The sequence below is a fragment of the Gossypium arboreum genome, chromosome 13 (genome assembly GCF_025698485.1).
Source record: "Gossypium arboreum isolate Shixiya-1 chromosome 13, ASM2569848v2, whole genome shotgun sequence".
Lineage (NCBI taxonomy): Eukaryota > Viridiplantae > Streptophyta > Magnoliopsida > Malvales > Malvaceae > Gossypium > Gossypium arboreum.
The window spans coordinates 108786491-108856997 of record NC_069082.1 but is presented as its reverse complement, the minus strand read 5'-3'; the positions used below and the strand labels follow the sequence as shown (position 1 = coordinate 108856997).

Here is a 70507-nt window from a genome sequence, read left to right as displayed (position 1 = left end):
TGACACGGGGTAAAGAGCGTTCCTATCAGTGCACTTTTTTAAAATTTCTCCTTAAAACGCTTTCACGTAGGTGTGCTTTGGATTTTTTGGCTCATTTCGGTAAATAAATTGTAAGTAGCCCATTTTTGTAAATAAAGTAGAAAATGTTTTTTTTTTAATATAATGCTGTTTACTTTTAGTAAAATAGTGATGCCTTATGAGAAAACTTGTTTTTGAGGTAATGTGAATTGCACGAAAATATCAATATATATTAATTTCATTTTTAAAATTTTAATATTAAAAAATTTAAACATCTTCTATTTTAAATGTATTTTTTTATAAAAAGTGCAATTAAATAGTTTTCTAAAGGAATTAAATAGTTCAAATGGTAATAAAATGTAATTGAAGATAAGAACATAGTATAATTTAGTTTTTATTAAACTTCAAGTCATTTAAATTTTTTACTTAATTATTTTAATACGACAATAAAATATACGAAATGCATTTTTCTAGTTTGAATAAAGTTAGAAAAACAACTCATATAAATATTTTAAAAATAATTTGAGCTTTAAATAAGAGTTTATTTAATTTGCAACTGTGCATCAATAATAGATAATTTTGATTATAATTTTGATATATTAAATATTATTATTTAAATTTAAAGTCAAAGCATTAATTTTTATTTCTAGTTTTTATATTAAACTATTTTTAAAATATATTTTCTAATTAAATTAAAAATATATTAATTAAAAATAATATAAAACAAAAACTAATAAAAACATACCATTGTAATTTGAAGCTCCTACATTAAACAATGTAATGATAAGTTTTGGTGAGAACCATTTTCAAAAAATTAACCTGATCTCCACAAATACTTCTAACATAGTAATCTTAGGAATATTCAATCTTTTCCTTCCTTTTTTTCTTTGATTAAAAATGCTTTAAGTGTTGACTGTTGTTTATAGTATTAAATATACATATAATTATATTTAGTGATAATTAAAATCTAATATTATATTTTTATATTTGTCATATTAGTTTTTATATTTTTGATATCATTATAATTAATTTATATATATTATTAATTGGTACATGATTTTTTAATGGTTGTAGTTTCAATTACAGTTGTTCATAGGTTAAGTCAAATTTAGGTATGTTATTGGCACATTTTATATTTACTCAAGTTTGAACTAATCTAACTCAAAATATGAGTCTAAATTTTTACTCAAGCTCGCTCATATTTATAAATGACTAACCTAAGCCCATTTTAGGCCTACCTATTTTTTAAAAGACTTTATATAAATTTTAATTTAATGTTTAATAATTTTCGGGCCTAATATTTTTACTCAAACTCTCCCAAATTTTGAGCAAGCTTTTAGGGCTTAAGTGGGTAACACGACCTTATCCGGTCTAAGTCTCACAACTTAAACAGTCTAGTATTAGCGAAGTTCTATAAAGCACTTTGCCACAAAGATACCAACCTTATCCGGTCTAAGTCTCGCAACTTAGGCAGTCTTTGCCAGCGTAGTCTCCCAAACTAGACCTATAACACCCCTAACCCGAATCTGTCGCCGGAATATGGTTACAGAGCATTATCAGAGTTTAAAAAAAATGAATAGAAATACGAGCCCTCGAGGCCCAAAATACGTGCTAGAAACAAGTCGGGACTAAATCGAAAACTCAGAGAATTTTTCAAAAAATAACAAAAATTTTCAAAACTGCAAGGGTCACACGGTCGTGTGGCTAGGCCGTGTGGACGTTGGAAATGGGGACATACGACCGTGTCCCAGCTCATGTCTGCAACCACGTAACTCGCTAAGGCCACACAGCCAAGCCACACACCTGTGTGCCAGGCCGTGCACCCTTCGATGTAACCCCACACGCCCATGTGTCAGGCTGTGTACCCTTAATGTAACCCCACACGCCTGTGTGCCAGGCCGTGTGCTAGGCCGTGTAACAGTCTGACTTGCAACCATTTGAAAGCTACATGGGACACACGGCCATGTCACCTAGCCGTGTGTGACACACGGCTGAGACACACGCCCGTGTCCCTGCCCGTGTAGAAGAAAAGAAGCCATTTTACAAGCCATTTTTCTCACCCAATTTGTCATATACCTACACATAATATTGCACATACTCACAAGCCATAAAGGCATCCAAATCAAGCATAAACAAGACATGTACATATGGTATAATTTCATACAACCAATATGCGCTTAGGCACCTCAAATAACAATATGCAAACATGTATAACCATGTATTCAATTTGACCAAATAATCAACTAACTTGCATGCACATTTACATCAATTCATACCATATAGTTTACTTACCAGAACACAACCACTTGGTACTAAAATGCCATACTATAATTAGCATCAAAAGTCATTTAAGCTATTCAAACAAGATACCAATTCCCAACAAGTCACAAGTCATATATATTATGCATAATCATTTATCATCATTCAACCAAATTAAAACATTCATCAACCATTTTAAGGCTACTTATATACATACAAAAATATGCCAAAACACAAGCCAAATTAAATGGCCATATTCACAACAAAACATATAGGCCAACATTAGTTAAAATAACCTATACATGCCATTATAACTGAAATTAAACATCCGAAAGTACCAAAAGAGTAGATGGATAGTGTGATATAGCTTCGACAAGCTTCCAACCCGAACGAGTTTCCGACTCACTATAAAATACAGAAAATAACACAAAGTAAGCATTTAAGCTTAGTAAGTTCATATAACTTAGAATTTAGCTTACCATTTGATCAAGCAATAGGTAAGTAACAAAACATATCCCAACACATTTTGGCCAAATGCCTAAGCACATATACACCAACCAATATTAGCCACGGAAATACATATATAAACCAATACTCATGAATGAGCTCAACAATTAATCAAGTTCCATATACATGTATCATCCAATTCATATATCTATTTATCATGTAACATCATTTCCAAATATTTAATGTATATACCCGTAATAGTTCATATCGAACTCATATCGTTTCGCAACAGAACATTGCCCGTTGAACCGTTTAGAATACCGTTGGATACTCGAAATAACTCACACATAAAGTGCTAGCTCATATAACTGTAATCTGTCAACTCATGTACATGTATGCTCATATGAGTTATGAATCGGTATGCTCTCACGAGCTATGAATCGCTAACACTAATGACATGCCGTTTGTATCCTATGGATTCTTAAGGTTCAAACAGGGCTCGGTAATCGTCATATGTCGTCGGATATGCACTCGGTAATTATATATAACAAATCATAACATTTATAAAATTCAATTAAAAAAATATAAATACAATTCAATTACACGAACTTACCTTGACGAGAATTCGTAGATACGGAGGCGATTAATCCAAGACTCTCTTTGTCCCGATCTAACTCCGTACGAGGTCTAACTGGATCTATACGGATAAATTTAACTCAATTTAACATATAATTCATTCAATTTAATCCAAAACATTTTTTTTCAAAATTATCATTCTACCCTTATACTTTTAATTCTTTACAATTTAGTCCCTAGGCTCGGAAAATAAAATTCATGCAATTTTATCCTTACCCAAGCCTAGCCAATTATTCTACAAACTTATAACAGCCCATATATTTTATAAATTCACAAATTATACCATGTAAAATTTCTATTTTTCAATTTAATCATTATTTGACATTTTTACCAAAAATCACTTAACAAAAGTTGTTTATCTATCAACAACTATCCGTTTTCTACCATCAAACAACAAAAGCAACCAATATTCATTCATGGAAAAACTCAAATCCTTAAACAGTTTTACAAATTAGTCCCCGGGCTAGTTAGATTAAGCTACAACAATCCCGAAAATATGGAAATCATTAAAAACGGGACAAAAATCAATTACATGCTTGCACTTGTACTAGACGAATATAAAAATCTCTAAGAATGGTGTTTTTTCCTTGAAGAATCGGTGGAGAAGATAAATGAATGAAGAAAATGCTTTGTTTTCTTTAATTTTAACCTTTATTTACCTAATTACCAAAATAACCTTAATAATTATTTAAAATTTCAATAATTCCAAGCCATGTACATCCACTATCAACATGAATGGTCTAATTACAACATAAGGACTCATACTTTAAGGTTCTATAGCTATTTAATACATTTAGCTACTAGAACACAACTTTTGCACTTTATACAATTTAGTCCTTTTTATCAAATTGAGCATGTAAACGGTAAAATATCTTAACAAAATTTTTATACGATATTTCTATCATATTTTAGGAAATAAAATAATAATAATAAAATAAATTTTCTGACTTTGAATTTATAGTATCAAAATCACTATTCCAATTTCATTGAAAACAAGCTGTTACAAGACCAACTCGCCAACGAGGATGTGACATATCATAACCAATGTTGGCTTGTTCGTTACCTCTTATGGACTCTTAATGGTGGATACATATTTGCAAATACTCTGAAAGAATACCTCTTTTTTTCAGGTATATCCACATACAAGACGCTTTCATATATTCCTCTTATATTTGCATCTTAGCGGGGCCTTTTATCCGTAGTTTGCCAATGCTCCCATATGAGTCATAACCAGTATGACGGACTTTTCATCGCGTGAGCCATATAGTGTTTTCACATATGCCCTGACAAGCTTTCATTTTTACTATCCTGTCGAACTTCCTTTTGCCATAAGGGCAAACCTATCTTTCACTAGATCATGCCATGGCTAGCCGTGGACTTTCGACTCCGAAGAGTCAATAGACCATTTTCATGGTGTCGTTCTGTAGAGCCAGTAGATCATTTCCATGATGTCATTCTTTAGAACCAGTAGATTATTTATCCATCCAAACCTCCTCAAATCCCCCTTGTTAATTTGAACACCTAAGTATTCACTCGCAAGGCAAGGTCATTTCATATTTTAGTGACTCCAATTCTCATTCAATCTGTCCATTCCTCCATTACGCCAATTTTCTATTCAATCTGTCCATTCCTCCATTACGCCAATTTTTCTATCTTCAACTAACCCTAAAATAATTCCCTTCGTACTCTACTTTTTATAAATATACATTTCACGCACAACATTATGTTCAGTATTACAACATGGAATACACCACATATCAGTTCATCGATACACATCCATATCATACATTCTAAAACAAACTAAATCTAAATTCTAGACAAGAGTTTTTCTATTAGTGAAATGAATTGAAGTTCTAATCCAAGGAAAATAGTAAAAATTAAAAACAAGAAGTAAAAAATAGAGAAACAACAAATAATAAAAGAAATATCAAACAAGAATTAAGCAAAATTAATTATCTCAATTATTCAACTAAAATATGAATGAAAAATTTTTGCAAGTAGAAATAAAAAAATTGAATGATCCAAATAAAGAAAAATAAAATGTAATTTAATTACTAAAATTTATTCCTTTTAAAAAAGTCTAAAATATTTATTTCAAATTAAATATGAAGTAAATTAGAATTCAACCAAGTTAAAAGAAAAAAAAAACAGGTTGTATTTTAAAAATAAAATAATGTGAAAGCAAGGAGCTTGATAGATAATTTCCTTGCCAAAATTTCAAATTTTGAATTAAATTAAAATGCACATTCAGCAATGTTGCAATTACAAAAAGAGGAGGTCCTTATAACATAAAGGAAGAAACAAAAGGACCTAGACTCAATTTGAGTTTCAAACAAACTTAGCCTTAACTGAACTTAAAAATAAAATGGATTAGACTCAATTTAGGATTTGAATTGATTTTAAAATTGACTTGGGCTTGATTTGGACAAACAAAACAAATAGGTCTCAACATTAGGCTTGCTGAAAATAAAAAAAAATCCAAAATTTTAATAATTTAATTTTATTTAAAACAAAATAAAGGTTTTGTTTAATTGGATTCTATAGCACAATAGTTTGGGTTTCTGGTTAGTTTTTTCAGTTTTTCAAGCCTTTGGGAGAAAGAAGGTAAAGTCTCGATTCAACGATTTATTTAGTGGTTATGGTGGCAGTTTTGGCGACATTGTCCAAAAGAGGATGGGGAAGTTAACGAGTGGTATATCAATTCCGGTGAGGGGGAGGAGAAAATTGGGTGAGGGGCCAACAGGTGACAAGAGGATGGGTTACAGGAAAAGCCTTGTCGTTAAGCGCCGCGATGGGTCGAGTGGACTTTAAATCGCTAAGGATGTTTCCATTGGATCAAGGAATGGACATGGACTGGATGCTATTGTCTTGGAGCGGAATAAAGGTAGATTGGGGGTGATCAGAGATGGGTGATCTTGTCGGAGTCGGGGTTTCTCATTATTCATTTGTCATGGGTGTAATACCCCGAAAATTTTTATAGTAAAATATTATCCGTGATATAGTAAAATAAAGAAATAAAGTGGCAAAAATGGAATTTTTGAGTTATGTCAATATTGGGAAGTATATTATAATATATTAATTCAAGAAAGGACTAAATTGCAAAGATGAGAAAAGTCTTGTTGCACAAGAGTAAATACTCAAAATTTAAGGGGTTGAAGTGTAAATATAAAAAAGTTGAAGGACTAATGGTGCAAATATTTTAAGGGTGGAATGATCTAGAAACCAAGAAAAATTGATGAATTAGGACCAAATTGAATAGGTGAAAAATCATGAGGGACTAAATCGTAATTTTACCAAATTTAAGTGATGACTCAAGGATGGAATTCTAAAAGATCATGAAGGGCAAAATGGCCAAATAGTAAGAGAGAGAATTCTAGAATGTAATGATTATGTTGATGATATTTTAAATTAATTAATTAGATAAATATTATTTTATTAATATTTTTATGAGATGTTTATTATTATTATATTATTATTTATTTAGTATAAAAGGAAGGAAAGATGAAGAATTAACATCACATTTCCTTTCCCATGCAACCAACGTTAGAAGAGAAGGAAAAGAAAGAAATTTTGTTTTCTTTACAATTTGGTCCTTCCACCAAAAATTCATCATTTTCACCTAGAAATCAAAAGAATTTCCATAGCTACTAAGAGAGAAAAATGTTAAGGAGACCATGGGGAGTTAGAATATCAAGCTGGATTCAAGAAATAGAAGCTGGAGGAGAGAAAAATCAAGTTAAAGATTAGTATCAATAGAACAATGTAAGTATATCAAGATTTCAATATGTTTTAAGTTTGTTATTATTGACAAAGCATGGAAATAATGTTATAGTAGAGTTTTCTTACATAAGGTCCTATGTTCTTGATATGTTAGTGAAGAGAAAATAAGAGAAAGTGATGAGAAATGGTGTAGAAAAAGAAAATAAGGGTGTTATAACATGGTAATTAATATCTTGTACTAAAACAGTTTTGGACAAAGACGAGTAGTCTAACTTTGAAAAATCATCAAAATTTTAGAAATATAATTATAGGATGAATAAAATATTAAATTAAATATTATTAAGTCTAGTTTCTTATAGAAGAAATGATGTAAGCAATGGAATTTTAAATCATGAGATATGATGAATTTTGTGGACAAGGTCAGAATGATTTTGGGTTCCCCTATTCTAACTTTATAAAATCATAAAAAATTGGATAGAAATAATTATGGGATTAAATTTATGTTTTTAGAATCTTGAATTAGTATATTTTCAATAGAAACAAACGGGAACATCATTCGAATTCTGTACGAGGAGATAATTAATTTTTAGTGAAGAAGGGCCAGAACTGTCAGACAGCAGAACAGGGGTAACTTTAAAGAATAAATTGTACTTATTGGCTAAACCAAAAATTTTGAAAATTTTTTTGTAAGAAGATATATGAGTATAGTTTCAGGTAAAATTAGCGGATCTTAATTTGGAGTTCTATAGCTCCAGATATAAATAATTTAGTGACTATGACGCAGATAGACAACTTGAATATTCATAAAAGTAAATAATAAAAATTATGGATAATGTTACTTACAAGTATGTTATCTACATTAAGGATGTGGAATGGAGAGGGGGAGGAGGAAAAATATGTATGAATACTCATCTAACATGGCTAATTTGTATATTTTAGGCTCAGGGACTAAATTGAATAAAAGTAAAACTTTATGGGTAATTTTGTAAAAATGTCAGAAATGACCAAATTGCATGAAATGGATTATTTTATTATTTAAATTAAAAAATTGAATGAAATTATTAATTTAGTTCAAGATCGGGGGAAAACATGTTTTAGGGATTAAATTGAAAAGTGTTAAAATTATAGAAAATTCTGATATTTTATAGAATTCATGAACTGTTATCAATACATATGAGAATAATAGCTGGAAATAAGGATTAAATTGCAAGAATTTTATTTTCCCTGACCCTAAGGATGAAATCGTCATTAATTAAAAGTTTAGGGGCAAAATGGTAAGTTTGCCTAGAGCATTAATTAAATGAATTAGAATATGAAATGAATGAAAATGATGATCAAATTTATTTATAAAGATCTGGGCAACTCAAATATGAGACTTGATCGTAGAAAAGAAAAGATATCAGATTAATGAAATTATAAACACAAACAAGCAATGAGGTAAGTTCGTGTAACTTGAATTATATTCTTAAATGCTTGAAATGTATGTTATTGATGTGAAAATAATTTGAATGTTCATTGTATGAAAATTGATGGAACATTGATATATTTGATAAAAAGGGGAAGAAATCCCGGTTGAATAAAAGGAAATTTCGATGGATCTCTGAAAAAGAATTGACGGTAAAAAGGATCTAGCCCGGACGGGCGATCCTATCCTGATATAGCCCTCCCAAAGAATACGTGTAAATGGATTTAGCCCGGACGGGTAATCCAAATTAGGTCTGAATTTAGCTTTGGTGGTAATTCGGATCCAAGCTCATTAAAGTAATTGTCGTTGCGAGATTTAGCTTTGGGTGGTAATCCCAACAATACTCTATGAGTTTATATTACAGGAGATTTAGCCTGGACTGGTAATCCCACTATAAGGATGAGGTTCGCGGGAGTGTGCTCTCTGATATGAAATGTGTAAGACCATGGTTGAAAGATACCATGGCAACCTGATATGAAATATGTAAGACCATGGTTGAAAGCCATGGTTGAAAGATACCATGGCAACCTAATATGAAATGTGTAAGACCATGGTTGAAAGATACCATGGCAACCTGATATGAAACATGACGGGAAATGAGTAAGACCATAGTTGAAAGACACTATGGCATCATGTCAAAGATAAATAAGACCGTGGATGGGAGACGCGATAACATCTATTGAACAATTGATATTCAGGAAATATGTATCAGATGACAAATGGTTATATGAAATAGTTGTGTGAAATGTTTACAAGAACTGGTCATATGGAAATATATGTACAAAATAGTTGTATGAAATAATTATGAAGATAAATACACAAAATAAGAATAAGTACATGGAATATAATTTATGTTAAGTTTGATATAAACTTTACCGAAATAAATATACATAAAATATATGGAAATGATGGTGCATGAAATATTGATATAATGAAATGATTGATATATACTTATGAAGAAACGGTAAGAGAATAATATGTTTCATGACATGTACATCTATAATTATCTTTGATATGTTAATACAAGGAAATTATGTAAGTAAAGACAATTATTAAACTCAAGTGTAACATGTCGAGAAAATAAGTATATAAATGTTGAATTTATATGAAATATATGCAAGTATCCTAACAATAATGTTGTTTGACGCTTAGACAAGTGTCAAGCTATTGATTGAATGGTAACATGTTTAATTATAAGAAGTATTGAAATAGTAAGTACTTAGATGAAAATAAAATTTAAGATTTTGCGAAATTTTTTTTATGATCCCGATTTAATTCTGGTTGGTTTTTAATGAATGTTTGGGGCTTCGAGGGCCAAATAGAGAGACGTTATGATTATTTTCAAAATATGAATAATAAATGACTCAGAATTATCTGAAAATATTCAGTAAACTTCGGTAATGCCTCATACCTATTCCGGCAATGGATACGGGTAGGGGGTGTTACAATGGGAGACACGTGGTATCAAGAGAGCTTTGTACATATCAATGTGAAAATGTCGGTGTTAAATATGACTCCTATTTTCAGTCAAATTTGAGAAATAATCTTTGAGTTAAACTCTGTTTATTTGTTTCAATCAAACATTGATTAGTTTAGATTATTTTATTATTATTTGACCTATGAATTTAGCCTATAAATAGGCTCTTTTACAACCTTAGAAAATACATCCATTAGATATTAGAACTCATAACACATTTAGAGAATTTTGTGTTTACGTTTTGAGGGTTCTTTGTTTTCGGGTTTTCGGGGTTTAGTTTTTCTCTCCATCTTTTGTACTCTTCGTTCTTTTGCCATTATAGTAAAATTATCTTTGCCCGTGGTTTTTTATCCTCTTTGGAGGGGTTTTCCACGTTAAATTTGTGTGTTTAATTTCTCAATTTATTCCGCTATTTTTTTTACTTGTTGCTTAATAGGGTCGATCCTAATAGTCAGTTTGCACGAGGGGCAACTCAAACAGTGGCGGGATGTGCACTGATCTTCCCTTTGACAAGATGCTCGTCAGCGAAGGGGACCCCGGTTGTTAAATTCTCATAGAAGACAAACAACAAAAAGTGTCCACGGAAGTGATGTGGTGGATGGGTCAGGGCTGAGGGCGATGGTGGCGAGAGATAGAGGATTAGAATAGATCTCACCAGTCAGGGTGCTTACCATCAACTTTTTTTTTGCCAATTGCTTCTACCACAATATGCAACTAGCAATGGATGTGGGCAGAGGTGAATTTGGGAACTTTTCAGTTTCTTGATATTCTAGTTTTCAAACACGGAAAACTCAGGTGCATTCGGAATCTATGTTTTTCTTTTGATGTTTTCTTTTTAAGTCTTAAAGATTGTATTTTATTTGGTTATTTTTTCTTTTTTATTCCCATTTATAAAATGTTGTTATCTTCCTTCAATAAAAAATATCCAGCGTTTGTTTCAAAAAAAACAAAAAAAACAATAGATTTTGATTTTCTTTTACCCAAAAGAAAGTAAGGATATCCAAATATCCATCACCTTATGCCAATTAAATTAAATTAAAATAGAATTGATTTATAATTAATCTCAAATAATTGAAACCAAAAATAAATAAAATTTTAATTCAATTTAAAACTTTTAAAATTTATAAGATCAGCTCTTATTTTAATTTCAAATTTAAATTAATATAATTTAACTTTGAAATCAAAATAATTATATTCAGAAAAATAAAAAATTTATAACCATTTAACGACATCGAAATTCAAATCCTGAACAAAATTAGGTGTCTACAATATTAACTCTCTCCAGAAAAATTATACAAACTAAAAATTTGATATCTATGCTTAATTTTTCATTTCTTCTTATTTTATATTTTTTATGAAAAAATGGATATTTGGTATGTTTGGAATTGTAGACTACAATTAAAATTAAATAAAAATAGGTGAAATAATGAGCATTGAAATTTTGAATTGACAAGGGCAGCGCCAACCATGGATTAGAAGGTGAACTCTGTTTAGTGTGGGGATTTACAGCACACTTCCGGTAGTTAGGATAGTAAATCATACCTTTAATTCTTTTTAAAAATAATAAAAAGTAAAAAATATACAATTCAATTTCGAGTAAAAGAATTTTAAAGTTGGCGACTGTTTATAGTTGCGATTGAATGGAATTATGTTAGTATAGTGATGAATGTCAGTCTTCCTGGAAAACTCATTATATTGGTAATGATTAGAAAGTGAGATGTTGATGTGACCTCTATATATAATGGAGAAACTAAATTCACTCCTCATTTGAGTAGGTCATCCTATCAACCCAACTCAATTGTTTTTCTTTTCAATGATAATATAATTATTAAATTTCAATTTTAATTTCTCACATTATATAATATTTAGTACTTAATTTTAAATTTACTTCAATATAATCTCTATACTTTAATTTTGAAATAATTTAGCACCTCAACTCTTATAATGTTATTAGTTAGTTTATATATTTTATTTCGATTAAAATATTTATATGAATTTTAAGAATTATTAACATTGTTATATTTTTCTATTAAATTTAAGTCTATTACAATGTCATTTTCTTACATGGATACCAAGTAAGCATTTTTATTTTTAATTTTGAAATATCACACTAACAAATTTAACAAAAGAATTTTAACAATATTAACAAACTGACCTACTCCTAAAATTTAAAATAAAGACTAAATTTCAAATTATGAATGGCATGAGAACTTAAAAGCATATTGTAACTTTAAAATTTTTACTCTATAATTTAATCAAAAATAAATATTTAACCCAACATAAAGCCTGGATGAAACCTATACTAGTGTATATATAAAATTAATCATTTTATTTGCTTCATTTTTCATTTAACCTTCTTGTTTATTATTGTCATACGTGCTAGATGAGAATATAGCAAACTAGACATTGAAACTTAAAAATGTAAAGTTGATACAAATTAATTCGAGTTAAGGCCAATTATTCACTAATCACATAAAGTTTTAAGATTAATCTAAGAAAATTCTTTAAATTAAAATTTGGTCTCGTGGCCGAAATATGAGTTTAAAAGTATAGCTATGTGTAGGGAAGATTAGAGCACTCCTACCACGCCTATATAAAAAAATCCTACAAAGTTTAATAACAAATTTAAAATTTGACTCCAAATTAATTTAATATTAAAAATATAATTAAACTTAATAATTTAAAAATCTAATCTTAACTTAAAAGAAATAATTAAAATTAAAATCTAAAATCCTTAAAAATTTTAAACATAAAAATCTAAACACTAATTTAAACTTAAATCTAATTAAAATTAAAAATCTGAAATCTAATTTAATTTTAAAGTTTAAACTTAAAATCTAATTAAATCTAAAATATGATTTTAAAATTAAAATCTAGTTTAACTTTGTTTTAAAAAATCTAAAAATCTTACTAAAACTTGAAATCTAATTGAATTTAAAAATAAAACTAAAACTTAAAATCTAATTGAAATTCAAAAATCTAAAAATCAAACTAAACATAAAAGATCTAAAATAAATGTCGAGAGGACCTAAAATTGAAATTAAATGTGAGGTACCTCATAAAATAATGAGATTTTGGGCAAAAGACTTTGAAAATAATTAAAATTATTTGAATTTAAAACAAATGGGCTTCGCTGAAAAATAAAAACCACTTTGGAAAACAATTAAAATTCGGCTTTCCACATTGAATCTTATTTTAAAAAAAAACAAAAAAAACAAAATTTGGATTTTTATTATCATTATCATTATCATTTTGCAAAACAATAATAAGTGGATATCCACCTCATTTTATATCGATATTACAAAATTAATTTAAACAAAACCTAACTTAATTCAATTTCAACTTTTAAATTTTATAATTATGTTTTTTAGAATTTTATCAAACATTTTAAAACTTTTATTTATTTTTATAGAGTAAAGGTTAAATTTTAAGGATAAAAATTATTTTACCTTTCCATATCAACTAACTGCAAAAATGGACAGAAGGTAATGCAACAATAATGATTTTAAATAAAAAATTTAATTAAATACGATACCCTTAAATTAATTTTTATTTTAATTAAGTATTTAAATTGACTTTCACCAAATTAAGTATTTAAACTTTATTTTGTTATTAAAATTTGCCGTTCATTAAAAAAAAACATGTAAATTAATAATTTTTACCACGCCTTGATTTCAATAAAATATAATTAAATAACAAATTTATTTTAATATTAAATAAATAAATAAAACCTCCTCTCCTTCCATCCCATCCCATCCACCGCCTCCCTCTCTCACCATCCCCCTCAACCCACTGTGAATACATACACGATATTTTCAAGCCATAGCTGTACACCGCTCGATAGCAAACTCGTTTATGCAAACACTTAGATTAATCTACTTAGAGTCAATTTAGTATTATTTCTAAGAAACAATTTTGAGATAAAATTATTATTAAACAATATATTTTTCAACTTTTCAAAAATACTTTTGAAATAATAAAAAAATTTTAAAAAAACTTTTTTAGCCAAAAAACAAAAATAACAAATTTTAAGTTTTGCTCCAAAGTGTTTTTTTGACTCAAAAATACTTAAAAGAAATAATGTTAAACTAAGCCTTATTTAGCTTCACCACAGGTTATAAACCCTTCAACATCAATACCACTGTTAACTCCAACCAAAACTTATTCTATAGGTGGATTGATGTGGCCGAACCAATGAGGGATTTCTTCAATTTGAAGATGGAGAGAGAGGGGAACGGTAGGGGAGGGGGTGAGAGACTTTTTTTTAACAACATTAGTAATAAGTATCAACTCTAATAATGGAATTGAAGTTTAAGTACCTATTGCCTAGAGATGTCCATGACTTGTTTTAAAATATTTTTGGTCAACTCACCCAAAAGGCTCATTTTACTATTATAAATTAAAAATATGTTTTTTAGTTTTTATTTATATTTTTTACATTAAAAATTTAATTAAAAATATTTTAATTATTTAAATTGAATTATTGATTCAAAATGTAAAAATCTTTATCCAAATTCATTTCAAATAGAATTGGGCCTATCAGGCCAGCCGGCCACTTGGTCCTTTGAAAAGTCTACTACTATCCAAAAACTTTTAAAAAAATAACTTGAGTACTTAAACAAAATCAATAATTTAAGAGCATGTTGTTTAATTAAGTCCAAAAAATTATAAAAATTTAATATCTCAAAATTAAATTAAAAAAAACTAAAATTTAAAATTAAATAGAAGGTTCAACTATTTAAACCAAAATTTGGCAGAAGAGAAATCAAGCCAAACAAGTATTAATAGATCTTGAATTACGTTATAAAATTCATGGGATCACATGTTTTTAACTAGATAAACTATTCAAGCAGTAGGTAGCTGAAGTTTTAAGAACATTTACTTTTCTTTTCTTGACTGAAGGCCAGTTAATTCTTTTTTTTTTTTAATCATGTTCTCAATGTTACTCTGCATCTCTTCCAACCTTTTTTTTTTCACTTACCCACTCACAATTATCCCAAAGAGAAATATATCCACTTTGTATTTGTATTTTGTGTTATATTTAATCATGAAATATGATGTAGTAATTATTTACATTATCTTTTAATCATTATGTTTTAGGGTTTGATCTCTGTTCATAGTATATTTCATAACCAATTATTTATGTTTTTGAAGAGTATTTGCATTAACAAATTTAGTCATGTTTACCTTGACCATAGACGCCCTAATTTCGACCATAAAAAGCTATTATAAAAATAAAATACATGGATTACGCATAAGTTGATTACAAATATTATATTTACTTATGTAAATTTATTCAATTTTAAAACCCAATATTTTAAATATATTTAGAAAGATATTGACAAATTATCTAATTTCTTTTTCCTTCTAAGTAGATATTCCTCTTCACCGAGACCTTACAAATCCTTTCCTTTCTCTTTTCCTATCTGGACTTTGCTTCTCCTATTCTGCAACTTCTCCACTTTACATCCAAAGACAACTTCAAAGCAAGATGCTTTTATTCAATCCCGTCACTTCACTATCAGTTCCTCTAACCTTATCTCCAAAAACCCATTACTCCCCTTCCCTTTCCTCTCTCAAAAACCACCCCTCTTTTCTCACCAACAAAAACCATAACCCAACAAGAAGAAAGCTTCTGATAGTGCAAGCTAAAGGTGAGGACTCAGCTGATGGCCCTGACAGGTTGATTTCAGCAATATGTTATTTTTATCCTTTCTTTGATGGTATACAGTATGGGAAGTATGTTATAACACAGTTCACTCCCATCCAAGTGCTGATACAACCTCTTTTCCCAGCCATTAAGGTTTTCAAAAGCTTCCCCTTGAATGGGTTTTTAGTGTTTTTGACTTTGTACTTTGTGGTTGTTAGGAACCCCAATTTTAGTAGGTATGTCAGGTTCAACACTATGCAGGCGATTGTGCTTGATGTTTTATTGATATTCCCGGATCTGTTGGAGAGGAGTTTCAATCCAAAAGAAGGTTTGGGTTTAGATTTGGTGATGAGCTTTGATAGCACTGTCTTCTTGTACCTCCTGGTTTCTCTCATTTACGCTTCCTCTTCTTGCTTGTTTGGCCAGTTGCCAAGGTTGCCTATTGTCGCTGAAGCTGCTGATAGACAGGTTCTTTGATGCCATTTAACCTATTTGCTGTTCAGATTGAGATTTTTGTCCCCTAGTGTTGGGAAATTTGGCATAATGATTTGGTGCTTGTCCGGAAGAAGCAGAAGAAGATATATACAATTATTCACTATCGTTTCATGTTTTGTTTGAATCAGAAGAGTAATTTGCTAAGGTTGTTTACTGGTTAGTTGAATTGTAGATTGTTAAATTGGGCATATTATTAAATTATGATCAAAATATTTCATTTTTATCCATTTTTTTGGTTTAAATATCTTTTACTTTAAATTTTCCGTCTGATTAAATAATAACCGAAATCAAAGTCTGTATTTAATTTTGATCTACAATTTTTTTTTTTTTTGTAAATAATATAAAATGTTGGCTCTGCTGTTGAAGTGTCTAGTTATTGTTGTAACTTTGGGACACAATTGTAAAAGGGAAAAGTATGTGACTAATTATGTAAGCTTTAGATTATGCATAATTTTTTCCCGACTCTTAAATAAGAAAATATACACGCTTCAATATACTTAATCTAACGTCTTTTTACATTGACAATAATATCGATGCAATTAGATTAGCGTATTTTTATTTTGATTACTCAAGTTCAAAACAATTTTTATTTTAGTCACTAATATTATTGCATTTGATATTTTGGTCATTCCAATAAATCATTAATAGAATGTTGAGGTAGCCTTTTTAATTGACATAGTAACATATTTAGCCCTCCAATATTTATAGAATATATTAATTTGATTCTAATTTTTAAAAAATTTAATAAATTTAACTCTCAATTTTAAACATTCTATCTATTTAGTCTTTATTATAAAAAACATAAGTAACAACCTCAGTCGAGGTTTTCTTTTGAAGAGATTTGGATTGTTAATCTTCTCATTATTGATAGAATTCAAACACATTTGCTACAAATTAATTTAATCTTACCAACAATGGTATGTTAATCGATTGTCCATTCACATTAATCATAAGTTTAATTGCAGTTAATGGGTCGGGTCAGAAAATAAGACTATTGGGCGGGTCCAACTTTTATTTTATTTCAACCTCCTTCAGAACAGTTGGCCCAATAGACAGATAGTCGTCAATAGTTGCTGAATTAGAGCTTATATTTTTATTTTGTACGACATTAATTTAATTGTGAATGATTAAAATCGCATTTCACATATAAAGCAAATTATATAATTATAAATTTTTATTTTTATTTTTATTTTTATTTTATTTTTATAAAAAAACATATGTAAACCCAAGACCCAATAAATTTTATATCTTTTAAGTTTATCATTCAAAAAAACTTAATTTAATTTTTAAATTAAAATATATTAAATCGAGTTTTTAATTGATATTATCTCAAGATTTAATTATTGAATAACATGTGTTTTACTTTTTTTTTTAAATGGCTTAACATAATATTTGGTACCTAAAATTAACACTTTTTTCTTAATTTGATATCTGAACTTGATATTTTTTCTTAATTTGGTACCTAAACCTGTTAAATATTATACAAATTACCTCGAAATACTAACTGTATTAAAAATTCATGTGATGCTACAAAAGATTGTTAGTATTAGAGGAAATTTGAGTTAAAAATTATGCATTAAGTTATGCTTAATGATTAATATTGAATAAGAAAACAAGAATTTTAAAACTCAAAATAAAATATATTTATTATTTTAAATTAATAAATAATATAAAATAAATTAAACTAAAAATAATTGGACACCTAAAATTCAAAAATAAAATATCATATCATCTGTCTCAAACATTAATTAAGTACCAAATTAAGAAAAATGTCAAGTTCAGATATCAAATAGAAAAATGTATCAAGTTCAAATATCAAATTTACCAAAAATATATATATATATATATATATATATAAATACCAAATGAAAGAAAATGTGAAGTTGAAGTAGGAAGGGTTATATTAAATAAATAAAAAATAGATATAAATATATAATGAAATTATAGATTGATTTTAGCAGCGTTACATGTGTTCTACTCCAAAAACTCATTAGCCATACAAAATTTTGTAGGCCATATCTTGACGAAGTGGTCTGCTTTACTAGATTTGTTTAATTTGAATACACCATATCCATATACGTATGCAGCTTGTAAATAGAAATAAATTTTATATTACCAAAAATTATGGTGTTGATTAGATAAAATCTGTATTTCTACCTATCATGTTGAAATTAGACATACGCCGATTTTGAATATAAATTAGTTTGACACTAAACATGGTTTTAAAACAAGATTACCCACCCTCAATCCATTTCTATCACTCACTTTATGGATTTCTCTTTCACCACCTATCATCTTTTATTCCATCCTATTCTAGCATTTAAATATCCTTCCCAACCAATTACTTTGCTCTCACAATCAAATAAAATCAGTTTTTTTTTTTTTAAATTAAAATTTTACCTAAACTAATTTATATTAATATGTTATACACCTCCATCCATCTATACTCTAAGAGCCAATCGAATGAATAAATTTGAATAAAAATATAAATCTAAGAAAATTGACCTAAATAAAAAAAATAAATCGAATTTCAAATAGGATTTTTAACCCCAAACTTGACTTGAATCATATATCTATACTTTCTTTCTTTTTTCCCTCTATTCAGCCGAATCTAAAGAAATTGAAAGCGTTTTGAAAGGTGAGAAAGTGAAGTTAGAAATTTTACTTGATGGTGGTGTTTAATTAATTAGCAAGTAGCATAATAGTAGTCTTATGTATGTTTAGCTGAAATCATACAGCTTTTGGTTGGGGTTTTTCTAATAAAAAAATATATTATATTTAATCAATATAAAATGAGATTACATTATATTAGAAAGATTATCGTGAAAAGATTGAAGGATTTTATCTGGAAGTTGCATGAATATTGTGACCAACCTGAAAACTTGTTTTAGTCTTAATCCTTATGAGACTTTATGAAATTTGCATTAGCAAATTGCCTGTTGTTGTAGTATGAGTGAGTTATTTGGCTTTTTAAGGTATAAATTTTTAATATATTTTTAATTTGTTGAAAAATATTTATTTGAAAGTTTTTTTTCATGTATTTGATGTATTTTTAAAAAATTATTTTTATATAAAAATAATTTAAAAAATTAATCTGATCGACCGGGTTAGATTGGAGTTTAGCATTTTTAATTTAGGTTAAATTTAGGCGGAAATTTAGGTCTATTTTTTAAACTAAGTCTAGCCGAGCTTAAAATTATGCATACACTTATATTAATTCAATATGAAAATAAATGTGTATACAATTAAATTAAATTAAAATTTTATATAAAAAGTTATAAAAGTCAAAATTTATATATAATATTAAAAAATTCAACATGCAATATCTAAAAAGTGTTGATAATCAGTGGGGTTTATTATAGATTTAATATATTATAGTTGAAAATAGTATTTTTTTAATCGTGTGATGTAAAATTAAACAAATCCTTTATTTTAGGAATTTGTTGTAAAGGAGAGCATGAAGACAAGGAGAATCATAACCGTCAAATGTTTATCGCGTTCTGGAACCTTTTTTGTCGGTGGGATTTCGCTAACGTCACAAGGCCGATCACTTTCCTCCCACGTGGCAGCCTCTCATTGATTCACTAACGTCCTGGCTATCTTTTGGGGCACGCAGCATAGGTCCCACCACATGTAATGAAACTTAACTCTCATTTGACCGAATTTGCCCTCCCATTTTTCATCAAACGACGACATTACCCCAAAAGTTGACTGGCTAATTTCCTCATGACCATTTTGATCCTTCGCCGACACTGTCAAGTTGGCACATGTTCCTTCAATCAGACGGTAGTCATTTACCCAACCCTAAACAATTACATTGATTGGTCGAAAAGAATTACATAAACTTTTGAGATATAATTCTTTAAATGAATATCATATTTGGCATGTGAATTAATAAGTCCCATAATCTGTGCCTAAACGAAGATAATAAAAAACAAAAAAGATGGTTGATAATATTCTATGCTTGCAAAATGGTGAATGGTGTGTGCATTTGAGTCAGCATAAATGAAAATAAAATGCCTTGATTTGTGAGGAAGAGATGCTAATAGCACATGACCTGTTTCCTTATGCTTCTTTACTCAATCCCAAAATTTCCATTTCATTTTTTCATTCCCCTAGTGTTTGCACGTTTTTGTTTGCTTTAACGTCAAGCACTTGTTTGCATCCTTTATAACTATTGCTTCCCATCATTTCCTTTAATGCTCTACTTTTGGACCAAAACTTGAGCATACTCTCAACATACCACCTTCTTCTTCTAACTTAATCATTCAAACTCACTTTCATTTTTAAAACTTTGATTTAAATAAAATAAGCTTATATGTTTTGTCAAAATAGCACTAATCGTATTTTTTAACTTTTTTAACGGTATTTTTATTAAATCTATTAAAAAACAGATTAAAAAAAAGAACAAAGGCTAATAACAAAAAAAAGCTCAAAAACACAATTAGGACTATTTTGACAAAATATACAAACGTTGGTGGCCAAATCAGTGTTAACCCAATAAAATATAAAGCTTATGTTGTGTAAACTAAATTGATTTTTTAATTTCAAAATATTAATTTGAGTTTTTGAATAATTTAAATCTATGACTGAAATTGAACTAATATTTAAAATTCAAATGAAGTATTAGGCTGATGATATCCCTAAAATTGTAAGCTTACCATCCGCCATTTCCATTGGAATCACCAACACACCTATTTTTATTACTTATAGTTAAGATTTAGATTTATAAGATTTTTAGAATTTAGGAGTGATTTGATCTTGGTATCAGCATATTTATTTCTATAATAAAATTATTATAACAATTCCCAAATCTACAGCTTGTGGTTCCTTTGTAATTTAATGAAAACCCTAAACCACAAAGCAATACTTTTTCTCTGGTTGAGCTTAACTTTTAAGTGACAACCACAAGACAACAATCTCTACACCAAAACCTTGCCCCTCCTTTGTCCCTTTTCCCTCGCTCCCAAAACCACAAGCAGAGTGGCTTACTAAGTAAATTAATCATATTCCAAGCCCTTTCCTCCCCGGTTCAAAGTTCTCACCTTTCTCCCCCTACAAAAACTCTTGTTCAGTTCATCAAAACCAAAAAAGGAACCAATCCCCCCCCCCAATTGATGTAAGCCAAGCCAACACACAGCACAGCAGCACAATGCCGCAAAAACACCCCCTTCTTCTTCTCATTTTCTCAGTTTTTCTCATCTTCCAAACATCAGATGGCCATAACATCACACGTTTACTAGCCAAGCACCCTTCTTTATCATCCTTCAACCATTACCTCACTCTCACCCATTTGGCTCAAGAGATCAACCGCCGCACTACCATCACTGTTCTCGCCTTAGACAACGCCGCCATGTCCTCTCTCTTGAATAATAACCCTTCCATTTACACCATGAAGAACATCCTTTCCCTCCATGTTCTTCTTGACTACTTCGGTGCCAAGAAGCTTCACCAGATAACCAATGGCACGGCACTCGCCGCTACTATGTTCCAAGCCACTGGGGTCGCCCCTGGGGTTTCCGGCTTTGTTAACATAACCGATTTTAAAGGTGGAAAAGTTGGTTTTGGAGCTGAAGCTAATGGTGGGGATTTAGATTCTTTCTTTGTTAAATCTGTTGAGGAGCTCCCATATAATATATCTGTGATCCAGATCAGCAAGGCTTTGCCTTCTGCTATAGCTGAGGCTCCCACTCCAGGGCCGAGTGAGCTGAACATTACTGGGATTATGTCAGCACATGGATGTAAAGTGTTTGCTGATACCCTTTTAGCCAATCCTGAAGCCATGGGAACATATGAGGTAAGATCAAAATCTGTGTTTTTTCATTTTGTAAATATTTGATCTTTGAGGCTGTTTAGTGATAATTAAGTGAAGAAAGTGAGGCAAAGGTGAAAGAAATAAATGGGGGTAGAGGAAAAGGGTGGAAACAGTTAATTTCTGGCCATTTGATTGTGTGATGATGGAGTTGTTGAAAGAAATAGTGTAAAGTATATTGAAGAAAGTTATAATAATGGCATAAGATACTGTTTACTCTTTTATTGGCCAAATCTTCGTTTTCATAAGTCAAGGATTTGTTTGGGAGTCAGTAGGTGATTTTCAATCTAAAAGTATGATAATGACACCTTGAGATTTTTCAAAATTTTTGTGTGTGTGTGTGTTTTTTTGCATGTGAATTTCTAGAAAAACTAACACAGATCTGGGTTTGTGTTGGGATGCCAAATGTTGATTTTGCATTGAAGTTTTGTTATTCGGATTTAAGAGAGTGTCTAATAAGAATACGTTGGTTCGCATTCGATACAAATGTATTCCATTATTTAAGAAAAGAAAAGTATCTAATTAATTTAAGTGTTTAGACTTAAACAAAGTAGATTATGTACTACCCCACATGAGAAAATTTACATAATATAGTTGGATTGATATTATGATAAATCCAAGTAAGAAAAACATGCAGTAAATGCATGTGGCAGGTGGTTGGACTTGGAAGGCATCGATACAAATAGTAATGGCATAACAAATAGCAAGCTACTGTTTTGCTTTTTACTCGGACTCGGGTGTGTTTGGGCTTTGGAGGGTGGTATTAGTAATTGATATTTCACCTCAAAGGGGAAAAATTTATCTGAATGAATTGGATAGAAGTAGAAGATTATTGACATTTTGCTTTGTTTCTTCATTTTCTTCTTTGAAAAATTTGTAAGGGTAAAGCAATGTTTAACAAAGAAAATGTGATGATGGTGACTTGTAGGATAATCTGAATGGAGGATTGACTGTGTTCTGCCCACTGGATGATGCATTTAAAGCCTTTTTACCAAAGTACAAGAACCTGACTGCTTCAGGGAAAGAATCATTCCTTGAGTTTTTTGGTGTGCCTGTTTACCAATCTTTATCCATGTTGAAATCTAACAATGGTCTCATGAACACATTAGCTACCGATGGTGCTAGCAAGTTCGACTTCACCGTCCAAAACGATGGCGAACAGGTGACACTAGAGACCAAGATCAACACCGTCAAAATAACCGGGACTTTACTTGACGAACAACCTGTGGCGATTTATACAATCGACAAGGTCTTGATGCCTAGAGAATTGTTCAAGGCAGCCCCTACTCCTGCCCCGGCACCAGCCCCAGAGGAGGCAGCGGATGCACCAAAAGCATCCAAATCAAAATCTAAGTCAAAATCGAAGTCGAAGTCAGCCCCAACACCTGAATCTGATGCACCAGCGGATTCACCGGACGATGATCCAGCTGATCAGACAGCAGACGATAATGCTGCATTGAGTTTTAAAGGTGGAAGGTTTGTTGCTGTTGGATTGAACTTCTTGCTAGTGTTTTTGTTGCTCTAAGGTTTCTAGTTTCATTTTTTGTTTGTTTCATTTTCATTTTCATTGTAATTTATATAGATACTGGAGAAATAAGTAAAGGCTTCAGTGTGGTTATATTTTTTCTTATATTTTTTTTTTTTCTTCTTTGAAGTGTGATTATGTTGTTTCTCTTGGATAGATTAAGGAAAGGTTTGTGATTTTCTTTTTCTTTTTTGCTTGTAAGTTTGATTATTGATGAAAAGGCAAATGCTATAGATATTGTAATAGACAAAGTTGTGGTTACAAGTTGATTTAAAGGCAATTTAATAAATTATCTTAATTTAATAAATATAATATTATCTTAATTTGCTTAAAGTCTTAGTGTTCTTGTTTAAATACAGATTTCTTATATACTTTGACAGTGAACTCTCATCAGTTTACACAATACAAACAGAGTTACTGTAATTCGAGTTTACGTCACCGGATACATTTATGATTATATTCTTGGGTGGAGTAGATGCAAAAAACAAAAAATAATTTTTGGAGTAAGTGCAGAGGGCTGTGCGTTAGATGATGATAGCAATTAAATTGGGTGTATGCTTTTGTGGACTTACAAAGCCATCCATTTTAATGAACTCAACGGTACCGTATCTACTCACAATCTCATTTATGAATGATTCACATGATGTGTGCATTAGAATAAAGTACTGTCTCTTCCCCATTTAACTTCAACATATTGGTTCACTCAAATCTTTTACTTTTTTTATTATTCAAATTTTGTAAAATTAATATCCAAAATTGCACGAATGTATGCAAATCTATCAACCAAAAACAAGTTTAGAAAGAAAAATGGATCCATCCTTGATGATTTTGAAAATGAGACTATTCTTCCAGTCTCTCTCTAAAAATGGTTGATCCTAATACAAAATAGATGGATTTTTTTCAGACCTCTCTTAAAACTCTATATTAATAATAGTAAAATTCCACGTCACATTTCCTTCCTGTTCATGTTAAAATATTTTAGATATCCAATAAATCTTTAAATTTGGATGAATAGATAACTAGAATTTTGGATGAAGTGAGCTCAATATTTCGGTTTTTATTTTGATCGAACTCAAATAATAAAAATACAATTTGATCCAACTCAAAAAATTTCAAATCGCCATTTTGAGTGGAGCTCAAATTTAAATTTCCCATTGTTGGAATCCAATTCAACTGAATTACGCCCCAAATTCATCCATACAATTGCATGCTCAAATGTGATGAAACTAGAAGCTTATCAATATGATCATTGCTTAGCATGACTTTATTACAAACAATTAGATTTTAAAGCCCCCCAACCCACCCCCCACACACACTTTTTTTCTTTTCTGAGGTTTTCTGTATGAGTGAGGACAAGACAACAGGATTTAATCAAAGAAGAAGACAAGTCATTTCCGTTTCAACCGATCAACATTCTAAGAGTGTCAATAATTTCATGATAAACATGTGAAGTTAGACCTACCACGTCATTTCTGAAATCAATCAAATAAAGGAGATGATGAACAGTCGGACAAATTTGTCTTAACACCAAAATGCCAATTAGACATAAAACCATGAAATGCAATGGAAGATGGCAACAAGGACATTAACATACTGCAATATTAGTTATTGAAAGATGATTTTCAGAATAAAACGAGGTCATACCTAGTGCATAACGAAATTTTCTCCCTGTTTACAGTGAAAGGATGTTTCTGAGGTTTAAACTCGTGATTAAACAGATGGTGAGTGCACAGTTGACCATCGTGCCAGGCATGATCTTCCATGATTTTCAGCATAACTTATTAAAAGTGATCAATACCAAGCACATCTTGAAAAATGCTAAGACAAAATATTCTGTTATTCATGTCAACATATATTGACTATAACAATACATAAATTGTAGCAACAATTAAGCCATAAGCAAATTTGACCCCTAGCGGAAAGGATACTAAAATTACCTCCTAATATTATTTCTTGTAGCAAAATCTATGTCTAAAATGAGCCTATCAGATGATGTTCCCATTCATTGTGTGCATGGTGAGACATATGTATTCAGTAAATCAAATTATAGAATAAATAAGACTAAGAACTTTTTGCCACCACTGCTTTTTTTTTTTTTTTTTATCAGAAAGAGATAAAGAGAGGATGGAGAAAAAGGGGTCAATAAATAGGTAAAAAAAACTAATAGAGTTCCCTAGTAAACTCAATGGTATATAATCGACCTAGTTTTGCTCTTCAGGGTTATTCACAGACCTTGACTTGTCCAGGTCCTGATTGTTCAAATAAAGGAAAGATGAATGATCGCTGAAAATCGATACAGTAGGCCGAGGAGAAAACCCAGTATAGCTTCTGTCTACCTTTGCTAAGCATAATTCATTAACGTATCGGAAAAGCTCATGCTTCTGGGCAAAAGGCTGAGCTGCATATTCTTCAAATGGCATCCACTGTGAAAAAAATAAAAGAGGCAAACATATCAAAAGAAAGACTAGCAAATGCAAGCATGAAAATCCTTCCTTCTTCGTTGTTATGCAAAGTTCATGAAAATTCACGTTAAGATAGCAGCAAAGACTAAACTAGTAAATAAGAGAAGGCGTGCCGTGTACAGGAGTATAGTATCTTTTCTTTTCAGTCAGGAGGGTTTGGGCGGCTAACACTAGGTCACAAAGTTTACGTCGAAAAGGAAATGCTTGCACCAGTAGAGACTTATCTCATCTAAAGCTAATATTTTTGGCACGTAAAATATTAAGGAAGAGACTTAATTGCAGTTTGGCTCAATCTTGTACCGCTAAACATTGTAGAAAATTAGTGGTAGGCCAAATGTATATCAGGTCAGTGAAACGCAAAGGCATCCTAAGATGCTTGTACATGCTCTTAATTCAGGACAAATTACTCAATGGAATAAATAACATGCAACAATATGAGTCGTACCTGGGCTGCCTCAATTTCCAGCTCTTGCTTCTGTATGTCGAAGGATAGTGGATGCAACATGCATATGAAAAATAGATCTGACTTCTCGAAAAAAGACTTATGTGTTTGCCTGAATTCAAGAAAAGGATGTCAAAACAAATAATTCACTAAAGTACATAAGCTGATAGAAATATGGGAAAATCAATGTTAACAAAGTGTGAAGCACAATTGAAAATCTTAAAGACATGATTATCGATTGTCCATAACATGGGAGGCATTCTTGTCTTCTTGAGTTTAAGTGATATTTTCACAAAAGTCAGTGACCATAACATATGCTCATCAAAATACCTACATATACTCCTTATGCACTTCTGAAAATCCATCCAATTTTACACAACCTGGTATATCTGTAACTATTATCTCATCCAAAAAAATTTATTTGTCCTTTTAGATTTACAACCATGCTCGTAAACCATTGGCCAATTCTAACAAGACTAACTCAAAAAACAGTAACAATATCAAGGGTGCATTTTCCTGTTAGATTTTTATATGCCTTTCAACTAATCACAGATTAGGGATCAATGAAACCCATATATGAAAGAGTGGAAACTTTTTCTTTACTTTTTCAAGCAATTACATTAATAAAAAGACCTGCGCCTTTTTGGTTTTATCAACCACTAGGATGTCGAACTGTTTTAAACAGGCATGGAGCTTTGAGGAAGCATGGCATGATTACTAATATATTTGATGTAAGCTATGGATATAAAACTGAAATTATTGAGATATAATTGAGTGGCTTAAAAGCAAAAGGACATGTTTACTCATGCAAACATCATACCTGAATCCTAGGACCTCCACGAACTCTGTGTCAATCTGAAAATGGAAAAATCAATGGTTTTCATAAGGCCATTAGAACTCTTGTTTAATACTTGATGTAAGAATAAATATTTATGCATACTCATCACTTACTCCTGTCTCTTCTTTTACTTCTCTCATTGCTGCCACAAAAATTTCCTCGCCCTGTTTGCACAAAGTTCATTGAATATTTGACAGAAACGTTAATTTTTATATAATGTGAAACATGACAGGACACTGGAACATACCTCTTCAACAACCCCAGTAGGAATTTTCCATATGCCTGTTCCTTGAAGAAGACCACTCTTTTCCTGAACTACGAGCACCTATCAACCAAGGAGATGCATATTAAGAAGCAACTACGAAAGAGAGTTGTTTGATTAATCCAAAAACAAATGTGAAACCTATAGATATCACCACTTATAACAAGAGTACAATTGAGAAGAAGGCTAGATTGTGTGGTTACACTCATATAGATAAGAAAAACTGCAGAATTAACATGTGAATCTGAGGATAGAAACTCCATGTAGAAGTGAGCATGAACCCGCTGCATCAGGTCCATAGTAATTTATTGGGTTGAAAATTGCATCTGCCTATTTGGTATCATAGTAAAAATTGATGCCTTAAGAGTTTGAATATTCAAAGAGGTAAGCTTTTGGATCTATGGAACTGTTGGAATGCAAAAATAAGGTTCCAATCGTGGCTTGTAATGGATAAATATAATGTATTAGAAAATGTCCTCTAGAATACATCAGTCAGCAGTCTAACCACACACCAGATTCCAATAGACCAGGTGAAACTTATTAACCAAAAAAAGGGAAAAAAAAAAAAAATGCAGGACTGACCAAAGGGAACAAACCAATTAACAAGCTCTACATTAGCAGAATAAATAATCAATTAATCATTTGCATTAAAAGCTGAAACACGATGTAGTTAAGGGAGTACCTCTCTTTTATCATTCAAGATAATTGCACCAACACCTACTCGGTGTGTTGCATTTCCAGGGATAGTGCTAGGGGTCTTAGGAATCCAGAACACGAGCATGAGGTAACTTGGCTCAGCATGGTGGTATCTGAACCCCTCCTATAATCAATTTAATGTGTTTCAAAACAACTTGACTGTCAAAACACTATAATTATCAACAAGAAGATATACAAAGGGTTACATAATATTGTCAACAATATCAAACTTCACTATCAAAGTGAAGATAAAACATATATTCAAAGTTTTGCTCTACAATTTAGGAGTAGGCAATGGAATATTATTAGCATAGACTACCTTCACTGCAGTTTCGACTAGATGTATGAGTCCAATAGGCAATTTAATCCAAACTCCCTTTTTACCCTGCACAGTAAACTCCAAATGAAATGAATATAAACCAAAATGGTAAAACATGAAAGTTACAGCCCTTAAATCAATTTTCAAGAAGATAATGAATAACTTAATTATGCAACTAAGAATCCTAACAATTAAAGTACAGATTTGGTCATTTTATTCACATCACAATCACCAGAAAACACCAATTGATCACTTAGATGACTGATTGAGCATAAATCAAATTTCCTCCTTGTTATTTCACAAAGATCCGCCCACATACAGAATAAGACTTTGGCCCTGGATGAACACTCATCATTAGAAGTCAGCTTAATCACCTCAAGACAAGACTTATCTCCTAATCATTTCCATTTTACAAAATCTAATAAATAAGGAGAACTTGCACTGTTACACATATCAATTCCATTTTTCGATTCAAGCAATCATCTGAACAAACTTTCAAGGGACACTAAGCAAATCCAATAAGAAAATATCCATCTCAAATTTAACCTGTTGCTTCCACTGCAACATGGAAGCTCTGAGCATGGTAAGAAAGGTTTCAGTGTCCATATGCTCCTTCATTTCTATAATGACACCTCCATGGTCATCATTGATAACAGGAAGCAATTCATCATGCCAAACTCCATTTCTGCACACCGGTCTTCCAACTACCTCCAATAGATCCGCTGAGATCGGCATCTGTTTCTGCCATCAATAAATATCAAATTCTCAAGGCCAATTTTAGTGGTACCAAAATAAAGGGAAAAAAAAAGGTAAAGAATTTACAAGTACACATATGTATGTACATGCACAACTAAAAACCTTATTTGCTTATATAATATTCAACTTGTTACTTAGAAATTGACTTTTCTATTTCTACATTACCAGATACTTGTTTGAAAGAAAAGTGTTGGGTCAAATGAAACATTTGTTTTTCTAAATTAATTTTTCCTGGTACATTATCAAAAAGAGCTTTCCATAGGCGACTGAGCTTAGCTTGACTGAGTCACACCTAAGATTTCAAATCTTTTCTTTTTTAATACATTTCCTAAACAACCCATAAATCCTCCCAAACCTCAAACTAATTAAATTTCAAGATACACGCTCGAATCCACGACTTTGAATTGTTGTAACAACAACAGTACAGTTGAGTGCCAATTTATCTTCACTCATCCTGAAATAGTATTATCTCAATAAAATTTATATTTTATATTTACGTGATCTTATTTTTTGGGGGAAAAAAAAACAACGCAAAACACTTTCCATCTCATCCAAACCAAAAACTAAATAAGCAACTTCAGATTTTTAAATTGGCAGAAAAATTATTTTTAAAATCAATATTAAAAAATCAAACGAATTATTTTTTCAAGTAACACAAACAACAAAAAAGGAACTTAGTTTTTGAAATATGTCAATTTATATATAATTTCTAAGAAGCAATTTTCGCATAACAAATGGAATTAAATTACTGAACACTTAACTGAGCTAGAATAAAGACTATTTTTGGCTATAAAATAGTAGTTTTAAAAAAATAAAAATAAATACAAAAAAGGCTGTATAGGAGTAGTAGTTTCACTGCTGGGATTCAAATCCAAATCCGCAGAACCCAAGTTAATAGACGTTTAAACCAGTCCTGAAGAAGAAGAGAAAGGGTAATGCGAAAACCCTGTTTGGCTTGGCTCCATAATTTCATAAATTTATAATTCAGGAAAAGAAAAGAACAGAAAAAGGAAAGAATATAAGCATACTTTTCTAAGTATAAGAATTCAAATACTGATTTTGATTTTATTTGTATATAGAAAATGGAGAGGAAATGAATAGAACAGAATCGAAGCCGAGGGAGACGTTTGAAGAAAGGCTTTAGCGCGTTGCTATATATATAGATATATATGTCGTAGTTGGGCTTTGGCCTTGGGAACTATTTTATTCACTTTATGCAGGGAAAGCTATGGTGCCGTGAAGTGGATGCCGGCGTATATCCACACCAGCTTTGACCCAATAAAAACTTTTCTATAAGTGATGTGGGCCCCCAGTTTATTCATTCGTTAGGTACGGGGAGGGACTAGAGGGAGCTACGTGACGCAACTTAATTTCTAAAAGGCTCTATATAACTACATTTTTCTTAAAAGCTTACAAGTACATGTTGAATTACAAGTAAACCAACTCATGTTGAATTACTAGTTAACCAACTTACGGGCTCGCATCCCTTAAAATAAAAATTATTATTTAAATTTTTAAGTTTTTTTAATTTTAAACTAATAAATATAAAATTATACATTAACTCCTTTTAAAATTATAAAATTTAATTTAATTTTTAAAAATTATAAAAATATAAATTATAAAAAATTAAAATTTTATTCAATACCCTAAAAATTATTCTAACTTCGTCCCTGAAATTAATAATAATTAAAAGTAACTATTATAATTATAATCCAACAAACATTTAAAGTATATTCAGAGCCAAATCAAAACAATTTTAGAGATAATTATATATGATTGGATTGAAGCTAAAATAAATGTTATTATTTTCCTAATTGGGTTGGCAACTTTATGAGAAATTAACCAAACCAAAATGCTAGTAATTTACATGTTCAACAGACACCAACAAATTTTTGAGGTACCAATGGTTTTTTTTATATATTTTAATATGTTTATATAAAAGTTTGTAATAATATATGTTTTTGAAAAATTTTAAGATCCTTTTACAATTTTTTTAAAATTTTAAAACAATTTATTATTTTTATTTTTATTTTTATAATTTTTACAATTTTTTATATGATTAGTTGGTCAATCAAGTAATTTTAATGGTCAAACATAATAAAATAAAATAAAATTTGTTAATAAATATGATTAACAATAAAAATTCAATTAATTTTAATATAAAACATTTTCTTATAATACATAATAATTAAAAAATTTTATTTATTTTTATAAATAAATATTCAGTTTTTTAGTTAAATGTATTTATTGAATAATATATTTTTGTGTCTCTCATGATTTTAGTTTAACTTTAAATTTTATAACATTATTTTTAAATTTCAAACAAATTTAAGTTCAGGGGTTGATTAAATGTATTTATTGAATAATCTATTAGAATATATTCATTTAATTTTAATTAATATACAAAAGTATTTTGTTAATTAACTTTTATAAGATTTAATTTCAGTTTAATATTTTGTGTTGACGTCTAATGAAAATATGAAGCATTTATATATATTTTGAATTTTGAATAAATTTAAGATTTTCTCATCAATTATTCTAAATTTATTTTTATGATGATAATTATTCAGTTTAATTTTAATCAGATAATCAATATTTTAAAATTTAGATAAATACTTAATTAAATAAAATTATGCTACCTTGAAAATTATCTCCTTTATATTTTTGAGATAAAATTATTTTTAACTTTCAATAATCATAAATTTATTAAAATTATAATTTATGATTTAAATTTTAATTACCTATACCCATAATTTTATAATTTCTGTGGCAGCAACTTAAACACACTTATAAATAGCTCACATATTTTGCAACCAAACTACAATTTTAAGTATCACTTAAAGTATCAAAGTCTTATAAATAACTTTATAGTGTCTCTTCCACCATATTCGTTGCCAGGCGAAACTTTCACTTTCTCAATATGAGTTTTTTGCAAGTACTGAACAAATCTGAGTTGAGAAGATGCCACCATTTTTTTTTCAACAAGTAGAGGTAGATAATTTAAATGCTCTAATCGGTTGGACTGCTCCATGTAGTCTAAGATTTTTAATCTTTTAAAAGTAGATTTGATGATCATTTCTTCTTGACTTTTTTTTTTTTTTTTCTGGTATCTATCTTTCTTTTCCATTTGGGAATAATCTAAATCGATTTGTGACTACCGGCAGAACAACACTTCGTTATTTTTTTCTATTATTTGTTTCAAACTTTGTACTCTCCTTTTCAAAACAAGTACACCTTTTTTATTTTAAAGAGAGAAAATACTCATTTTAAATGAAAATAAATTATTTTAAATTTTAAATATATATTGGTTACATATTTTTAAAATAAAATTTCATCACCCATTTAGGATATTTTAATAAAATATAATTTTCACAAAATAAAAAATTATTATTTAAAAATACATGGTAAGGAAAATATACAAAAATATTAAAATATGTTGAAAATTAATAAATTAATAAATTAAAATAACAAAAAGTAACAATTAAATAAAAAATTGATTTCATTATAATTCATCTTGAATGAATTTTTATTTTAATTGTATTCCATTATATGATTTTTTACTAATATAAAAATTCTTAAATACTTATATTGAATATATATTTTTATAAGTTAAATTGTGAAACAAATTAAAAATAATAATGCTATTATGTTATAATTTATGATAGTTAGATTTTTTTATTATCAATATTTTAAGGATTATTTATAGAAATGAGATTTTGGAAATTAAAAAAAACCTTTTTGAAAAAACTTTTAAAAACATTTATTATAAATATATTTTATAAATAACAAAATAATGGATACCAAAAGCGTTTTTCATCTATGTTTAATCTAGGAAATAAAATAATTTAAGACATTATTTTTATCAAATAACATATTTAATTAATATATATATATAAGAAATTTTAAAGTGATTTAATTTTATTTATAGAAAATTATAAAATAATTATAATACATTTTAATTGATACATAGAAATAAAGTATTTATTAATATAATAAGAAAAAAAAATTTGTGGCTACAAGTAAAATAGATGAAAATAATTATAAGAGAAGGTAAATCAGAAAAAAATGGACGTTAAACCAAAACTAAAAACACATTCAGCTTAAAACTGAATAGGAATCATATGAAATTCAAGTGTTTGAATGATTCTGGGGCTGTGAAATGACTTTGAAAAAGAGCTGACCAAAGCAATTTGGGAATAATTATAAAATTGTAGAATAAATGGTTAGAGATAAGTATGGTATGGTTAACAACAATCATTTGATATGCAAATTGAATGATGATATTCCATTTTTATTTCTAAAATATGAATTTGAATGTAAATTTTATTATTTATACAAAAACCCTTTAAGATTCCATAATAGTAAATAGAATATTTAAAATTTTACAAATTATTGATACCCGAATATGAAAAATAAATGCAAATAACACACGGAATAATCTCATTCAATTTGTTAATATCAAAAACAATTAAAACTCAATTCAATTCTTAATAAAAGTTAATAATCAATTGAAATATTTGATCAACCATAAAACAATGACATATCATGTGATGTGATCTAGTAGCTAACATGACAGATAAAGTGAAAAAATGATAATGTGTCATCAGACGTGATGTTTGATGTTGAGGATTTAATTGATTTTCTAATTATTTTATGATTATTTAATTGATTTTAGAAATTATTAAAATCATCAAAATTTATTTAAAATGACTAAAAATAAAAGTTTTTAAAATTATATAAACTTTATAAAAGGAGTAGTGTTTTTTTTATAATGTTTAATAACTTTTCTATCTTTTATAAATTTTTATAATATTCCAATAATTTCTAAAAGAAAATCAATAACTTTTTAATAAAAATTACTACTATTCTTATTAACTTCCTTCGCATCATCTTTTTAACCAAAACTATTACTTATCACTCATATTACGCTATCAACTACTAAATTCATTGTCTCTCAGTGACATCCCATACAAGTCCAATTTGTACTTCAAGCTGCCTCTATTTTTTATCATTGAAACCAAAGGCTCCAAACCTTCATAATAACAAAATAACAATATATATATATATATATATATATATATATATATATACTTCTTTAACTTTTATAATTTTTAATAATTTGTAATATCTTTTATCATTTTAATATTTTTTTATAATTTTTCCTAATTTTTATTTTTAAAAGTTTCTATAATTTATAAAAAGTTATCATATTTTTAATTTTCATATTTATTAATATATATTAATAGTATTTTATATTTTTAATTTATTAGAATATTTTAATAATTTTTAAGTTTAAATAATTAAAAATTAAAAGATTAATTAAGCCTTTCAAGTTAATATTTTTTCATGTCAAATACCAAAATAACCACCACATCATCATTTATTTTACATTAATTGTCACGTCAACCATCACATCATTTACCGGCTTCTTATGAGTTTCTATGAAAACTATATTTTAAGGCTATATTGATTGTTAACTTTCTATTAAAGGCTTATTGATACTAAAATTCTTTTTACACGCATATGCATATAGAAATTACATATTTAGAATATAGATGTGTGTTTAAAATTAATATACATTAAATAATGAAATGTACGGCTTGAAACTAATTAATCATAATAACATATGAAATATATACGATATTAAAATAAAAAATAAATTGTGAGTAAAAGAATTTAAACACATAATACATAAGATAAACAATACTAAATACACTACAATTATTTACTATGATTTTTCTCAATAATTGTCATTTAGTGTCGAGTTGACTTGTGGCACTAACTCAATTATTAATATATACATGTAATAGAGATAACAACTTGTACATATTAAAATAAAATGTATAAAATATATTAATATATTATTAATTTAATTGCTATGGATTCAAATCTCAGTATATACATATTTTAATTAGTTTTTGTTAAAATAAAAAGATTAAAATACTCTTAAATAATTGTTAAAGATATTTTTGTAATTTTTAATTGAATTGGTGAATCGAGAATAAAGAATTTTAAATATTTTTAAAGAAAATTTCTTAACACTTAAGTTGTATATTTCTTAAAAACCACAGAAGTGGTATACGAAAAAAGGAATAAACTATAGATTGAAATTCAAAGTCAAGAAAATGTGATATTGTATGGAGATTGGAGAAGCCGTCTATTTTCGCAGTGAATTACCTCATTCAAGACGTAGATTAGTAGACTACGGATTTTTGTGATCAACATGTCAGCAACTTTTAGAAAGTCGACAATCACGCGAAGTTACGCGGTACTAGAATTTTGTACATTTATTATATAGATGAAAATATTTTATCTTATTTTATTCGTTTAATAAAAGTTTATTTTGGTCTATTCATGGATAGCTCTGGCATTAAAAAAAAAAAAAGATTTAGTGGGTGATTGTATCAAATTTGTTAATGTATGTGTGCATGGTCAAATATTATTATTCTATATATGTAACTAATTAGGAATGTTCCTAATAATTAATAAATCATAGTTACGTGCATATATTAGTTAGTGACCAAAAATACAGGCAATAAAAAACCATCATAATTAGCAAAAATCAGCAATGGAGAGCATAGAAGGCCAGTTTCCATATCCATGGCACCAACATTGCAAAATTCTTCACTTGGTTAGTCTATTTTTAATTAACGTTTTCAAGTATTGAGTTTTTATGCTAAATTGGTCACTGAATTGGCAGGTGAGGCATGGACAGGCTTTGCACAATGTCGAGGGAGATAAGAATCCAGAAGCTTTGTTGTCTCCCAATCTGTTTGATGCACAGCTCACCCCATTAGGATTGAAACAGGTTTCATTATAATAAAAAATGCCTCAAACATAAATAAATAAAAATCATAATAACTTAATGGCTTTGTTTCTTTTAACAGGTTGCTAAACTGCGAAATGAGGTTCATGCCAGTGGCCTATTTAATAGGATTGAGTTAGTTGTCACTTCCCCTCTATCAAGGTACTTTTTCATTTCTACTAAACAATAATATCCAAATTTCATGGCAAGAGCTACAATTGTGATCATGAAACAAGGATAATGTGAGAATGCAGAGCGATGGAGACTGCTAGCGGATGTTTTGGGAGGGAGGGAGAGAATGCAGTGTCCTCCTCAACTCCTAAAATCACGGCAGTTGAGCTTTGTCGAGATCGCTTAGTAAGTTGAATTTTTGTATTCTTTATTTAAATTATTTTTTTATTGAATTTGAAAGTGAATGTTAATCTAGACGGATACAGGGGGTCCGTCCATCTGACATGAGGAGAAAGATGAGCGATTGTCGCTCGCGTTTCCCTTGGATTGATTTTTCAATGGCAAGTGTATGTACTTACTTTTAACAATTATGCTTAATTAATTTATCACATTCTCATTTCATTTGCTTTAATTTGGTTAGGTGGATGTTGAAGACGATAATCTTTGGAATCCAGAGCTTCGGGAGTCTGAGGAAGAACTTGCTAAAAGAGTAACCAAGTTGTTGAATTGGTAAGTCGAAAGTTTTTAAAAATAATTATATGAACCAATTGAATTAAATCTTGAATTTATCTTATATTAATTGATAGGGTATGGAAAAGGCCAGAGAAGGAGATTGTAATAGTAAGCCATGGATTAGTTCTTCAACATATACTTATAAATTTACTTGCAAATTCCGACTTTAATCCAACTCTAACGCCTGCGTTGTGCAAACGGTGAGACCCCCTTGCTTAATTTCACTAAACCTTTTATTATTATTATTATTATTATTATATCTACTTTTGCTTCATCATAATTGAGTTAACCTGATGTTTGATTTCAGTTTTGACAATTGTGAGCTTCGTTCAGTTGTCATATTGGACACAAGGTCAGTTTTCTTTTCTTTTGTAAATTTGATGCTTTTTTTTTGTTTTTTGGTTTGGTTTGAAGATTGAAAGTGAAGCATGGTTTGAAAAATTGCAGCAAAATAGGAAGGGAACGGTGGGCATGGCTTTGCAGTGATGACAAAGCAAAGGATGTGTTAAAGCAGTGTGGTCATCATTCAATTGACGTTGCTACTTATATATACCTAAAGTCGTCGCTTGTTGCGTAGAGTAGAGGATGCGCTCTAACTCTTTCACTGCAATTTTCTACTTTTGTCGCTGAATGTCAACATTCTTTACTTTATTATAATTACACATAATTCCCACCTGTCTCCTAATATTTATTAAAGATTTACATAAAAATCAAATTGTTATGATTAATTTTGTATTGATTTAATCCAAATTCAGATGAATTAATAACAAATAATTGATTATGCATATTTCTTATTCTGGACCAATTAATTGGCCAAAAGGAATTGACCTCCATTGAGCTCAAATTAATGGAGTATTGGAAGCTAAAATTCATGATATAATTGCTCTTTGTGGACCATTTTTAATTTGAAAAATTGAAGTCTGAGAAGTTAACTTCCCACTCACCTCATCAATGGACACTGTTGGAACTTCTTTTCAACATCTTTGAAAAACCATGATTTGCTTACCTTATAATGTGAATATAACCATAGCATTAAAAATCTTTAAATTTTAAAATTAGGGTTTAAAATGCTTCATAAATTCATGTGAAATGTAAAATTAATTGAAATAAAAACCAGAAAAAGAACAAATCATTTTCTAAAAAATGTACCAATCTAAAACTTTGAATTAGCTTTTTGTAGAAATTCATGAATTGATTAAAATTTATAATTTTATTAAGATAAATTTAATTATCTGATGGACTCAAGAGATGGGGAAGATACTCAAATTCTTCTAAAACTTATCATTACACCTAACTTTTTATTATGTAATTATTTCAACTTGTATCTCTTTTAGGAATATAATATACTTTACTATTACATTCAATTTTATCATTAAAATGATTAATAATTAATAAGGAGGTAATTTCTAGATTTCTTATCAAAGTGTGTATTCTTCAAACTTTTAAAAAATAAAGGGATAATATAATTTTTGCCCTAAATTTGATAACTAGATCTATTTTGGTACTTTTTTTTTTGTCCACATTGGTCTTTGATCTTGGCAACTAAATTCATTTTAGTCCATAAACTTGAATTTTGTCAAGATCTGATGATAGATTAGTGTTATTAGAACAGGATTGGATTGGATGAGTTGAGAACTGATTAATATAACAATTCAGACAAAGGGGTTGGACAAAGTTGAATAGGTTTAATAAAAAAAGTATTTTTTATATTTTTAATTAATTAATTAATTATTATTAGTGTGACGGTCGAACGATTTGAGCTGGCATCGATGATTTGACCTGTTCAATCATTGATTAAGTTATTAAAACATGTATAAAATTTTAAATGATGATGTGACATAATCTCATAGTCCCACGTTATCAAATTTTTATATTTTTCAAGTTTAAGGACTAAAATAAACATAATTGTTAAAATCAAATGTGAAAATGGATATACTAAAGGTAACTTAAAAAATTTAAATTATTCCAAAATAAAAGTATTGTTAAAAAAACTTGAGAGAAAATTAAAAAATGGGGAAGTTAAATTTGGATAACATCCAGAAGAAGAAATGCCAGCTAATGGGCATTTATAAATGAGTAGCAATCATCCAAATAATAGGCATTGTGAAAAAAATGGAAGAATCTTCCAAAATTATTTGGACCCTTTTATCTAATTATTGGAAATAGAAAGGCCCAAAAATAGGGCCTGAAAGTCACATACAACTGTTTCCCATTTACCTATATTTCCTCACAATTCACGATATAATAATATATGTTGAAGACTTTTTTTCCCACAAAAATTTTTAGTTTTTTTTAATTTTAAAATAATGAGATCTAATTAAATGTTTTTATCGTGAATAACATTTATGTTAATTTTTTAATTGATTAACATAATTATATTTTTAAATTTAATATAAAATATGTTAATAAATTCAAAGTTTTATTTTGACTTAAATTTCATTGTATAAACATGTATTTAGAAATATTTTGGTGTAAATTATATTTTACAATGATTAATTATACTCATAATGATTACTTTTTGTAATTGAAAATTAATATGTATATATATTTTGAATGAATATTTTATACTTATCCTCCCTTTACCAAAAAAAAAAAAGGTTAAATTAATAAATAAAAATAATAAGTTTAAAAACATGGGTTAATTGGAATTTATTAAAAGAAATGTTGTATTACTCAAATACGCTTATTATAATAGCTACTTTCTAACATAACAGAGAATGTATAGAGAACACAAAAAGAACAAAAGTATCTACGTAATTGGAATTATGTTTTATTTTTCAATGAAAAAGAAATTAAAGTTGAAAGCTTCATTTTTTTCATCAATTAAATGAAATATTTTTATACATAAAATTCTCTGATAATATTAATAATTGCTATCAAAAGATTTTAAAAAAAGAAAATAAAGTAAAAAATGAAAGGAATGAAAAAGAATAGGGGCATAAATGTTATTTCAACTTTTAATGGGATTCTTTCTCTCTTGTACGCAGGTGAAGCGAGTGCCAATTTTGGCTTTTGAGTTGGGGTTTCCTTAAAAGAAGCAAAAGAAATTAAACTCCCCCTTATGCAAATTTAGAGAAGAAAAAAGTAGAGTTATAGAGAGAGAGAGTCCCTCTTTTCTCTCTCTTTTCCCTTCTTTTTGATCCCAAGAAACACTTTCCATACACAAGGAAACTGGTGTTTTCTTCTTTCAGAGAGAGAGAGAGAGAAAAGAGTTGCCACCATGTCTCTTGGCTATGCAGAGAAGCTCTCATTCATAGAAGATGTGGGTCAAGTTGGAATGACTGAGTTCTTTGACTCTGCTCATGTTTTACAAGATAAAGTAAGGGTTTTTCTTCCCTTTTTAACTTGTTTCTTATTGCTACCTATGGTGTTTATGTCTGCTTTTATCATAATACCCATTAATGGCACTTAGGTTTTTATTTGGTTGGTGTAATGTTGCGAAGGTTGTGTTTTTGAATGATCCTGATATCAAGGTTTTTGGCATTTAGTGTGGCAAGACTAGGGGTTTATTGGGTTTGATCTCAAACTTGTTACCTTGCACTACTTGTTATGCGTGAATTAGAACATTTAAGTGGAAACTACTGGACTAATGGAAGGCGCTTAAAGGCTCAATTAGTGTTCAGTTTGATAAATGCTTTAGACATGCATGCAAAGTTTTGATTGTTATTTAGTTTAATGGCAATGTCATTTCATTATCATGCAGTATAGATTATGGAATTCGTCAGCAGGCATTGTGCTGCAAGATAATTGATAAGATTTCTTAATGTATTTACCTCCTTTGCTAATGTGAGTTTTAACTTTTGCAATGGCAGATTGAACAACTTGCAAAATTGATAGAAAAGGTTAGAACCTATGCCAACTAACTCTTATTACTGCTGCATATAATTTTACGGGATTGGTTTATGCCAATCAGCCTCTTCAAACTTTTGTTTTTACTTGCAGAGTAGACATCTAGTGGTGTTTACAGGTGCAGGAATATCAACTTCTTGTGGCATACCTGATTTTCGAGGCCCCAAAGGAATATGGACATTGCAGGTGAAGACATGAGATTTATTCTTGGTAGACAACTAGGTGTTTGTTGAATTTCTTGTTCTTGTTAAAGAATACTTTGTTTAGCACACTCTCAACTTCTGCCCCTGGAGCTCTGTTCCAGGGATTTGAAACAGTTTCCTTGAGTTATGTTGGTTTTCTGAAGAAATCCCCTCTGATTTTGAAGAAAAATATATTCTACTGAAACAGATTTCTTGTGTTCATGGCAAAAGATTATGAAAATAAACAGATTTAATGTGTAGATAAAGTTCCATTTAGCTGGTTGTTTAACCTTCCTAAATTGTTGACATGTTGCGGTGTTTGACAAGAAACAAGTATTCACTTGAAAAACTATCAAATTTAAAGCATGCACTTGTGATCTACCTTCTTGATGATATCTTCTATTTTCATTTACCTACTGCAGCGTGAAGGTCAGCCCTTGCCTGAAGCATCCCTACCTTTTCACCGTGCAATGCCAAGCATGACCCATATGGCTCTGGTTGGATTGGAGAAGGCTGGCATTTTGAAGTTTGTTATTAGTCAGGTATGGCTTGGTTATGTTATTACTTTAATGCATGTAAGATACGTTTGTTGTAGAACTTTGGTTTGAATATCGTTAAATAGGGCTATTCTAGTTTATTATTTACACTCTTAAAATCCATTCCAAAATTTTGGGGCTAGTAAGTTTTTTTTATCTTGAACTTGCACCTAATAATAAAATTGAGAATTGAAGTTAATTTTCTTGTTGTCTTGTTGTCAGCTGTGACTGTAATAACCCAAATCCTGATTCTTTGTGTACTTTTTGGCTCTGTCTAATAACTCAAAGCTGTTGTCCACAATATGCTTAATTCTGGGTTTCTAGATTGCCTTTTGATCCCCAAATGTGCTATCATGCCTATCATTTGTCCCTGTAACAGTCTTGTTGACTTGATCTTTTACTTCTTGTCCCCTCTACTTTTTACTAGAATGTTGATGGTCTCCATCTTCGATCTGGAATACCAAGGGAGAAGCTTGCCGAACTGCATGGGAACTCGTTTATGGAAACTTGTCCCTCATGTGGTGCTGAGTAAGAAACATATATATTTTTTTATCAGAAACCAAGAATGCAACTTGTAGGCCTTTTTCTGACAATTCTTCATTATAGTTTACAGATTTTATTTTACTTATGTTTGTGAGTTTGTTTTACCCATAAAAGCAGTCCCATCTCCCCTAGTTGCCTTTTTCTTTTATTTGAAAGTTTGTCTTCCATGTATAGAATCTTATGTTGTCATAAAACCTTTGTAGGTATTACCGAGATTTTGAGTTGGAAACTATTGGATTGAAAGAGACATCACGACGTTGTTCTGATGAGAAATGTGGAGCAAAACTTAGGGATACAGTTCTTGACTGGGAGGTTTGCCTACTTTTTCCTTGATGCACTTGAATTAGGCATTATATGATATTCTTGGCATCTTAGCATTCCAGACTAGTGCCCTTGCTTTCCTTCTATTAGAATTGGAAGGTAAGAAGAAAGCATATTCTATAAGCAAAATTAGACCTACTTATTTTATTTTGCTCTCTAAACTATGATTTATGTTTCAGAATAATGAAAAGAAAATGGAATAAGTGCCAAACTTTCTGACATCTTTCAATTTTGTAGTTCCATCTGTGACCCCTGAAGTATACTAACAAATCTAGTGTCCTGCCTTGGTTCTTTAAATTATTCTCCAATAATATGTTCAATCTCTTACATATTCGGAATCATTTTATAGTCAACATATTAGAATAATTTGGAGCATGGCATTGGTTAGTATAGTTTATATACTTGACAAAAACAGTGTAACAGTTGTTCCTCCATTCTAGAGGATGGCTTATATATACTTATCTAAAAGGGTGGATATGAAATATACAAAAGATAGAAATTGTTTAATCTGATCAGTGATATAATATACTGGCCAAGAAACCAGATTCATTGTTGGATACATTTGTTTTATGATTTCCTTTTGTTAAAATATGTTGCTGAGAATTTTTACTTTGTTTGATACTCTTTCCCCCAATCTGCAGGATGCACTGCCGCCAAAGGAGATGAATCTAGCGGAGAAGCACTGTAGAATGGGTGATTTGGTGCTTTGTTTGGGGACAAGGTATTTGCTATGATCCTTTTTGTTCTTGAATTATATACGGGTTCTATGGAAATAGGCTATTATGCCTTGACATCATCAACCATTCTCATTGGTTGTATCTGAGGAATTTAGTTCCTTGATGGGCATTTACAAGATTCTAACAATATGTTTTTGTAAGCACCATTAGCAGACAACCTTTCATAATTTTAAGTTTGTTTGGATAACTCAGATTGAGCTTCAGATAGTTTCATCTTGGAAGGTTTTGCTGCATAAAATTGCATATGCAGGAATAAAGTTTACATAATTGTTAATGTTCTGAATAGGGTCCTTTGCAACACTGAAATCAGTTTATCCATATGAATGAATTTGTTAAATCTTGAATAAATCATTTCAAGTATCTTCGGAATTTCAAAATATACTTTTCTAGTAATTAGAAATCATGTGGATAATCTCAATGAAGTTTAGATCCAAGTTGTATTACTTGGATAGGGAGCCTCAACAGACATGCAGCCTTCAATGAGTTTACTGTCAGATGAAAGATAGGGAAGTTGGAAAATCACTAGTCCTATGTTACATGTCAAGTGTCAAGTGTCAAGTGTCAAGTTTGTGGTGTCTATGTTACATGTCGAGTATCAAGTTTGTGGATCCCAATTCCTGAACATAGAAGATATTTCCGCCGTGCAGCATAGCTCTTTGTCAACCAGGGAATTTTATGTATAGTTTAATATATCCTTTGTTTTGTTTTGTTTTGGTTTGGTTCTTGGTCATGGGCATAATAACTATTCCATACAGTTTGCAGATCACTCCTGCATGCAATCTGCCTTTGAAATCTCTTCGTGGTGGGGGGAAGATTGTTATTGTGAATCTTCAGGTATTCTGTCTTTTCTCTGAGTATTTGCAGAAATCTTTAAAAAGTTTGAATTTATATCTTTTTTCTCTCACTCAAATCAAGGTAGAAACTGAAACCGAACTGAAACTGTATGGCTGATGCATGAGGAATATGCTTTATCAGATGCATCATGATCCCTGATGTTTGAGATGTGAAGTTCCCTTAACCATGAAGCTTTATAAACTAAGTGTAATGGTGAAATGGGCTCCTAAAGGCTTGCAAATTATCAATACAGAGTTCTATTTTGCATGAAAGCTTCTTAGTGAGCTCTGTGATAGAAGATCTTACGGTTGTGGCCTTTTTTTAAAATTGATATTTCTAACGCCTCATGCGAAAATCCTACTGCAATTTGTAAACATCATGAGCCCTGATGTTTGAGATGTGAAACCATGAAGCTTTATATACTAAGTGTAATGGTGAAATGGGCTCCTAAAGGCTTGCAAATTATCAATACAGAGTTCTATTTTGCATGAAAGCTTCTTAGTGAGCTCTGTGACAAAAGATCTTACGGTTGTAGCCTTTTTTTAAAATTGATATTTCTAAGGCCTCATGCGAAAATCCTACTGCAATTTGTAAACTTCTAATAAGTATTGATTGAAGGGAAAGAAAATGTCACGAGGATGAAGATTGAAAAGTAGCCGTGAATAGATAACTTTCTTTACTGTTCACTTTGCTGTTGGTTTGATATGGGCAAAGGTTGCTATCAAGTTTTTGATAATGTCTCTTATTAACCTTTGCAGAAAACTCCAAAGGACAAGAAAGCAAGTTTGGTGATCCATGGTTTTGTAGATACGGTATCATAAGATCCTTAATGTACCGTTTATTTATCATGTCCCAATTTTTTAGCTAAGTTTGGGTGCTTATAAAGCTTGCTGGTTTACTATTGTCTATGTTTTAACTTGAAAAAGAACAGGTCATTGCAGGAGTCATGGAACTTCTTAATATGAAAATTCCTCCATATATCCGAATTGATCTCTTCCAGACTATTCTATCACAATCCCTAAGTTCTGGTAACGTTCTCGATAAAGTGTCCCAAATTCAGTTATTTATACAAATTACAGGGATAATTTGTGTTGCTATGTGTTTATGCCATAATAATCCCTTCAACAAGAAACGATGCATCTTTTAGGTCACTGACTTAATTTGAAAATACATATGGTGCAATAGATAAAGCTTGGGGTTTGGTACTCTTCCCTGCCGGAAATCCCTTTTCATAGAGCTGTATGGCTTCGATTAGTCTGCTTTTTAGTTTTCAGTCTTTAAAACAGTTTGGTACTTTGGTTTAATTCTTCTCTATAGAATTGTGTTTATTCTTTTAGGATGAATGCCTTCTAACCATTGTCTATAATGTGACGGTAAGCATACACTCTAAACTAATAACTTGTTATGCATCGTCTGTGGCCAAGACGAAGTAGGCCACCTATGCTTGTATCATAAGAATATTACCAAGTACTTATCTTGTAATATTACTTGTTTGAGGCTTTCTTTTTGTCGCTCCATGACATGGTTTGTTCATTGACATTGCAGATAAAAAATTTGTCAACTGGACCATCCGCATAGCAAGTGTTCATGGACTAAGTGCTCCATTGCCATTCATTAAGTCCATTGAGGTGAAGTTAGATTTTTGCACCAGCCTTTTCATGTTTGTATTCTTTGGCAGCATTAGGCTTTCTATCATCTGCTAGCAAACTAGTGTACCATGGGCTCTCATAATACTTCGATTTTCTGCTCTCTAAGTAGTTAAGGGAAAACCTACATAATAAAAGCAAGGTCAAGTCTTGTTAATCATACAGTCAACATGAGGTGGGAAGTAGCCGGGAATAGACAATTACAAGAGTCTTTTTCTATGAAATATTATTGGCTAATTATTATTTTTTTCTTGCCCTATTCTTTTGCTATGCCTGTTCTCCAGGTTTCTTTCTCGAACAATCAAAATTACAAAGAAGCTACTCTAGATACACAGCCATTTCTACTGAAAAGGTAACTGTATCTAGTATTGCCGTGAGAAAGCATTTTTACTTGTATGTTGCATACAGCTGTGTTCGAGGCTAACCTTTTTTCCTAAGTTTTTCCATATATCTGGAGGAGCTTTGGATGGCCATATCCCCATGCTCATGTCCAAATATATGTCGAATGTATGGGTAATTCAAGAAAAATGATAAGTCCAAGAGCAACTTAGTTTTTGCTAGCAAACGTTCCATTATGTTGTCTAATCTTATCTACTTGAAGCTTTGTTAAGAACTCTTATACATCAAGTCAGATTTGTGTTTATGATCTTTTGCTCTTTACGAACAATGCTTGAATTCATAAAATTAGCTCGTACTCGTTTAATTCGTTCTAACATGGGATCCATAAAATGAACATCAAGTATTTAACATAGTCTTATGTTATCAATGCAGCGGTTATATGTTCCGGGGTGTGTAATATACAAACATATCTCTTTGATTCTTTGTCATGACATGTTCGTTAATGTGTTTTAGGAGAACTGTTCTAACTGAAACATTTGAGATATTCTTGAACCTCAAGTTTAGTGATGGATGCGGTTGCCTTAACACTCGAATTGAAATTCCTTTTAATTTTCAGGTGAGCAGCTATTTTTATTGCTTATTTATGCTAATAATTTCAACTCTGGATTCTAACGGGTTTGTAACTTTGCACTGTGCAGGATTCAATCGAAGGTTTCAAACTTGACAAGAATGCCACATTGGAAAAGATGAGAGATGCAGCAATTGAAGATTCGAAATGCGGGCAGAATGCGGTGGTGGAGAGGAAAACCGTATTAGTCCCGAAAAGTGAGACGACAGTTCATGCAATTGTTACGAATGTTAAAACATTTGACTACCAATTAAGCAATGGTGATATGAAGCCAATAAAAGAAGGTTTGAATGGTTTGAAAACAACTCGGAAGCAGCGATCCAAAGGACGCAAGCGAAAAACGAGACTGTAGAGACTAGAGAGACAAAAGTGTTGGTAGTTTGGGATTATGATGTGTATATGAGGTAAAATTGGATTAGATGGAGTGTTATATATATATATATGTATATGGGACTGAGTGAATTTTGATAGGTATTAGCACTCGGGTCTCTAAAAAGCCAGCATGGTTAGTGTAACATCATCACCCAGTTTTATATGGACAAGATTTTGGATATTATCGCAAACATTTTAAGGCCCGACTCTTATGTATTTCCCACATTAACTTGTGGCGTAAATTTTAAGCACAATCCCTATATTATTGAATAACCATAGATACAGCCCTCAATCTTTACCATTTTGGTTAATTTAACCTGTAACATTTCCCTTTTATTTCTTCTTCAATTCTAATTTTAGATTTTACCAGAAAACAATTGCACATTTTTTTCTTTTTTAATCTTACGTAATATTTTACTATACACTTGACTCTATTAGTGGAGTCTAAAAGTGTATCATTTAATTGTTTAAAGCACCATTTGATGAATTCCTAAATGCTTCCGTGGTGAAATCAGGTTTAGTATGAGGGAATGGTTTAAATACCATAAAATTTGAAATCAATTTGGATTATTGTTATAATTGGTGCGGTTTTGATGTTGAAGAAGAGGATGAGTTCCAAGTTTCAATTTTATTAATAAGAAATTTAAGTAAGTGGATATACTTTATTTGGTATATATATAATCTTTTACCCTTTTTATATTTTTTTATGTTTCTAATAATTTTTAAAATTTTAAAATATATATATTTATTTGAATTTTTAGATTTTTTATAGATTTTATATATTTTATTAACTGTTTTAAATTTCAAATTTTTAGGCTATGATATTAAAGTTTTTACGTCATTATATCTCATATGATAACAATTTATAGGACTCTAAAACTCACACATTTTAATTGTGCCTATAGATTTAATTTTGATAACAAACAAATTTAGATTTTAAAGTAATTATAAGGATTGGGATCTGAAAATAGAAATTGTACAGTATTCAGCTCATTTTCTTTTTTATATTCATATGTTTTATGATTAAATATAAATATTTTTATTAGGGTAAATTACATAATCGATCACCTGATTTTTAGAAACTTTCTTGTTAGTCATTCAATTTTTAAAAGTCATTTGACTAATCTTTTATTTTATTTTTAGTCCAAAACTGTTAAATACTTACTTGTTGGTTGATGTGGCTTTTAAGTTAATGACTTATTTTTTTTAAATTTATTTTTAGGGAAATGTTTCTATGAAACAGAGACATCACATTAAATAATTAGTAAGTGATACAGGATGATGTAGCGTCTCTGTTTCATACAAACCTTTCCCTAAAAATAAATTTAAAAAAAAAAACAATTCATTAACTTCACAGCCATGTCAACTGTTAATTATTTCACAGTTTTGGATTTAGAAAAATAAAATAGTAAGTCAAGTGATCATTTTTTAACTTTTAAAAATCGGGTGACAGAATAAAAAAATTTCTAATAATTGGGTGACTATTTATGTGGATTACCCTTTTCATTATTAAATAAATTTTGGGTTGTCCTTGTATAGAAGAAAAAACCTTATCTAAGTTTTATCCAAATTTTGTGATGTTGATGAATTTTTAAGGTATACCCTCTAACTTTATAAAAAAATTATTTTAGCCTACTATTTAAATTTTCATTTCTTTTATTCCTTAAACTTGCTTTAATTATCAAATCACTTCAAATTGGAAACAATTTTAAATTTTATCTAGCGTGCCATACACATGGATTGCCGTACCATTGTCACATCAATAATTAATTAATTTTAAAAAAAATAAAATTACTTAAACAATATAAAAATTATAAAAGGTATCTTTAATATTTAAATTTTAAAATTAACTAATTGTTAATGTGCTACGTGACAATTCATATGTATGTCATATCAACAAAGTTAAAAATATTAATTTTTCTATCTATTTTAGGTAATTTGACAAACAATACAAATTTAAAAGTTAAAAAGTGTAAAAGAATAAATGAAGAACTAAAATATTTTTTATATATAAAATTGGAAAGCGAAATAAATTACGCTAATTTTTAATTTTATCAATTAAGACCTATATGTGAATTTCATTGTTGAACTAGTAATTTTATAAATTAGGGATGAACAATTTGACGTTAAATCAATTCCATCGTTAACCTTCTTATTTTTTCATGGTAGCATGATATTGATATTAAAATTTATAATGTTTGAATGAGTTAATGTTATAAATCAACTCGATATTAATTTAATTAAAGAAATTATTAAAATAATCTTATATGTTTCAAATAAATTATATATTACAAATGTATTTTATCTTTTCTTAGTTTATCATTTTAACTAAAGTTTTATTTTGATATTTTTATACATTACAATGTTATTATACAAATTATTTACGCCCACATTGTTTGTATATATTGTACGCGTTGTTATTATTAATTTCAAATATTATAATTCATTATTTATTTATATTAAATTTAGATATATACATGTGTTCTAAATATATAAATTTTATGCGTTTAATTTTATTTTATTTTATAGTGTCATATGAGGCTTTATGTAGAATAAATTTATAAATAAACATGAAATATTTTGTAATGCATATTTTAAAATTTAACAGTTAACGTAGACTAATATGATATACATTAATACCCAAACAAAATACAAATAATTTAAAAAGTAATGATTAGGAATACTTATATAACAAGTTTGATATACCAAAATAAGCACTTTCCAAGGTAAGAAGTCATTAAACAGAGGCAATTAAGAGTTGGTCTTTCAATGGAGAGAAATTTGTTTCTTTGCTATAATTATTCTAAATTTATCAATAAAGGCGGGTGCAAAGAAAGAAATTAAATTTTAAAAATAATAATATATAAATACCGAATATAAACCATAAAATAGATAAATAATAATATTATTTTAAATTTGATTTATCATATAAATATTATAAAAAAAATATGTTTGGAAGGGTGGAGATAATAATTTAGTATTTAATAACTTCTTCTTTATGAGTGGCCACCTGGTAATTCCGGTTAGGGGAAGGGCAGGGGCCAATGAGAGAGGGTGGTGTGACCGGCAATGCTGACTTCCTCGTTAGAAACGCCTGTTCGACATGTGGAGTGCATTTGTTTCGCACTATAAATTCCCCCTAACATAGAATGGTCTAAATGCTCGGTCCCATTCAAAGAACACCAACACTACTCCTTTCTTCTTCTCCATTTCTTTTTCTGTTATTTTTTCTTAGAGGCAAACTCATGGAACGTGGTGATGGGTTCAATCGTTTTTACAAGCATGCAAAATCAAGTTCAGGTACATCACCCCAAAGCCTTCAAAATTTTTTTTATTAAGTAATAATCTACTGCATGCATGAATATATACTGTTTTTGCAAAGAAAAAGAAGAAGAAAATAGTTGGATTTAGCAGTATTATTATGATGTTAATTTCTTTGCATGCAACGCTGCAAACATTGTATTTCCACCATTGTTTGTGAGGTTAGTTTTAAGTTGAAAGGTAAATATATATTGAAATCACCTTTTTGACTCTTGATATGTAACGCTTGCTATATCTCGACTCACTTTTCTTTTTAACTAAAAATCTAAAATGTGGGATAACCAAATAAATCATTTTCAATTTTAATTAGAATTTCAAGAATAGCTTGCATGCAACCTTTTCAACGCTCTCCTCAACAAATATTTATTCCCATTATATCATATCATTTCGTATTATTATATAAATTTTACTATGTTAATAACTTGTTTCTTTGCGTCTTATTTTAATTTCTTTCACATAGTTTGAATTCATACTAATTCATGCAAGCTTGACAGGGTCTTTATTTTTCATTTTATTCTGTCTTTATTGTAATAAAAATGAAAATATTCTCTCTCTCTTTTTTTTTATAATTTTAAATAATTAATTGGGAAAGAGGAAATCTTAAAATCTGGAGAAAGGGGGAAAAGGCATTGACTTTGGGCTGAGACTCCCAACAAAGAATCTAAACAGTGATAGGTGGGGCCCGTATTTTAAGAAACTAATTTGGGCCCATCCCAAATGGTGGGGCCCAATTAATAGTCCGTGCCTGGAATGAGGCACTTAACCTCACTTTCTGTTTGGCACGTGTGACGTACACCCCACTAAGGTGGCAGTTTTTCTGATTTTCGCTCTTCTTTCGTTCCATTCCATTCATAATGAAAATTGAAGATATAATTTTTAAGTTGGAGTTTAATTAGATTCTATTTTGATTTAATTCTTCTATCCTGATTTATTATGGTTTTGGTTTAAATATATTTTATTTTTAGTCCACATAATTCAATTTTAGACTTTTACTTATAATTTTGGGATTCTATTGTTTTAATTATCTTTGTAACTTGTTGAAAAAAAAAGGATGTGGGTTAACATTTAACAAATATTTTTTAAAAAATTAAAATTTCTTTTCTAATTAATAAAAACTAATTATTTTTAAATATTTATTATTATTAAGTATTGCATTTATTATTATTTAGTGAACAATGCTTCACTCTTTCCAAACTTCAGACTTTTACTTTTTTTTTTTTTTTAAATTTTGTCATTTATTGTTGCTTTGACTTTATGGCAATTTAATGAGGTAAAACATGTATGTAAAAATATATTTATAAATAATTAATGTAAATTTTAATTAAATTTTGATTGAAATATAAAATTGTTTAAGTTATTTTGGATTTAAATTATATTTTATAGATTTTATATGAAAATATAAGACGATAAGAAGACACTATCATAGTATTTTTTTTACTTTAAATAAAAAATTAATTTTTCAGTAATTAAATTGGTGTGTGATTAATTAAGTGATTTAATTATAAGATATATTAGGGTGGAGGTTGTTTTCAAATTATTATTAGAATTAATATCTTTGTTGCGAGCTATTTTAAATTAATGTCGTTGATGTTTTGCGTGCTCTTAATTAATTAATACCCAGGGCTGAGCATCATGCATGGCGATTCTTCAAACTCCAACACCAACACCAACACCATCATCAATAACAACGCCGCTAACAATGGCAACGCCGCCAACTCAAACACCATGCCTCCGCCGTGTATGGTACGTGAGCAAGATCAATACATGCCGATAGCCAACGTGATCCGCATCATGCGTCGCATCCTTCCGACGCATGCCAAAATCTCCGACGACGCAAAGGAAACCATCCAGGAATGCGTCTCGGAGTACATAAGCTTCATCACTGGGGAAGCCAACGAACGGTGCCAACGCGAGCAACGCAAGACCATCACTGCGGAGGACGTGCTTTGGGCCATGGGAAAGCTGGGTTTCGACGACTACGTTGAGCCCCTCACCGTATTCTTGAACAGGTACCGGGAAAATGAGAACGAAAGGACTTCGCTGCGTAGCGAGCCGATGTTGAAGCGTGGGATAGACTATGGACCGTCTATGATGATGGCACCATATGGAGCTGGATTCCATGTGGGACATCAGCAGGGGATTTTCGATGGGGCGACGGCCATGGGAGGGTACATGAGGGATGGTTCGAGCGGTGGTGGTGGTGGACCATCGTCACAAGCTTCTTTGGCTAATCACTTTGATCCATTTGGTCAGTTCAAATGACGAATAAAAGAGCAACCAAAATATGAATAAACATATAAACTTGACAAAAGCATTGGTGTGGCATTTGGGGTGATATTTTCTTGTTGCTTTAATTTAATGTACTCAAACTTGGGTACATTCATTGGTATGGTTTAACAGAAACTTTGGTTGAGCTATTGCTTTTTCTTTAACTGTCTTTTTTATCCTCATCGTATTCACTTTCAGTGTGATGCAGATTTTTTCTCCCTTAAAAGTAAAGACCAACGGTAAAAAGCAGCGTTTTGATAAGTGCTTATTTTCTTCCTTTATTAAAAAAATTATTGTTTTACCCATTAATATTATTAGTCTTAAGATGCACTCCCAAATAAAAATGATATTAAAATTTATTCAAGTATTTATTTTTATAAAATAATAATTATTAATAATATAATAAAAATGTAAATAAAATTGTTAATAAGGTTATGGTTTTCAATTTTAAATTGAAAATGAACTTTTAAGTAATTTTTACTTTTAAATTTTTTTTAAATTTTAAGAAGTAAAACCAAATTGATTGAATGTGTAAAGTTGGGGTTAAATATGTTGATTTTTTAGAATTATAATTAAATTGACATAATCTATAAACATTAGAGAGATAAATTTGTTATTATGAAAATAAAAATGCCACATTAATGATTTAAGTGACTAAAATATTAAATTTTAATAATGATAATGACAAATAAAAAATTTTAAACTGAAGTGACTAAAACAGAAATGTGCTAAAAGTAGGGTATCTGTTTTCATGGGTTACCCTTTTTAATTAATCTACGTTTAATTTAAAGAGATTGGTGGTTGTATTTTAAGGTTAGTTTTAATGTCATACTTCTACTTTCAAGATGTCTAATTTAGTATCTAAGATTTATTTTTGTTTTTCAATATGGTCTCTAACCTTAAAAGTGTTAATTTTTTTGATGATGTGTCATGTTGGCTAATAGTATGATGACACATTGCACTTTGGCAAAAGAGTTTAGTGACTAAAAAAGCCCTTTTAAAATAATTTAAAAAAAATTAAGTCCATGACTAAAAAGTGCAATTAATTGAGTTCTTAATCGAAAATTAACAATCAATTGTGTCCTTATAATATAGTTTTTCATCAAAACCCCTGATAAATCGATAAGTGTTGATGTGGTGACTAATAATGAAAAATAATGATGTGGCGGTTGACCTGTTATTAAATATGAAAGAATGTTGACGTGAGAAATTAATTGTTTTAATTATTTTAAATGGGTTTAATTGATTTTTAATTATTTTAGCTTAAAATTATTAAAATATTATAAAATTATAGAAAACTATAAAAATTATTAAAAATATTAAAAATTATTATTATGTTATGAAAAAATGAAAAAATTATAAAATATTAGAGGTTATAGATTTTTTAATATAAAAATATTGAATAAGTTATAGAAAATTATATAAAAATTAAAATGGAAAAAATAAAAATTTATTTTAAAAGTTATAAAATTATAAATATTTAAGAAAATAATAGATATCTTTTTTTTTTATTATTTTGAAGGTTTGAAATTGGTTTTAACGAGGAGCTTGAAGTGTGATGATGATCTGACTTGTATAAGGTGTGAAGTAAGATGCCTTGAGAGATAATGAATTTAGTGGCTTAACGCAAATGATGAATAATAATTTTGGTTGATGAGATGTGATGTTAAAAAGTTGATAAGGATGTATTGATTCATAATTTGTGACAACATGTAAAGGAAAACAAAAATGAGTAGTGATTTTTATTAAAAGATTTTTAAAAATTAAAATTATAAAAAATAAAAAATAGGAAGTTATAAAAAAATTCATAAGTTATTAGAAATTGCTACTCCTTTTATAAGTTTTATATTTTAATAATTTTATCATTTAAAAAATCAATTAAATTCTCATCAATATTTTTCATGTCCAGATGACAGGTCAACACCACAATATGAGTTAACAACTCGTTGCAATTCTATTTAATTACAACTTTATTTCATTTCAGGAAACTAAAGTTACCTTAATGCTTCAATACTAGTATAGACAAAGACAAAGATAAAAGAAAGATTCCCCTTGAACAAAATTAAAAACAGGAGAGGAGAATAAATTATTATGGCGACAGTAACGACGTCGTATTCTTAACGTGAAATTGACTTGAGTCGACGTCGTTTCTTTCAGTTTGAATTACCTACTTTGCCGCTGAACATTCAAGAATTTATCAAATTCACCCTCATGAATTTCAAATTCTAGTAAAGCCCGGTATCTCTCTCTCAAAGTCAAATCAATAAAAATTCCATTTTCTTTTGGCCTTAAAACGTTTAAATGGAAAATCTAGGCTATTGAGGAAGAAGAAGAGGAAGAAGAAGAAGAAGAAGAAGAAGAAGAGCAATGTCGACCATAGAGAATGTGTTGATTCAGATCTTCGAGAGGAAGAATCGAATAATCGATAACGTAAAGCAGCAAATCCTTCTGTTCGATCACCAACTGGCTTCCAAGTGTCTCATCGATGGCTTCGTTCCTCCGCCTTGGCTCCTCTCCTCTTCTTCCTTCGGTAATCTTCTCTTTTAGCTTTACATTTCTCACTTTTTCCCTATCATTTTGATGCTTTGTGAAGTTCATTTTGAATTCATTTCAACTATATCTAAGAGATAATATGGTTTTGGTTTCTTTGTTAATGCTTCTATTTTATCCCACTTCACTGAAATCCATGAATTTCTTGTATTTTGTTTTTTTTCCCCTTCTGTTTCTTATTCTTGTACATAACCTGGCGTCTTGCATTCTTCTTATTTATTGCTTTTCTGATTTTTTTAAACTTTTTTTTATAGTATTCGATTAAGCACTAAATTAGCAATGGTGTCTTGAATTTACCTTTTAATTAATTCAATAATTTTGATTTAGTGATTTATTGTACACAATCGATTTGGAGTGCTCTTTAGCAAGTGCGTCTTGAATTCTTCTTAGTTATTCCTTTTCTATTTTTGCTTTTCAAATTGTAATATTCGATTAAGCATTGATTTAGCAGTACTGTCTTTATTTTACCTTTGTAATTAGTTCAATACTTTTGGTTTAATGCTTAGTTCTTTTAACACTAAAAATGTTGACGGAATGTTTCATTGACTTCAAGATCTTAATTTTCAAAATTTGCTTCTTCAAAGCTACAAAAGTCCTTTCCATTTTAAATTGTCTGTTTTCATTTCCTTTCTTGCGAAGTCTTCTTTTCATTTGAATTCTTGATTGCATTATGATGTTTGAACTTAATAGCAATCGGTTTAGAATAATTTTCTTAGTATTCTGTTAACAGTTCTTTTTAGTGGATTTATAAATGAAAAAAAAGTGTCCTCTTTTTAATTGCAGAGTTGAATACGGATGATCTTATCTCAGGACTCCTACTTCCACATTCACAACAATCCATTCCTTACTGTTCTCTGTATCAACAGCCAGTTGTTACAACCGATAACGTACAATTACCCCATGTTTTATGCTCTGGAGTTGGAGTTGATGCTTCGAATGAAGGCTTAGATAAGTTCCTTTCTGGTAAAACTGATCAGCTGGATCCTAGTGTTACATCTCCTCAAGATTGTAGAGATGGGATGGTCTCAGATATTTGTCCTGACCCTTGTTTATCACTAACAAGAATCCAGAGATCTAAGTCTAGACAACGGGCTTTAGAGCATCGAAACAGTGCAAAAGTGTGCAAAAACGTTGAGAGCTTTGACAAGAATGATGATGCTTGCAATAGTCAAAACAAAGTGTCCAAGATTGCATCTTTAATGTCTGGTCCTGTGGATAAGTTGGAATTGATCAGATCTGGTGATAATGTTGTGAGTTATGAGGTGGAAAAGGAAGAAAGAGGGCAATGTCGGAGCAAGGAAAGAAGTGAATATTTTTACTCCGGCAGAGTCACAAGATCAAGTTCTGTCCAACCTTCCAAGTCCATGGGTGGGCCTTCAGGTGCAGGTAACACTTCTTGTGTTGCTGAGCAGTATGAGGTGGCACCTATGGAATCCATCTGCAAATCAGGACAACATCATGTTTCTCATGAGTTTTTGGAACCAAAAGTTGCTGAACCTGTTGATAACACTGAAAGTTGTCTAGTCAAAAATGAAGCAAGAGGTCCATGCTGGAGCCAGGAAAGGGGTGAAGATATTTGCTCCGGTGGTATCACAAGGTCAAGAAGTTCCGTTCACCCTCCAATGTCTGTGAATTGTCCTCCAAGTGCAGGTAAGAACTTTTGTGTTGCAAAGCAGGATGGTATTTTGTTTACAGAATCTATTAACAAATCAAGACAACAGCCTGATGCTGCTGATGAGTTATTGCAATTTGTCAAACCAGTTGAGAATGTTGTTACTTTTGTAGTGGCGAAGCAAGAAAGAGATCAATACCCGAGCAAGGAAAGGGGTGGAAGTATTTATTCTGGTAGGGTCACAAGATCTAGAAGTTCTGTCCGGTCTCCAAATTCTGTAGATGGGCTTTTGTGTGTAGGCAAACCTTCTGAAGGTGCAACATGTGACGAAAATATGCTTATAGAATGCATCAGCAGATCAAAGGCACAGCCTGATGTTGTTGATAAGTCGTTGGCATTGGTAAGGCCTACTGTTATTTCCAATGAAACATGTGGTTCTAGGAAAGCAAGAGACCACCGAAGCAAGGAAAGGGGCAACAATGTTTATCAAGGTAGATTAACAAGATCCAGAAGTTCTAGCCAATACCAAACAATGGAGAATGATGTTGTAGATCAATATAATGATGGTAGTACCGGGTCAAGACCTAATCATAGTGTAAAGTTGTTTAAACTCGATTCCTCTAATACTCTGGAGAATAAAGTTAGACAATCCAAATCAACATCTTCCAACCAGTTCCTATATGCAAAGTCATCAGAGAGGTCTGAAGGGGTTGAACTTAGTTCTGGTACTCAAGTAGATTCTTTGCCTTGTATTGATGGTAGTGGTCTTGCTGAATTGAATCAATGTGATGCATTTGTTGCTGAAACTGATGCAAATTCTGGTGAGTTAGTTGAGGCTTCAGCTAGTTCTGCCTCTAACTTGGATGGTGGTAACAATCCTTCTCTTATAAAGTCATTGAATAGGTATGAAGGAGTTGAGTTGGAAGTCATAGGAAAAAGTCAGCAGTCTTCATCTGCTATTAAGGTGTTGCCCAAGCAACTTGATTTTATTGATTTGGGAGACTGCACTGTGAAGGAAGCTTCTAGTCTTTTATTGAAGAGTGAAAACATGATCAACTCGTTGGATAAAAGTTCTCTTACACCATTTCCTTGTGCAGATAATCTGGATGAAGTAACTTCTGTTCACTACCAAGAAACATACAACTCATCCCATGAACGGCAGTTGCCAGAGAAGCAAGAGGATTTTAGCAAAGAAGAGAAACCGTCTGAAACAGCTTTTAGCAAGACATCTGGTGGTAGAATTTCCAATTTAAATGTTTTGTCCTCAGTAAAAGGCACACCTGAGGTTTGTAGTGATGTTGTAACAAGTACTGTACCTGAAAGCATTGAAATCTCTGAACAGAAAACTTTCATGGAAGATCTTCCAACTACCTCTAAAGTTTGTTATGAAGCTTTGCATAAAAACTTACTACAGGATGGGGCAGGATCTAACATAGATGTTGAGTCAGGGATGGATTATCTCTTTGAGAAGGATAATGGGAAGGTTGAAGAAGCAAAATCTGTAATCATGGTCCGAGAAACTAGTCATCTTAATTTTAATACTGATTTATGCGGTGGTCCTCCTATTTGTAGCCCTCCCCTGCTAAGGGTAGGAGATGCAAGTACCATTGATGCATTTGGACATCCTTGTGCTGCATTGTTTGAAGAAACAACAGGTCAGTCTCTGAAAGAGAAAATGGAGTCCAGTCCTCAAAATCAAGATGAAGTCGCAATGGGAAGATGTATTGCTGGTGACACAGGTTCAGTTCTAGATCAAAAACATGCAAAATCAAGTGACAAGGTTGCAGTTCAGTCCATACGACTAGGTAAGCATTCTAGATCCCACGTGGAGGGATCATGGTCTCATAAACGGAGGAAGGTTGATGGTCAACAAAGTAATTCCCTGTCTTTGTCATTAAACTTGAAGGTAAAGTACTTGAGGTGATTTACTGGGTTTATTTTCTATGATATAATCCTAAGCTATCTAAATCTCAGAACTTCTTTTATGTCCCAGGAGGAAGATGCTATGCAGTTAAACGCTAAGCTCCTAGTTGATGAAGAACAAATTGGGGTATGCTACACAATGTGTGGATCCAAATCTTCCTCTAGTTTAATTCATTTCCATATTAATATCTAGGACTTCCCGTGTGATAGTGATGTCTTATACCTCTTTTCATACCATAAAAAATGCTTACACTTTCACTAAATTTTATCTAGAAAACAATTGATTAAGCTAAACTTAATTGTTTATTTCAATGTAATACTGCATCTTAAGTGGCTATTCCGAGTGTAAAAAACTTTAGGAGGCAAAGGATTTCACTTGCAATTCCAAGCCATCAGGACAGCAGTTAAGCTTTGACTTGCAATTATATATAATCCCAATAGATGGCTGCCATTGATTTCTCTAGCTTTCTTCTCAATCTCTCTTCTAATTTATCTCAATTTCTCATGTCTTGCAAATTGCTTACATTATTTTGAATTCAGTTATTCAGAAGGTAGCATATTGCTCAGTTGTTCATAAGTAGCATAATATGTGGAACATGTATTTATAAATTGCACAGGTTACATTCCTACTGGAAATTGAACACTTTAGCTTAGTGAGTGTCTTATTGCTGTGTTGCCAGGGGAAATATAATCGAAATGAGAGGGGCAGAAGTGAAAACACCCCTTCCAATTTTATCCATAAACAATTTGATGTGGCTTCTGTCTCAAGTTCACCCCTAGCGAACCTTGAAAATTTTGATCAATCAGAGGATGCACCAGGAACAGTATATCCATCCAGCATCATGTTTGATTCAACAAGGAAATGCACTGCAGATGAGAACCAAATTATATTGAATGTTGGGGATAACTCTGACTTTGCAAATATTGAACATTTGGCTTGTGATGAAAGAAGCAAGAAAGAAAGCAAATGTCATCTAGGAGAAGATGGTGAGTTTTCAACTTTTCTCATTAGTTCTCCTTGTCGACCACCTAGAGGTTTTATCAGTGCTGATCAAAGCAGACCAGAACTTGAGGGGTTCATTATTCAGACAGAAGATAAGCAAATATGTAATGGTGGAGAAGGCATTGGCTTCGAAAAATTGCACCTTTCAAATCCTACAATAGAACGGGCTAGCCTTCTAGAGCAGCTTTGTAAATCTGCTTGCACCCATACCCCACTGCCCCAATTTCCAACCACATGTAGAATGCACCAAGCAACTGGTCTTTACCAATCTGTTCCTAAAGGACTTCTAGAATGCATGGATCTGAGGAGCACTCTTCCTAAAAGCGATGATAGAAAAAGTCACCTTAAAGTTAGCAGTAGTTGCTTTGGTGAGGAAGCAAACTGTGCAACTAGTCTTTGCCAATCTGTTCCTAATGGACTTCTAGAATGCATGGATCCGAGAAGCACTTTTCCTGAAAACAGTGATAGTAGTCACCTTAAAATTAGCAGTAGTTGCTTTGCTGAGGAAACAAACCATGCACTTCTTGGAGGATGCTTTTCTGATTGCTTGCCATTGTCTAGTTCTCAACTTATCGGAAATGTGAAGAATCCTTATCTTTCTCCAGTTGGCAAGTTTTGGGATAGAATCACATCAAACTCTGACAGTTCAGAGAAGCGAGGTAGCCTAAAGCTAGAGCTGCCCTGCATTAATGAAGAAAATGAGAACATGGAAGAGGTGGTTGACGCAATTCACTTTCAGGAAGGCACTGCATCGAAACGATTGACTTGCTCTGCCAAAAGGGTACCACTTGCTGGGATTATGGAATGCCCAAATGCTCCATCAGTTTCTGGAGCTGAAATATTTCATGTTAGAGATAGCCTGGACTCTGTGAACACAGCCTACAGCTTCATTGGGACTGAGAATGGTATCAAGCAAAAGGTTGAAAAACAGAATGCCACAAAGAGGAGAGATATAAATAAGTCGAAAGAGAACTGCAGTATAGGACCAGGGATGACTACTACCAAAAGGGCAAGTGAATCACTTCGTTATAAGTTCAGTAAACCAAAATTATCTCAGAAAACCAATCCAAGAAAAGGTGGGCCAAGTTTCTCAGAAAAGGAGTTGAAGCTAAATAATATAGTTTCAAATGTAACTACATTTATTCCACTTGTTCAGCAAAAACAAGCAGCTTCCATTGCTACTGGTAACCATTCACTCATTTCTTCTGGAGCCATTCTTTTTTTGTCATTATTCCCCAGCATTCTTGAAAATGTATGTTACTATCTTACCTATGGATTATGCTGATGCTTTAAGTTATATGTAATTCCTTATAGGGAAGAGGGATGTTAAAGTGAAGGCTCTGGAGGCCGCTGAAGCTGCAAAGAAACTTGCTGAAAAGAAAGAAAATGATCGCAAGATGAAAAAGGAGGCACTGAAACTTGAACGAGTGAGGTTGGAGCAAGAAAACTTGAGGCAGTTGGAGCTTGAGAAGAAAAAGAAAGAAGAACGAAAGAAAAAAGAGGCTGATATGGCTGCTAAGAAACGACAGAGGGAAGAAGAAGAAAGATTGGAGAAAGAGAGAAAAAGAAAGCGTATTGAAGAAGCACGGAGGCAGCGATGTGCTCCTGAAGACAATTTATGTTCAAAGAAAGATGGCAAAGAAAAGAAGTGCCAAGCCCCGGTAAACTTCCTTATGCTGTATAGAAGGGTTTTTTAAGGACTTTCTTTCTGCAAAATGGCATTAATTGCGAACTTCTGCTGTAGGATGAGAGAGCACAAACAATAAAGGTTCCTAATGGTGAAGCATTGAAGCTTGAGAAAATGCAAAGAGTAGGCACAAATGAAGGAAAAATGTCAGCCACGGAAATTAGCACAGCTGTTTCTTCAACTACTGATGCTGTAAAAACAAGCACGGCCAGTGAAGATTTTCATGCAAAGGTAAAATTCATTTAGCAGATTCAGATATTTAATTTTGGAAATTCGTCTACCCTTAAGCAATTATACTTATTTGGCTTAAATAAAATGAATTTTAAGGGCCCCTCTTAGTACTACTGCTATATTAAACTGAAAACAATGTCACTTTTTTGTTAACCATCTTTAAAGGCTGTTTGATGGGGCAATGTTAAGGCTTATGAACAGATCACGTGCTTAAGTGTTCTCTCCGTTTACATTGACAGGGTATAACATGTAAAAAGAAAGCAACAACTGCAATGAGATTTTCGTATGTCAGTGCAATTTAAGGAGAATTGTTATGATAAGTTTGAGTTCAGCTTTTGCTGCAACAAACTGATGGAATGGAAATTCAAGATTTGTAATAGGACCTTAAAATGGATTGTTTTGTATCACTTAGACATCTTTTTTTCTGCCTTTGTGAAATCCATAAAGATCAAAGACTAAAAGAGGATTACTGTTCTTTATATAAGGCTTATGTATTTTGCTATATTTTACCAGTTTAAGTGAAACCATTTCTTGGTTGTTTCTTCTACGAATGGTTGTCAAATTTTTAGTTGAGCCTCATGTGTACATTGAATCTTTGTCAGGCAATGAGCACCTTGGATAGAGCAAAAGCGAGTGAGAATAATGATGCAGATATAACCATTGAACAATCTTATGATATTTCTCCTTACAAAGGTTCTGATGATGAAGAAGAAGATGACGATGAAAATGAACCTAACAGAAAATTTGTTCCTCCATGGGTAAGGTATGTGACTTAGTTTCATCATTCTAGAAACAAGTATTGAAGTCCATCTTAAGATGTTTTCAGCTCTTTGTTCCAGAAAACTAGTGTTTGACTCTTGTGGAATTTTGCAGTAAAAATCACGTGGCCTGGGCTATCATTTCCCAGCAAAAATTAGATCCAGAAGCAATATTTCCCCCAGAAAGCTTTTGCAGCATTTCTCAAGGTGCTTATTCATACCAACTGTAAATCGTTGTCCTATGTTGTTTCCTGTCGGACTAACAGTTATTATTATCCTACATAGTTCTCTTGCCAAGAAAACTCCAGCAGCATCGTGCAAGTTAAATTGGATGGTAAAGTTTTGAAAACCATAGCATCTTCTGCCAACTAAGTGACAGCTCTTGCAGATTGTAAAGGTATACTATCTCTTCATTTTTTCACTGGCATTGGTTATTTTGTAGGCCTAAATTTCATTCATAAAAACCAATCCTCCCTGGATATTTTTCATTCATCAATTGGTGACCGCAGTTTTGTTCGTGGGCCTTAATATCCATAAGGCTAAGAATTTAAAGCTTGAAATATGTTTTTTTTCCCTGAAATTCTCCCACCTAATGAATTCTTAGTTTTTATTTATGTGGCAGAGTGAATAGCGAGACACCTCGGAAGAGTAAGAAGCAGGTGATTACTGATTAGAGCTGAAAGTTTCCAATTTCAATGTTAATGGATGCTGTCTAATCTCTCTTACTGTTTATTGTTTAATGATATAATATTAATATCAAGTCGATAACACAGCCATTGAAGCTGCAGACAAAGTAGATCAAAATTACATTTTGTACTAGTTCTCACTCCCTCATCCTCAGGTAACACGCTTATAAATTTAAGGGATAATTTCTATTAATTTTTTAAATATGATATTGTAATTATCCAAGCATATTTAAAAGTTATATGTAGGATCCACTACTAAAGTGTGGGCTTCACGTCATATTTTGATAAACTCTACATGACTTTAAATCAGGATCGGTTAATTGTATTACAATTATTCTAAAGAGGGCTGTATGTGATATTCTGATGAATCATTAGATAACTTTAAATTATGATTGATTAATATAATTATTTTAGGTAATAACTGATATACACTTATATCGTAGGGGACTTTGCGAACAGATTTCCTCCATCCCGTTTGATGTTTTTCTTTAGTTAGTGAGTTACAATAATAGAATAAAGTTTCGAACAATAAACATAATTAATACGACTCGAATCCAAATCATATTTGAAATGATAAATATTCCTTTCCATGAGTCCATTATATAAGATTCACCTTCAATGACTTTTTATCATGTGTTCATATAAACGAACATTTATATTCAATTGTTTATAAATAAAAGATAACTTTACATACTAATGTCGGAACATTCAAAAAGAAACCATTTGTCTTTACTATTAGATGATTTTGATATTCTTGTTAAATATTTTTTCAAATATGATATTTTCCGATCATTATTATGTACCTGCTTTTCTAATATTTATTTTTTGGGTCCCATGTTTTGTAATATTTATTAAGAATTTCCTTGTTAATATAAACTAACAATTTGTCAAAAGTTTTGCAGACAAAAAAAAGGGGAGGTGTTGAAATAACGTAAAACTTGATTAAGTTGTAAGGAGCTGAACAGTGTCACGTTGGACCAATTCAACTCATATTAAATTGGGTCTAGAAGAAGTGGGCATTGTTGGTGGAGAATTTTTCTAATTGTGTAACGGCTATATGACGTGGGCAGCTTTGAATTTGGATTTGGCCATTCAGGGCTAGTGGGGTGAAGGTTTGGATTTGATTGAAACTCATTGACATGAAATGGGTGGCTTGCTTTTGTCAATATTATTGATTTGATTTCTCCGAATTCACATTGTTTTCTTCAGAGTTAGATCCCAAATCCCTAATTTGATATTTTCTTTAATGGACAATTAAATCTTTAGTTAAATTAGGTATTACCTTAGCCTCTTTCTTTCCTTCTTTTCTTATCTGTTGGCTATTTCATTTTACTTCAAGTGTGAGAAAAAGATCACTCAAAAACAAAGTATCATTTAGTCTCTATATATTTATTTTCTGAAAAAGTAAATATAGGCTTGCGGTTAAGTCCTTGGAATGGCTTTCAAAATCGGTAGTGGTTACTTTCCTCAACTACATTTGAGAAAGCAACAACAAAAATACCAAAATGTTAAAGCTTTGTAAAAATGAATAAAAACAAAACTTATACATCAGTTTCAAGTTTCAAGGTACCTTTGAATCATTTGCCACTAACTGAATACTACAGTTCCAAAATCAATATAACTAATTGAATCTCAAAACAAAAAAAACAACACCCTCTCGAAACGTGAAAAACTAAAGTTACTTGTTTTTATATCCCCTTCATTTTAAGACTTCTAATACACATTTTGTTGCATTATTCTGATTTGTCTCCTTATTTATTTTTCTTGAGCCGAAAATTGAAATTTTAAGTAGAAAGATTTAATTTTGAGCCAAGGAAAGAAACACGTGTAAGGCAAATGTCAACCTCGCATGCATGGCAGCTCCTCACCACGTCTCAAGCTAAATGGTTCCATGCATACTCATAGTGTGCCACCTGGGGAAACTATGTTTCGCCTAAAGACTTCTATGAGATTCTGTAACTAGAGACATCATTTAAAAATTTCTAACTTAACTACTCATCCATTTTTAAAAACAATTACAAACTTATTAAAAATATATATATATAAACTACTCTCATAATAACATTTATATTTAATTTTTTAATCATGATATTAATTTCTATACTAAAAACTTTCCTCCATTCTTATAAATGTTTACATATTTATATATTCATCTTTAAAATTCATTTAAGCATCAAATTCCACATTGGAAATCCCATCAATTTTTTTATATTAGGGTCGGTCAGCCTATCCATCATGATTGGGTCAAATCTGAAGTTGGCTTTAAAAAGAATAAGGGAATCATTCACGTGATTTGTCTTAGCATAGTTTTACAGACAAGTCCTATTTCTTGTGTATGTTTTGTATTTAATCATAAAAATATTTTATATTTATATAGATTGAGTAGTGATGCTGCTGTAATTTAAGAGTAGTGTTCAATTTAAAACTTTGTAATAATAAAAAATTAACATTTGTATGTTATATAATATTTAAAGGTTTTTCATGAAATATCTAATATTAATAATTAAAAACGGTCACTTTTGAAACCCCATAAGAAAAGTACACACACACATCCAACTCTCATTGTCATTTCTGTCCAGTTTATTTATGTGATGTGATGTTGGTACTTTTTATTATTATTATCAAATTTAAATATAATTGATAATATGAATTCAAATGAGGAATTAATTGAATTTTAATTTATGCATGTATGAGTTTTCCTTTTAGATTTAAATTTTAATATGTGGGATATGTTCCGATTATTATTCCTGTCGGTTTATATTTATAATGGTTTGATTGATTCTTCTGATTGGATGGATGTATTGCATGTAGTAGTAGTAGGTTTAAACAAAAGCGTAGGGACTAAGTTTCGAAATTTAAAAGAGTAAAAGGTGTGAGAGAAGAAATAGACCTTTCTGTCCCTCATTGCCCTTAATCATCTAAAACCCATGGCCAAATCCAATCAACATCGATCTTTCTAACCGTTACATTTCCATTATTAAAGTATAAGAAGAAAATAGGATTCTTTCAAAAGCCCACAGGCGCCTATTTCCCCCCACTTTTTCTCCATTTCTCATTAAATTCCTTTGCAAAAAGCTTTAACTTTTTTTATAACTTAGCATCATCAAATTCACATTTACATTCCACTTTGGGAGTCTGGGTATTTGTATTTCTTCCAAACCAAGAATCTGTGATATCAAAACAATGCCACCAAGAAACCTTCTTGTTTTCTTGCTGTTTCTCTTTCCCCTCCTCTTCACCTTCGATTCCCCATTTATAATCTTAGCTGAAAGTACCAGCTTTAATTTCCCATTCTTCACTGTTAGGAACCTCACTCTCCTTGGTGATTCTCATCTTAAAAATGGCGTTATAGGCCTAACCAGGGAGACTGCTGTTCCTTCTTCCAGCTCAGGTACTCTCATCTACAACCACCCAATTCATTTTCTCGATCAAGATTCCAATATCACTGCTTCTTTCTCCACCACTTTCTCTTTTACCATCAACAGTGTCGACCCCACCACTTTCGGTGATGGTTTAACCTTCTTTCTTTCACCTGATAACCAAACCCTTGGGAGTTCAGGTGCGTATCTTGGTCTTGCTAATTCTTCAGTTTTGGCCAAGAACAAGTTTTTAGCCATTGAGTTTGATACCAAGCTTGATACTCGGTTCAATGATTCCAATGACAATCATGTCGGTTTGGATGTTAACTCCCTCAATTCAATCAAGGCTACTGATGCATTGTTGCAAGATATCGATTTGAAGAGTGGGAATTTGATCACTGCTTGGATTGTTTACAAGAATGATTTGAGGGTCTTGAATGTTTTCTTGAGTTATTCAACTGTAAAGCCTCAAACACCATTGTTGTCTGTGGATATTGATTTGTCTGGATACCTTAACGAGTACGTGTTTGTTGGGTTTTCAGCATCAACAGAAGGGAGTACGGGCATTCACTCGATTGAGAATTGGAGTTTCAAGACTTTTGGTTTCCTTCCCGTGAGACCAAGATCACATCCTCATAATGTATCCGGTAGTTCAGTCACAGTACCATCAGTTGTTCCTGCATCAAATTCTACCAATAGACACCACAAGAGGCTTGGTTTAGGACTTGGGATTGCCGGTCCAGCCTTCTTTTTTGTCGTGCTTGCTGTTTTCGGTTATGTATCAGTGAAGAAATGGAAGGATATGAGAATAGAAAAGAATCTGAAAGCAGAGATTTTGGCAGGGCCTAGGGAGTTTAGTTACAAAGAACTGTATGCAGCCACAAGAGGCTTTCACTCAAGTAGAATCATAGGGCGGGGTGCGTTCGGGAATGTTTACAAGGCCATCTTCGCCTCTTCGGGGTGTGTTAGTGCGGTGAAAAGATCAAAACACTCCCGTGAAGGTAAAACCGAGTTCCTTGCTGAATTGTCTATCATAGCTGGTTTGAGGCACAAGAATCTGGTTCAGCTACAAGGTTGGTGTGCTGAGAAAGGTGAATTGTTGCTTGTTTATGAGTTTATGCCTAATGGAAGCCTTGATACCCTGCTTCATCAACACCCTGAGAATGGCTTATTGCTGACATGGTCCCATAGACAAAATATTGCTGTCGGATTGGCCTCTGTCTTAGCTTACCTGCACCAAGAATGTGAACAACAAGTCATTCACAGAGACATAAAGACAAGTAATATAATGCTTGATGGCAACTTTAATCCAAGACTTGGTGATTTCGGATTGGCAAGGCTGATGGATCATGACAAGAGTCCTGTTTCAACACTTACTGCTGGCACCATGGGCTACCTTGCCCCTGAATATCTTCAGTACGGGAAAGCAACCGAGAAAACTGATGTTTTCAGCTACGGTGTCGTTATTCTTGAAGTAGCTTGTGGTAGAAGGCCGATAGAGAGGGAAGTAAACAGCCAGAAAATGGTGAATTTGATTGACTGGGTGTGGGGCTTGCTTGGTGAGGGAAGGATCATTGATGCAGCTGATAAAAGGTTGAAAGGGGATTTCAATGAGGAAGAAATGAGGAAGTTGTTGCTTGTAGGTTTGAGCTGTGCACACCCTGATAGTACTGAGAGGCCTTCAATCAGGAGAATCCTTCAGATCCTTAACAATGAGGCTGATCCAATAGCCGTGCCGAAGATGAAACCGAGTCTCACTTTCTCTTGTAGCTTAACTGTTGAGGACATTGTTTCAGATGATGAAGAAAGCAAAACAACTCAAAGCTGATACGAGTTGGATACAAAATTCATTGATTGTTTGATTCTTTCATTTGTGCTTAGACCATCATTATAATATTACTTCATTTCAGTGCTAATCTGAGACTAGGAGTTCATTAGTGTGAGTTCAAAAGTACTGCATTGAACTATGTGGTCTCTGCTGTAATCTGAAGATAAATTTACAAAGTTCTGACATGTTCCCTTGCTGTCATCCGCCATTGTTCGCTATCTTTACCGATATAAAATTTGACTCTATTCACAGTCACACTGTTATGGGGCTCTCTTTACATTTAAGTCCCCAAATTGAGGACTGACTCGCATATTGTTCATATGTTGCTGGCAAATACCATAAAAGTAGCCTAAAAACACCATTTAAAGTTACTATATATAGTAGTTTTCAAGGGAAATGGTGAATAGTCATATAGTATTTAATACAATGTTAGTACTATAAAGAATCCAACCTGCAACAATCATATATAGCACATTAAATCATCAACAGGCATTAGTAAGTTACCCCATCATTTTCCTTAAAACTTCTATTTATAGGTCAATTTCCAGTTCTGATCTCTCTTCATTTTTAATGCCTATGCAAACCCATGAAAGCAACCTAAATGTTTCATTTAAAAGCAAAATGATAATGAAACAAGTGGAAGCAAACTTTATTCAAACTAAAGCAAATTTCTGCAGAAGAAGATATCAATATACAAACAAACAGGGAATCAAGGGACTACTCTTTACTCTCAGTATCACTGTCAACCTTCATACTTCTTTCCCTTGCAGAGGTTTATGTGATAGAGTTAAGGCAATTTCAGCTGCCCATGTGACAAGTCTCGGCCTTTGGATCCATGTTACAGTAAAGTATTTTGGGTATTGATGTTCCATCTAACTGATTTGAATGATGTTTCCTTGCTGGTGCACCTCCATCCAATCCCTCATCACATCCAACCATCACCGGAAACAAAGATTAAAAAAAGGGGTGTTTAGAATATCTTTTGAGTTTCGTGTACTTGGAACTGATAACATAAAGAATCGATATCAAAGGTGGTGCAATGAATATTTTCTGATGCATTCAAACAAACATAGCACGTAATGCTAGAAATGTAGAACCTTTTTAAGTCTAAAAGGTGATTTTCATTAATCATGGATTACTTTATCAAGGTTCTAACATGCTTTTGGGGGCTGGTTAAAGCCCATATATAGCCAAATGGGTTTCTTAGTTGAAAGATAAATCTAATTGAGATTCTTCACCAAGGGTACAAAGAAACCCTCTCACATTAATCTTTTAGCCTTACTATATCATATGGGGTCATGTTAGTGGAGCACTCATTAGCTATATACGGACTCTTGTTCTTAATGCATAATCAGACAGAAAATGATGTAATGATCAGAGATAAGGTAAATGTTAATTCTAAATTGGTAGTGAAACTAATATATATGTATTGAATTTTGAGAGGCATTTCAAAATAATCCAACGGTTTATTTCATGCAAGAAAGCATCTCAAAAAGCCTTGTTCCATTTCCCTATCTTTCTAGAGTTAAAAACTTTTCAGTTTCTTTTGTTATTATACTTTCTGTCATGTATTCTCATATTTATGTATGTACGTACGTACATACGTATGTATGTATGTATGTATGTATGTATGTATGTATGTATGCACAGAGATAAGGAACAACATAAAAGAGAAGGGTGAAGAAGAAATTACAGCATGTGATTTGGATGTGAAATTAAGGGATGATATAGCAGGGAATATGATAGAGTTAGAGAAATGGTGACAGAAGAAGAGAAAGCACACTTCCAACAAAAGCAAACACTCTTTTTGCAGATCCTGGCTTGTGCTCTCTCTCTTCTGTCAACATATATATATATCTATATATATATGACATGCTGCTCTTCCTATATTCTTCCACCATGCATGATTTCACCTCATCATCTGCTACACTGTCACATGCATATTTATCATCAGAATCTTAATCAAAACAAGTGAAAAAGAAAATAATTAATACTAACATTAGCTATATCGACTCTTAAAAACAAACAAACAAATATTAGCCATATAGATTCATGTTATCTTAACATCTATATATATATACATAAAAATATGCATGTGCATATTATATGCATGCAAATTAATGATCTATTTATATTAATCATAATCACATATCCTTGAATATATATATATATATATATATATATATATAAACATACTTCTCAAAGGCAACAAGAGAAGGTGAAAAGGTATAAAAATTAGATGAAGAAGGAAAGCGAATAAGACATATAGTTCAACTAACTTCATGGAAACTAAACTTTCAAGTTTCAACCACCCTTTTTTCATAAAAGAAATAAAATAATGCAATGTCTATAATTATATTAGCATATTAATACTTGTAACAAAGAAATTAATCATGTACATATTGTGACTCACCTACCTACAAGAACTTAGCTGCAATGCCTTTTTTCATTTTCACAATCTATATTTACTTCCTTGAAATATATATTATGATTTATAGAAAAGAAAAATGAGGGGAATTTATTCAA

The 70507-nt window shown here is 30.9% G+C and overlaps 8 protein-coding genes and 1 long non-coding RNA gene across 27 annotated transcripts in view; 7 read left to right on the top strand and 2 right to left on the bottom strand.

Moving 5' to 3' along the window:
• The first annotated feature begins 15350 nt into the window (after positions 1–15350).
• On the top strand, positions 15351–16394 carry LOC108461756 (protein TIC 20-v, chloroplastic). 4 transcript variants are annotated; one of them, XM_053023854.1, is made up of 3 exons: positions 15351–15704; positions 15891–16000; positions 16099–16394. In XM_053023854.1, exons 1-3 carry the CDS (start codon positions 15514–15516, stop codon positions 16122–16124), a joined length of 327 nt encoding a protein of 108 aa, XP_052879814.1. In that variant the 5' UTR covers positions 15351–15513; the 3' UTR covers positions 16125–16394. The 4 variants fall into 4 exon arrangements, 3 of the variants coding, with proteins under 3 accessions (XP_052879814.1, XP_017617174.1, XP_017617175.1); XR_008277123.1 differs by having other exon boundaries at positions 15375–15676; XM_017761685.2 differs by having other exon boundaries at positions 15354–16000.
• Positions 16395–21001: 4607 nt separating this feature from the next.
• On the top strand, positions 21002–23816 carry LOC108464421 (fasciclin-like arabinogalactan protein 1). Its single transcript, XM_017764714.2, has 2 exons — positions 21002–21964; positions 22908–23816. The coding sequence occupies exons 1-2, from the start codon at positions 21320–21322 to the stop codon at positions 23502–23504; spliced, it is 1242 nt and encodes a 413-aa protein (XP_017620203.1). The 5' UTR covers positions 21002–21319; the 3' UTR covers positions 23505–23816.
• Positions 23817–25312: 1496 nt separating this feature from the next.
• Positions 25313–30550, bottom strand: LOC108462862 (nudix hydrolase 10-like). Of its 2 annotated transcripts, none has more exons than XM_017762771.2 (9): positions 30308–30550; positions 29070–29264; positions 28524–28589; positions 28191–28328; positions 27494–27571; positions 27360–27410; positions 27229–27263; positions 26412–26520; positions 25313–25927 (listed from the first exon to the last, which is right to left on the bottom strand). In XM_017762771.2, exons 2-9 carry the CDS (start codon positions 29256–29258, stop codon positions 25706–25708), a joined length of 888 nt encoding a protein of 295 aa, XP_017618260.1. In that variant the 5' UTR covers positions 29259–29264; positions 30308–30550; the 3' UTR covers positions 25313–25705. The 2 variants fall into 2 exon arrangements, with proteins under 2 accessions (XP_017618260.1, XP_017618262.1); XM_017762773.2 differs by lacking the exon at positions 30308–30550 and adding an exon at positions 30041–30273.
• A 5074-nt stretch (positions 30551–35624) lies between these two features.
• Positions 35625–37496, top strand: LOC108462727 (phosphoglycerate mutase-like protein 1). Of its 3 annotated transcripts, none has more exons than XM_053024678.1 (9): positions 35625–35910; positions 35980–36087; positions 36167–36246; positions 36339–36441; positions 36522–36602; positions 36677–36765; positions 36843–36968; positions 37076–37120; positions 37224–37496. In XM_053024678.1, the coding sequence occupies exons 1-9, from the start codon at positions 35848–35850 to the stop codon at positions 37252–37254; spliced, it is 726 nt and encodes a 241-aa protein (XP_052880638.1). In that variant the 5' UTR covers positions 35625–35847; the 3' UTR covers positions 37255–37496. The 3 variants fall into 3 exon arrangements, with proteins under 3 accessions (XP_052880638.1, XP_052880637.1, XP_052880636.1); XM_053024677.1 differs by having other exon boundaries at positions 35764–35910; positions 36522–36596; positions 37216–37496; XM_053024676.1 differs by having other exon boundaries at positions 35764–35910; positions 37216–37496.
• Positions 37497–39743: 2247 nt separating this feature from the next.
• On the top strand, positions 39744–47028 carry LOC108464279 (NAD-dependent protein deacetylase SRT1). Of its 2 annotated transcripts, none has more exons than XM_017764476.2 (14): positions 39744–40087; positions 40581–40610; positions 40711–40803; positions 41222–41341; positions 41763–41863; positions 42082–42190; positions 42841–42920; positions 43692–43770; positions 44529–44582; positions 44702–44798; positions 45316–45398; positions 45701–45768; positions 46269–46371; positions 46454–47028. In XM_017764476.2, exons 1-14 carry the CDS (start codon positions 39989–39991, stop codon positions 46733–46735), a joined length of 1398 nt encoding a protein of 465 aa, XP_017619965.1. In that variant the 5' UTR covers positions 39744–39988; the 3' UTR covers positions 46736–47028. The 2 variants fall into 2 exon arrangements, with proteins under 2 accessions (XP_017619965.1, XP_017619966.1); XM_017764477.2 differs by having other exon boundaries at positions 39994–40087; positions 40716–40803.
• Positions 47029–49919: 2891 nt separating this feature from the next.
• On the top strand, positions 49920–52508 carry LOC108463207 (nuclear transcription factor Y subunit B-9-like). The gene is made up of 2 exons (XM_017763147.2): positions 49920–50055; positions 51698–52508. The coding sequence occupies exons 1-2, from the start codon at positions 50001–50003 to the stop codon at positions 52336–52338; spliced, it is 696 nt and encodes a 231-aa protein (XP_017618636.1). The 5' UTR covers positions 49920–50000; the 3' UTR covers positions 52339–52508.
• A 2030-nt stretch (positions 52509–54538) lies between these two features.
• Positions 54539–64072, top strand: LOC108461440 (uncharacterized). 12 transcript variants are annotated; one of them, XM_053023729.1, is made up of 13 exons: positions 54539–54874; positions 55678–56544; positions 56680–58412; positions 58500–58556; positions 59110–60616; positions 60747–61093; positions 61177–61350; positions 61953–62113; positions 62224–62315; positions 62394–62505; positions 62731–62767; positions 62870–62949; positions 63689–64072. In XM_053023729.1, the coding sequence occupies exons 1-10, from the start codon at positions 54712–54714 to the stop codon at positions 62432–62434; spliced, it is 5142 nt and encodes a 1713-aa protein (XP_052879689.1). In that variant the 5' UTR covers positions 54539–54711; the 3' UTR covers positions 62435–62505; positions 62731–62767; positions 62870–62949; positions 63689–64072. The 12 variants fall into 12 exon arrangements, with proteins under 12 accessions (XP_052879689.1, XP_052879685.1, XP_052879686.1 ...); XM_053023725.1 differs by having other exon boundaries at positions 55678–58412; positions 62882–62949; positions 63697–64072; XM_053023726.1 differs by having other exon boundaries at positions 55678–58412; positions 62882–62949.
• A 1678-nt stretch (positions 64073–65750) lies between these two features.
• LOC108463217 (probable L-type lectin-domain containing receptor kinase S.7) lies at positions 65751–68176 on the top strand. Its single transcript, XM_017763157.2, has one exon. It carries the CDS (start codon positions 65978–65980, stop codon positions 67979–67981), a length of 2004 nt encoding a protein of 667 aa, XP_017618646.1. The 5' UTR covers positions 65751–65977; the 3' UTR covers positions 67982–68176.
• A 316-nt stretch (positions 68177–68492) lies between these two features.
• LOC128286564 (uncharacterized) overlaps positions 68493–70507 on the bottom strand; it is a 2190-nt gene continuing 175 nt past the window's right edge. The window contains exons 1-2 of the long non-coding RNA XR_008277172.1: positions 70395–70507; positions 68493–69910 (exon numbers count right to left, since the gene is read on the bottom strand). The exon at positions 70395–70507 is cut by the window's right edge and continues 175 nt beyond it. This is a non-coding gene — a long non-coding RNA (uncharacterized LOC128286564). The remainder of the gene's footprint in view (positions 69911–70394) is intronic.

Bases quoted from the DNA above. Each gene is read 5' to 3' on its own strand.
- LOC108462727 (XM_053024676.1), top strand. From the start codon at position 35,848: ATGGAGAGCATAGAAGGCCAGTTTCCATATCCATGGCACCAACATTGC. The intron at 36,247-36,338 runs GTACTTTTTCAT...GTGAGAATGCAG, and splicing joins GTCACTTCCCCTCTATCAAG to AGCGATGGAGACTGCTAGCG. The intron at 36,969-37,075 runs GTGAGACCCCCT...GTTTGATTTCAG, and splicing joins ACGCCTGCGTTGTGCAAACG to TTTTGACAATTGTGAGCTTC.
- LOC108461440 (XM_053023725.1), top strand. From the start codon at position 54,712: ATGTCGACCATAGAGAATGTGTTGATTCAGATCTTCGAGAGGAAGAAT. The intron at 54,875-55,677 runs GTAATCTTCTCT...TTTTAATTGCAG, and splicing joins CCTCTCCTCTTCTTCCTTCG to AGTTGAATACGGATGATCTT. The intron at 60,617-60,746 runs GTAACCATTCAC...AATTCCTTATAG, and splicing joins AGCAGCTTCCATTGCTACTG to GGAAGAGGGATGTTAAAGTG.
- LOC108464421 (XM_017764714.2), top strand. From the start codon at position 21,320: ATGCCGCAAAAACACCCCCTTCTTCTTCTCATTTTCTCAGTTTTTCTC. The intron at 21,965-22,907 runs GTAAGATCAAAA...GGTGACTTGTAG, and splicing joins AAGCCATGGGAACATATGAG to GATAATCTGAATGGAGGATT.
- LOC108463207 (XM_017763147.2), top strand. From the start codon at position 50,001: ATGGAACGTGGTGATGGGTTCAATCGTTTTTACAAGCATGCAAAATCA. The intron at 50,056-51,697 runs GTACATCACCCC...ATTAATACCCAG, and splicing joins GCATGCAAAATCAAGTTCAG to GGCTGAGCATCATGCATGGC.
- LOC108463217 (XM_017763157.2), top strand. From the start codon at position 65,978: ATGCCACCAAGAAACCTTCTTGTTTTCTTGCTGTTTCTCTTTCCCCTC.
- LOC108461756 (XM_017761685.2), top strand. From the start codon at position 15,514: ATGCTTTTATTCAATCCCGTCACTTCACTATCAGTTCCTCTAACCTTA. The intron at 16,001-16,098 runs GTTTGGGTTTAG...TTGTTTGGCCAG, and splicing joins GAGTTTCAATCCAAAAGAAG to TTGCCAAGGTTGCCTATTGT.
- LOC108462862 (XM_017762771.2), bottom strand. From the start codon at position 29,258: ATGCCGATCTCAGCGGATCTATTGGAGGTAGTTGGAAGACCGGTGTGC. The intron at 28,590-29,069 runs GTTAAATTTGAG...TTTACTGTGCAG, and splicing joins TGTTGCAGTGGAAGCAACAG to GGTAAAAAGGGAGTTTGGAT. The intron at 26,521-27,228 runs GTATGATGTTTG...TCTTGAATTCAG, and splicing joins GTGGAGGTCCTAGGATTCAG to GCAAACACATAAGTCTTTTT.
- LOC108464279 (XM_017764476.2), top strand. From the start codon at position 39,989: ATGTCTCTTGGCTATGCAGAGAAGCTCTCATTCATAGAAGATGTGGGT. The intron at 45,399-45,700 runs GTGAAGTTAGAT...CCTGTTCTCCAG, and splicing joins CATTCATTAAGTCCATTGAG to GTTTCTTTCTCGAACAATCA. The intron at 46,372-46,453 runs GTGAGCAGCTAT...TGCACTGTGCAG, and splicing joins AAATTCCTTTTAATTTTCAG to GATTCAATCGAAGGTTTCAA.